Below are 72089 nucleotides of genomic sequence, written 5' to 3'. Positions count from 1 at the left end.
TACGTTTCTTTGTCAACTCGCAGAAGTGTTTATATAATTAAACACTTCTAAAAATTGCACAAAGGCACCGTAGATAATCATTCACCGTAGATAATCAGAAGTGGTTATAGTACTCGGTCGCGTCCACTGTTCTTGCCTGTTAAGTCTAGAACTGGAACACTTGCCAACTCTTCTCTGGCAAAGGCCGTTCGTCTGTTCAATACTGTGCATAGAGATATTGATATTTTCTCGTGCACATATGGGGTTTTGGTTCAATTGGATTCAAGTGGGACAATGCACACCTGTTGAGGTGATTTTTGTCTGTTCCTTTATCATGTTTACATATGAATATATTTGTATGTACTTTAAAATTTTATACTTTTGACAATCGTGACGCATTAGGTTAACCTGTCAGGTCACAATGGTCATAGTTTTAATAATTAAAAATAAATTCAAGCTGATCTTGAGGAGCAAGCTTATATTTTTGATTATTAGATCAAAAAAACGTTTTTTGTTCAAAAAATTAATAGGTGAACATATAAAAATGCAAATAAAACGATGATGGGAATGAAGATTTTCAAAAAGTGGGTCAACTCAAAATGAGCTCACTTTGAAAAAAAAATGTTGATCACAGAGAATCTGCAACACACAAAGCAGCGTTAAAATTATTTCTAAAGCCAAGAAATAACAGATTTTTTCAATCATTATCTTGCAAAAAAGTAATAACTGGAAAAAAAATTAAAAGTGCACATAAAGTAACAAATCAATTATTCTATACTTTTAAAAGTAAAATTTTTCTGAAAAACTGAATGGAATTCACATGGCTCGTATTCTTTATTTAACAAACGCATGCATTATATTGTGCATCATATGTGATGAAATGAGATAAAATATATTTAAAGAAATTGTTTAATCAAATAATATAATTTGTGAATCAACCACCATAAGCAAAAAAAAAACACCCATATTGTGTATGTTCGATGCTGTATCGAAAATGTTGAAATGAATTCACTGATTAATTTATTTTTGGACTTGATCGAACTTGAAAACGATTAGTTACTAATTCAATGTATTGGTTTTTATGGAATAGCAAAAGATTTAAAAAAATATATATAGTTAGGATATTAAAGTGAAGTGAAAAAATCCTGATAGAGAAATTTCTTTTCATTATAATTTGGTATTGTTCTAATCATAGATTAGAGTTAGTAATATTGTAAATAAAATTTTAGGAATCAGTAGATTTAAATTATTTATTGGTAAACTTTATGTTTTATACCATACGTAATAGAGTTGCATTTATGTGCAGAATCATTATGCGTTTAGGTGTTAAAAATTGTAAGAATTTTAAAAACAATCTTAAATCTCTTATGCGTCATTTTGAAGAAGCGTTGAATGATCGAACGATAGATACAAATATAAGGTATACTTACGATGGCTTAAGGAAAAAAATAACATCTGCAGCCTTTTTATTGTATGTGAAGCTATAATATAAAAAAACTGCAAAATAAAATCAATAAAATCGCGCCGTTGCCATCGCAGTGGAAGCACTCGATTGTTTAGCGTTTATATAAAAACTTTTTATTACAATATTACTACTTACAATAAGTGAGAATCAAATAAAGCATATCTAAACCGAATTTTGATCAATAGGAGAGCGCAAAAAATAATTATCTCTTCTCAGAAGTCAAAAATCCGCATCAAAAGCAATAAAATCGTGTCGGCGCCGTCGCAGTGGGAACGCTCGTTGCCGAGCGTTCCCACTGCGACGACGCCGACACGATTTTATTGCTTTTGACGCGAATTTTTGCCTTCTGAGAAGTGATAATTATTTTTACGCTCTCCTATTGACCAAAATTCGGTTTGAGTATACTTTGATAAGCTTTATTATATTATAACTTCATAGTAATATCGGTAAGGATAGCTATCATATTTTTAAAACATAGTGTAATATCGAACAAACTATGGAGCAGTATGCGAGATGTGAAGTCTGTATGTACTTACTTATTCTTTCGCTTATTTCTCCCTAAGAGTTGAGTTGGCTAAGTTTGTATTTTAAACCTGACCTAATGAAAGTTATAAAATTTTAATTCATTTTAGAACTTTACTTAGGTTATGTTTAGTTTCGTTTATTTGTGAAGGTTATGTTTGCGTTTAACCCTTTCTTGCTCAAATTTTTTTTTTTCATTTTAAAAATTTTTTTTTTTGCATTTTTTAGTCTTTATTATTTATTAAGAAATATAGAAAAAAAATATTAAAAAAAGCGATTGGAAAATTTACTGGGATCTATACTTCCCACTGATACTTGGGAGAGTGTTTACCTACAGATTCTAGGGGTATATTCTCTCGTACTTGGGCATTATTAGCCAAAAAGCTTGATGGTCTGCCACGGCGTTTCAGCGAACAAAACTTGCCGATCCACTGATTTTCTAGAGATATCCTAAAGGCTAATTTAAAATTCAGATCAAATCACCCCTAATGTATATATCACACAGTAAAAAAATGTCTTTATAACTCAAAACGACCGTCAAAATCCTTATCGTTCTTAAAATTTTAAAGTTTTGTTACAAATTCAACTTATCTAGCACACAACACTCGAAATATTACAAATCGTGTTATTTTATACTCAACTGCCACTTTTAAGTTCAATCGATGAAGTAGGTAAATGTTTTATCGTAATACTCAATAATAATTCTAGATGGTAGTAGTGAATAAAATTGGGAAACGTTATTATTATTGGGCTATTTCGAAAGTGGGAAACCGTATTCCCACCGGGCACGAAAGGGTTTTAAACAGAAAATTTCTGTTTAGAAACTGTTGATTTGAGTCTGAGAGACATTTTTAAACAGCAGTTAAATTATATTTTTGCTAGTAGAAATATATATCTACCGATAAAAATTTATTTGGAATTAACTAATGAAAATATAACTTCACTGAAAAATATAATTATACATCGCAAGTAAATAATGATATACATATATATAGTATAATATTTAATTGATATAATTTTACTAGCACCTGCCAGATAAATTATATTTTTACTTTCAAAAAATGTTTCAATATTTTTTTTCACTAAAATGACATATTTTAAAAAATATTTTCGGGATTGATTCGAGACTATTTTTGTTAATTGTCTTTGAGGGAAAGCTTTTTATAATTTGATAGCAAAAGCTCGATAGTCATTGATTGACTTTCTGAATATTATGATTTTATTAAAATTTATAGTTTTGTATTAAATATTACGCAAATGCTTCCATCTGTCCCCCCCCCCCCCCAAATGACGTCTTTGATTTTGGACCTTATTATATACATTTCACATTACGAAATTTATTCAAAAAATTATCCTCCCATTGATTCGAAAGCATTTTATTTCACATTCGGAGGGTCAATTTAAAAAAGATGATATATATAAAAAAAATTGAGAGTGAAATTTGGGTTAACGTATTTGTCCAAAAATGTTGATGTCATATTGACATTTGGAATGATGGAAATTAGTCAGACTATCACTAAATGAAATAAGTTATTTGTGCTTTTTGCAAATACATTATCGAAAAGACGTCCTAAAAAAATATTGTGTTTGATATATGCTATAAATTCTATTTCTTCAAGTAAATATGAACGCAGATTTTCGCAAATGAATCTAGTTATTATCCCAATAAGAGCTTCGTTTAAGACCAATACAGTTTCGGCACTTTTGTTCATTAAATCTGTCGGAACTCCATGCCACTTTTCGGTCCTTCAAAATACGTTGATCTGTAGTTTTTCAAATTTCATTCCGTACTAAATCAATGAATCGAGACGATTTGTCAGACGAGAATTGGACAATACTTTGATAATTTTATATACAAATTTATTTCACATTTAGTTTTTAGTTATATATTTGTATTTGTTCGTTTAACTTTAGATTTGACAAGAAAATATTATGAAAAATTTTGTTCAATTTTTTATGCGCTTCGTGGGATAGGAATAGCTGCTTTAATTTTTTTAGTCTATCTTTGCTGTTTTCCACATCCAGGACTATACTCGATATGGCAATTTCAAATCATCTTCTTCATTTGCAGATATACAATAAATTACCCACTATTTCACAAATGTTTTTAGTAATCACAGTTGCCATTTTTATATAATAAATTTATGTAACATGCAATTTCGCATAGATTATTCACTTGGTAAAAATTCTGCTATCGTGAATTTTACGAACCATTTTTTTTTAAATATCAGTACATCAAAATACGTACTTAAATCACCTATTGTAATTTAATTTTATTTCTAAAATGAATTATTTAGAAACCTTCGTCAGAATGTTTAATCGTTTTCGTTCGCTTGGTGGAATCCGGACGTAACGCGCAATTACTGTATTATGGCTAAACTGCTGACATATTTCGCTCATAAGCCAGAATTTCAATGGCGCACAAAATCAGCTCACCCAAACTTTGAAAAGGGGATCAATAGGCCCATAACTGTGGTTCTAGACCGCGACGATCATTAGGGAATAAGACCAAACACATGTTGGGAGCTTGAAAGTATACACACAGTACACTATACATTTCAAATTATATATAGATTAGCGCAGAGTTTTACAAGCTGTATCTACCGGTTCATATAAAGCATAAAAAAAATATATTCCTCCAGTAAAACATAAAAGCATTCAAAATCTTGCTATAAAAACATAGAATAAATTAATAACATCTTCTGCTCTAACTTGATTTGCACTTAGTAGTGTATTAGGCAACGGCTTACTCTACAAGCGTGAACCTTTAATGAAATTCTACGTATATATTTTAATTAAATTCCACCTACTCTATACGATCACAGTTTGTCGTGTATTGAAGGTGGCATAAATAGCAAAGTACAAACAAAGTTTACCGATGAATCAATTATGGCAATAAAATTGATAAATCTAACATACTAGGCTGTAAATTTTATTATACTACTATTTTATATGTAAGAAAATCCATAGCACAATCAGATTGAAATCTTTCCCACAAAGTACCTGCTAGTGAATAATACAATGAATAATCAGAGCCTTTGCACGCCTTGCATTTTCACTACCCTCATATTTTTTCCAGCTAAAGCCCGCACTGCACTTATGCATTTATACCATCGGATAAAACACATTTGATAACGCTTTCTCAACATCATTAAAAATAATTTCGCTTGTACTTATTCCATGCACACAATTCTTGTAAATTAATTTTTAGTCCATTCAAACATAGAATTGACTCCTAGAATAAACAGCAGCAACTAAGCACTGGTTCCTAAATACTACATACATTTTTAATTAACCCTTTCCGCTCGTTTGGTGCGTGAGACGCACCAGTACTTGGGTCTATATTACTCGTCAGGCGCGTCAGACGCACCATTTCAATTAATGAAATATAACGTCGATTTTTGGGTATTTCCTGTGCATGTTTTGAATGGCGTTTTTGCAGTGTTGTAGACAAGAGTTTCAAGAGTCATACCTTATCAAAAAAATATCATTTTTACCTGAATCAAGCCGGGGAGAGCTTATTTATCGGGATAAGTCGGGGTTTTTTTGATGACTAAATTTAACGGCAGATTTGCCGTAGCTTCTCCCAAAGGCAACAGTTGGCGATCGCCTTTCGGTTGACACGCGTCGGTGACGTTTTTATTACCTATTCTGTTTTTGACAGTAGCTCGGTTGTCCGTAATTTGTGTCTAAGTGAAACTATATATAGTGACTGATAATTTTGTTTAATTACTTATTTAGTAATTTTATTGTGAAGTTATTGTAAAGTTATTTTTTAAATATTATTGTGAAAAAATAGTGCTATGGCTAAATATAGTGATTGTGAAGATATGTTTTGTAATGATAGTGTATAATCGTATATTGGGCGACAGTCAAATGAGCGATTCAAAATGGGCAACAGACAAACGGGCGATGGTCTTTTGGGCGATACAATAATAATGCATTACAAATAAATGTGATGCAAATCATGATCTTTTAATTAATTAAATAATTAACGTAATTAAATACATACGAAAATATAAGTAATATTTTTTAGAAAAGAATTAAAAGATGAAAACATTATTCGGTCTAAACAAAATATAATATACCTACATAAGATATATGTATATGTATATTTACTTATCATTTGTGCATATTTAATCATAAAATTAATCACTTAAACAGTTTGATTATTTTATTTAAGAATTTAAGAGAGTTACCCGATATCATAAAACACTTAGGCTAAAGTCGGTAATTTTATTATAAATACTAACAAAAAAAATGTTTATAGTGGGACCTTACGCGAATTTTTTTTATGTTTTGAGCCTTGGAAACTACTGTGAGAACAAACTTTTAGAATTCCCAAAAATCGCATATTTTACAGTTATCAATTTTAAATTAGATAGGATTGTTATATATAAATATAATAACACAGAACTAGCGCTGATAAGTGTTTATCGTGGATTTCGCTCTTTACGCGATTTTTTTATATTTTGAGACTTTTAAATTACTGTGAGAACAATCTTTTGGAATTTCCAAAAATCGCATACTTTACCGTTATCTATTTTAAACTGGATAGGGTAGTTATATATAAATATAATAACCCAGAACTAGCGCTGATAAGTGCTTATCGCAGATTTTACCCTTTACGCGATTTTTTTATATTTTGAGAATTATAAATTACTGTGAGAACAAACTTTTGGAATTTCCTATATAATTTTTCGTTTTGACCCTTTATAGGACACATATTTTTGTTTTATTTACATTTTTTAAAAATTAATTAATATCTTATTTGTCGTTCTAGGCTGCAATATTCTAAATTAAGTCAACTTTATATTGAATGGTAAACTGACCTACGAATGTACGTTATCACGGGTGCTCTTGTAACATTAGGTTCATTATTAAAAAAAAAACATAGGAAAAATAAACCTTAATTTTGGTGGTATATACATGTACCACTTTGTTCAAGGTGTCCTATAAATAGTTTATGTATATTTTATTAATATTTACAATAAAGCAAGGCGTGCAAGTTTTTTTTAATTTCTGTCGCCCAATAAACCATCGCCCAATTGACCGTCGTCGTCGTATAAAATTACAAACAAATACATATTTACCATACAGCTAATCATTAATTAAAGTTTTGTCTATTTTTAATAAAGAAATATATAAAATAATATGACACTAACTGCAACGTTCCATTTGCCCTTCGATGGGGCGATGAGACTAATATTAGTTTATATAAATATAGATATCTTGTGGGTTTCTTTAATTTTGGAAAAAACGTACAATTTGTAATTCTGCGAGCTATGTAAGCTGGCTTCGTTCGCAGGTAGATATATCTAAACCTAAAACCGAGCGGCATATTGTTATTTGTGTATATTTATGGTTTAAACATTTTTCGGTCCCATAAATATTTTAAAAAGGGTCGTCACCCTATTGTGTTAATTTATTGTTATGGATTGCCAACCAATGGTACTTGAGAGAACCAAAAAAAATGAAAATGTAATTTAGAGAAATGCAAGTATTTGTTCTGATTTCTTCGTTTTTGATATTAGTTTATTCATAGTTATGCTCTACATATATAATTTTAATTTTTAAAAAGAATTTAACATTTTTCATTTTTCCCGAGCTGGCGACATACCTAGTACGAAAACGATTACGAGTGCAAAGGGTTAACCCTTTGCACTCGTAATCGTTACTGGTGCATACCAGTAACTCACTTAGTAACTTTATAGATTTTTTCATTACAGTTACTCGCAGTTTGTGGACGCATTGTGGTCTAGCAAATAATGTAACATTTAATTATTTTGTAGAAAGACAGGTTACTCTTTAGAAGAAATATAATTATTCGTAAAAAAATCATGATGTATATATAGTATTTAAATAAATTTTTATTTTGCACATAAATCTGAATGTGCATATTTATTCCCATATGCCGTTATTTGGCAGCTCTTTATGAGACTTTAACTATAACGGCTTTTTTTAAGGCTCGATAATGGCACTTTATATGGCTCAATATCGATTTGAGGCTCAATTCAATGATATAGAATTTACTTTATCATTTCAAACTGCAAAGTACTTTAGACAAAAAGTGAATCGAATGAGTAGGGCTAAACAACAAGCATTTTACAGTTTTTTTCTCACTAGATCTTACACTTATTTAATTTTTTTTTATGTAAAACGTTTATTTTAATAATATAATTAATGTTACAATCATACCATATATAAAATATGTTATTGATTAATAGCTATAATATAAAAAAAAATATTTAATAAAGCGTTAGTGTCTATATTTTAAGGGGAAAAAATCTTTTTCGATTTAAGTAGAAAAAAATAAAATGAAATTTTTTTTAAGTTAATCAGGCTGAATGTATATTACAGTTAATATTTGGTTTTCAGCTTTCTAAGCAATATGTGCCTTGATCTTTGGTGTCTATATTTAAATTTAAGTTTGTTTTTATAGTAGTCTTCGATAGACAAAATAAGTGGGTTAGTGTGGTTACGCGAAATATTTTTTTAATATTTATATTATAAAAATTATGATTTTTAATTATTAATATTTGAAGACTAATATAAAGTTTTATATAACCCTTTGCACTCGTATTTTTTTTAGGTTGGGGTAGTGCCAGCTCGTATTTAATTTCAAGATTTTTTTTAAGTTCAATTTTTGGAAGTAAAAATGAAATAAAACATGTTTTATTTCATTTTTTTTCACCGCGGATGTCTTCTATGGGTGTCATCAAGAAAATCGCTAGTACTCATTAGACATTTTAAGGTGCCGTAAACATTTGAGCCTAATAAAATGGCTTTTTAGTATAATTTAAGGCTGTAAATCACTAGAATTATTTGAGCCATAATATTTCTAAAAATATGGCATGAATAGGTGCCCCCACATATTAACAAATTTCGAAATGGCGCTCAAAAATATCAGCTGTGGTGATAATCTAAATGCAATCGGGGCCAGGCTCCACCCAATTTTTTTGTACATAAAAAATATTAGGTGGGGCCGGTAAAGTTTTATTATATTTTGTAAAAATATCAAATTTTCTATTTAGACAAATATTCTACAAGTTTTTTGTATGTATTTGCCCATTTGAGGCAGAAATGATAAATATTACATTGTTTTTTTGTGGGGATCTGTTTTGGATTGGCAGGCGTTCTTACACCTAGAGCGAACCAGCGTAGTTTGGCCTCGTAATTAATTTTTGAATTTTTAAGTTTTGAATTTATTAAAACAGTTTTTAATAATATAAATAAATTGATCATAAAAAAATATTACATTAAAAGATTATCCTAAAACTTGAAACTTTAAATACTTGTACAAGATTTAAAATTGGTAGAAATAGTCTTAGCATAAACGCATACTATTACTGTCACAGTAATAATATCACGGCTAATATCAAATTCATCGTCACGTCCTTAAAAATCCATTATTATATCGTCATTCGTAATTATATGGATAATATTTAAAATAAAATCAATATATGTATTTATAAATAATTAAAACACAGATTAATAATTCTGTTTTATATAATTTAGTAATTTACTAGCTCGAAAATAAATTAAATGTGTCGAGACCAATATTATCATTTGAGTTGAGTACCCAGGTCGATAGTTGTCAATCGTTCATTTTATTAGTGCGAGTGAGTAAGCGAGCTCTGTTTGCATAACGGCATCTCGCTCTTTTTTCCGTCTTACAAATTTTATTTTTATTTCATAACAGACACACAATATAAAGTAATAATTATGCACAATTAGAGCATATGATCCCGTTTCATCCCATATCATAAAAATATAGATGCCCTTTGAAAGAAAAAATCAGTTTTTAAGCAATAAATGACAACCTAAATCACTCAGTCTAGCGCGATGTCGTCCTAACACCGCGCGCTTTGACCATGTTCCGATGAAAAATTTTACAATAAACTTACACTTGTAAATTTAAAATTATTGAGTTATTTGCATAAGTTAAAAATTCAATATTACTGAAATGTGTTTAACAGAAGTCTTTTTACTATTATTAAATTTAAATTTTCGAAATTTGCTTGAACACAAAGCCAATAAATGCATTCAAAGTTTTGTCGACATATTGTCGACGTTCGAGTGCAACGCTTGAAATACGATGTCGACACATAGTCGATTTACGTGCGCAAAGGGTTAATAAATATATAAATGTGTATTATGTATTACTTTTAAAGCTTTGTTTCGCATGACTTAAAATTTATAATAAATAGCAACATTTGTGTGACTCCATACTAAAGAGGCATGTGTTAAGATGGGTCTGATTAATTGTTTGTACAGGGTGTTTTTTTTAGAGGTTCGTTTTTCGAATTGGCAACATTTTTTCTAGCGATTTATGCTCAGTTTAGTTTGCTATTTCATTATGAATAGACTTACGCCAGAAAAACGCTTGCAAAAATCGTGGAGACTTGATTACTCGGATGATTTAAATCGATTATTCTCGATTTGAGCGATCGTAAGCAGTTTGTATATCGTAGACAGTTTAACTGACAGTTTAACCTATAGCGGTCGATTGTCAAAAGAATATATTATTCCTTTGGGAGTTTTTCGATGGTTCTAATTGGGCCCTTTGCGCTTCTCGTTAATCATGAATAATAAAAATACGGGAGTGGCCAATTTCAGTTTTCTTTTGTATACCGATGATTTTAACTCAGAAAATGTCATTTTGTACATTTTCCAGGTTTCATTCATCATTACAATAATCCAACTATATATATAAAAAGGTTTTGAAAGCATTTTAGAGAGCAGTGAAAGTTCTTTCAATGCGTTAACGACGATTGCGAAAAATATTTCATACTTTTTTCATGATTCGTTAGTCCTTCGTGTCCTAAATGAAATTTTAGTTTGCAGCATTTTTGAATTGAAATTTATAATTTTAAATCCCTGAATAAATAAATACTCTCTCTTGATAAAAATACAGAAATGTATATGTCGCTAAGCATGTATTATTTTGCCAATCAAATTATTCTCAAGGAATCCCAGTTTATAGTTTCAGAACGTCTATAATAATCACGATCGCGTCTTTTTCTGATGCGTGTTAGAGCTAGGACGTTGTCTCGCCTATGGTAGACGATATCCAGTTTCTTATTACGTGTTAATTTAAATAAAAATGACATGAAACTAGACAGAAATATAGACACTGTTGATTATATATATTTTGCTCAATTCCTTATGAGCTTTAAGTTTGATTGTACAAGCCTTCGTATTTATTAATACTAAAACAACTCATGACCCTTAGTGTATACTTTCTTGTACTTAGGTGTCGATTTTACCGCGGGGTGTTTTGCGAAGATAAGGATTCCCCCTCGTGCCCGGTAGCCTGCTTTCACCCGGTGTGATATATTTATTTGATTAGCTTTCACGCGATATAGAACGATATTTGACCTTTTAAATTGGTCGAAAATCTTCTTCGTAAGTACGAATGTATAGCAAATAATGAAATATGGCATCTGCACGCGATGCCGAAACGTTTGCTGTCGGGTACTACCGTTTCTGAAGGATTTATTATTCGATGAATTAGCGAAGCAGGCATGCCATTATATGGGTACCTAAATAGCATAGAAGATGGTAATCAGTGCCGAAAGTAGCGGAAGAGTTTCATTATGCAAAAAATATTTTCAGGCGTGCACTGCAGTGCTCAAAATTAAAACAATATGCAAATTTTTACTACTAAATAGTGGATATAGTCGTTAGAGCTCGAAAAACTTTCTCTAGAATAGTTTTGCATCATATATAAAAATTAAATACAATACAATAAAACTCTTGCTGCGACGTTTAAAATATATAATGGATTATCACGAAATATAGAAACAGGCATATTTACCAGAGCTAAAGGGGGTGCAACAAAATAAAAATAAAAACTTATTAGTAATAATGTATGTTGTCTTTTTAAGATTTTGGTTTAATAATGAATTTTAAATTTTTTTTTATTTATATTTTATATTTTTCATTATTATTAATTTATTTAATGTAAATTAATGTGTTTTTTATTAAAATATTTGATAAAAAATTATAAATTTATTTAAACTATAATACGTTTTTAGTTTCATATGAAATATGATGATTTTTAAGATGATGCGTTTTTTTTGCACGCTACTGATATATATTTACATGTGTGTATATATTTTATGTAACTATTACGTTTCTTTACTTTGGTGAAAATATTATAAATTTATGTTTATTATCATATGAAAATATGTACTTTAAAACTTGGGGATCGATATGCTTATACAGAAACTAACCTTTGCGGCATTCTATATAAATTTAGTATGTACTTACGTATAGAAAAGAATTCCTGACAGTCTGTCAGCTGGAATTCATCGCCGGCACGTTTTATGGTAAATATATTTTGTAAAGTATCTACAATTTTCAAAACAGAATCGTAGCTGCACGCCACGTCTTGGGGTGTAGTAATCGGAATAAACTTTTTATGTGACGTAAAATTATATAGATATAATTTTGAGTCGAAACGGATTAATTTTTCATTTAAAATAAACGATAATCTGATTTTATACGTATATAAAGATTTTTTTTCGCCTACTACTAATCATGTTTTTATGTTTTTACAGATCAAAAATATCTTCCAGCCGTTTGCCGCTTGTAAGTTTTTTTATATTTTAATCTTACTAAACGATCGATGTTTTATTTATTCATAATATCTTGTATATTTGGAGAGTAACAGTTAATCATTATATTGGTATAACCATTTAATTATATTTTGGCTGATAAAAAAGGACGTAATAATCAGAATCTAGGCGACTTTCTATTATTGTACTAATTTTGACATACAGTTTGTTTAATTTAGAACCCAAAACTTGCAGGGGATGAAAAACATTTTTTATAAAGGCCCAGATCGGAAATATTTTAGGCTTGCAAAATAACGTGAGGTTCAAAAATCCCTAAATATTACAATCTCAACACCTTTTTTATATTTTGTTTAATCAAACTAATTATAAATTTATCTGTCATTATCTATATTCAATATCGAATATTTCATCAACTTGGCAATTAAAGTTCGTCACTTACTATTGGAAAAATATATTATGCTGTAATGCTGACCTTAAATTGTGATTTTATGTACAAAGGAAAATACCTATTTACATTAATGATCCCATATACTAATTTTATTCTCTATTTCGCAACGCGAAACTTAATTTTTTATTTAAATAAAGCACTAATATTTAAAACTAGTTCCAGTCGCAGTGGCATCTATTAATTAAAAATTATATTAAAAATAATAATTTATAATTATTATTACATACGTCACTGATATCCGGACTTATATATACTTATAGGTATTTATTATGTCTGATTGATTTATATAGATGGTATAGATTTACTTTGTTGTAATGCAATGGGTAAAAACGGAAAATTTATTAAAATAAATTTATAGATTTATGATAAACATATCAACCCTTAAAGCATGGCAAAAATTTGCAGAATAATTACTTTTAATTTGAGGTTAAGTAACAGTCTTTTTTACAGTCAAATGAATTTTTATAAATCGATATATATATCTTACACTGAAATTCAAAAAACGCTACTATAAATGCAGTTAAAGCTCAGAAAATATATCTGCCAAAATTTTTATTTATTTTGGAATTTTTGATACCGTAAAAAATACATCGGTGACTCAATCTACGACAGTTGTCGAAAGGACTTTATCACAAGTTTTATATATGAGCCCATAATTATGAAAGTGGACTAAATCATGTTCCTTTCCTTTCAAAATGCGTTGAAATTGATTAAAAAAAATTTTATATTACGCAACACAATGTATTTAAATTTATATAATTTGCCAGATTTATAATTTATTTTTACATATAAATTTTGGATAAAGCTCATAAGGTAACATACAAATTTAAGGTTGAAAGGACCGAAAAAATATCAAAATTAACCGAACGTATTTAAATTAACTTAACACAATAAAAAGTTTTTTTTTCATTTAAAAGAAATGCCTCAAGTTTTTGATTATAAAATATTTTTTTATGCTCTAGAAGTAGGATTTTGGGTTTTAAGATTCTTAAATATTCATGGTAAATTGGTGAAATATATTATAGCAAATCTGTCATATCTTTAAATTTTTCTTCCGTTATTTATCTGCTGGTATAAGGAAATACTTTCATATATTTTTAGTCTTCCCGTTTTGGGTAAAAGATCTTAAATGTGAAAGTTGGCATCATCATCTAAAGAAGTTTTATAAAATATCGTATATGAGGCATTTTTTAAAAACCGTATCCATTGTATTTTTAGCCAAGAGACAGATCTCTTTGGTTGAAATATTTTTTTTTGCCTCATTTTTTCAATCGAAAAGTATTATACTTATTTGTACTATATTGTCTTATTAACTTATAATAATATTTAGAGATGTATAAGTAATTCGTTGTTCATTCATTTGACAAAAACAAATTAAAAATTTGTGATCTACAATGTTAATATTATAATTAGAAGATTGCACTATTTTTAACCATCTTAGTGCAATTTTGATGTTACGATTTTGATCTGAACAAGTATCGCTGTAAGCTATTACGTGTTTTTGAGTAGTCACATATTCACAATGCTTTAAAAATACACCAGGCGACTTCTTGTGAAGAATAGTCTCATACCATACATATATTTAAACCATATTATTGTGAAAATTATGACAACATAAGTTGTATACATAAATATTTTGTTTATAACAAGCAACCGAAACGGAAAATTTGGGATACGGAAGTGCTTTTTCTAAATCATATAAAAATCCAAAATATTTTTCAGGATTTTCCTTGGCCTTTTACTGATCATCTGTTAGACATTTCCTTGCGTGTTCAGTTTTTTTAAATTTAGATAATGTATTCGTGTAAGACCAAATTTTTCTTCATCATTGCTGGATGCATAAATTTTTAATTTCAGTAAATCACATTTTTTGCACATATCTTTACGAGGAGAATGAAAACTGAACTCAGTATTGAATACTTTTCTGTAAATCCACTCCTTAATGTAAGATTCATTATTTTTAATACATTTCTCTACACAAAAAACATTTTTTAATATCTAAATCAGAGTTTAAATATTTTCGACCTGGAGTGTGATTAGATCTGTTATTTTCTGTGAAGCTTAAATTGTGTTCTTTTATAACAGTAATTTTTACATTATTTAAAAAATATTCAAAGCTCGCTTTTCTCATCGGTCTTGCACCAGTTCTATGACGTCATTATTTTATGATTTTTTTTATGGACTGTAGTTCATTTTAAAAATAAATTTCGCTTTAAAAAAATTTTCAGTTCCTAAGATTAGATTTTCTTTTTTCATATTCAAAGAGATCCAAAAAAAATTTTGAACAGAAGCAATTTTTATTTTTAAAAACTTTTTTTGTAGTGTATTTTTTTTCGATATTTCTTTTCAACTCTCTGACGTTTTGTGTATTGTTATGCTCATTTCTTGTTCGCCTTCAATTTCAATTTCAATTTTTCCTGGCTCTATGTCTATATAATGCTTGCTGAGATTCATCAGAAGACGATAACTTTCATATTCGTTTAAATTTTTTTGACGTGAATTTAGTGGTCGTATTTCTATAAATCACAAAAAATAGTTTTATTAATATATACACGTGATAAATAGATATTAATTTCCTGAATCACTATCTAATGACATAATGGTCACGAAATAAATTAAATTCAGGTTTGCAAGTACAACAGAGGTAAAAACAACAGTACAAATTAACTTAGCCCACTATCAAAATAAACATTAGCGGAATACCGTTGAACGTATTAACAATACACTGCGTATAACGTTTTAAATTTTTCACAATCTTAAATTTGTATTATATTAAATTAATTTAAAACAGTGTTTGACCACTTTTATAATTATGGGCACTGTTTTTCATCGTAAATTTAAGTCAAATTCGCTTAAAGGCTAATTTATAAGGCTTTTCAGTATTCCACAAGAGTTTATTGAAAAAAAGTCAAGCGCTCCTATGCGTTCCAAAAAACCCTAAAAAAACATCACAATGACTGAGCCATCGACCTGATGTATATAGTAGAGTAATCCAGGATATTTGACTTTCATTTTTAATAAAAAAAGTAATGAATCTAACGACGGTCGAGTTTACCGCTGACATAACACATTACCATGATAGAGATATTTTCTGCAAAGTACCTACTGGTGAATAATACAATAGTACTTTAAAATCTTAATATTTTAATAGATTGTATTTCACTATAAATATTTTAGTTGTAGTTGTTCCATGCAGACTATTCATATTAGCTCCCCTGAAAACTCCCTAAATGAAAAGCAACAATTATGCAGCTTCCTTACAGGGGCGCTGCAATTACAAAATTTACATAAGTCCACAATTTCCATTTTTAATTTAATGTGGTATAAACAAGAACCTTACTTAGTAACTAAATATTAGGATAAGCCTTTAAAAATGGTTATTTACTGTTACAATTTTAATTTGTCAAAATATATACTATTTCGTAATGTGCATTTTTTTAAATTTGACGAAAATATTTTGCTTTGCTTAAATGTCTGTTAATGTATATATATATATATATTATACAGTCTCGATATTTCGTGGAAGATAACCTTCAGCATACTCAGGAGATAAATATTTTTGGTACACTTTTTTAATCATTGCACAAATAATGAGATTTAGAGGCGCGATTTAATAATTTGTTTTATATTATATAAAAACATATTTAAATGGGATCGTTTTTCTTATTAGATCTGCGGTCTATTTTACTTTTTTTTATATCAGAATTACAGATGAAAAAATATGTATTTTTTGAGTGATATGTATTATATTGCTGAACTATAATATTTATATTTTAAGACAGGACCGTCAAATTTACACAATATATAAATATAATGACTGAAAATTTAATAGAAAAAAAAACACAATTTAAACTATTTATATATTTAAGAATAAGGCTTGAAAAATATAATGAAAACCGAATATTCAAATGACGTTGAATAATATTGTTAAATTAGTTAATCATCATTATTGCTGATTTGATTCAATTTATAACAAATATCTGTGTTTTTTTATTTGCATGTAAATACATATTCCACATATAGTAATTTTATGATCATTTTAATTTTGAATAATAAATTGTGGGTAGAAAGTAATTTCAATTTTAGAGGAATTTGTATTAGTTCACATTTAAATGATGTGGATTAATACAAAAATTACAATAAAACGTAAAAGAGTCATTAGTATACGATTTGTGTGATCCGTGAATGGTACAGAATAGGGCATTCAATTACCCGGACTAATTCATTACCCGGTTCTACTGGTATTTCCCATAAAATAACCGGGTACCCGGTTCGGTTCCGGGTATTTTTTATAAGCCGTTAAAAGTCCAATTTTTATTATATTTGTATCTTTGATTAAATATGACGTGATATATTTAATTTAACTTTAATAATTATTATCATTTTTTTTAAAATAGAGTATATAAATAAAATCAATATATTATGTAATTATTAATACTTTACTCAATCGAGTTATTTTACATTCCATCGGTAGGTACATATATACATATACTTACATACTACATACATGTGTAACAGTACAAAACCGAAATATTTATTTTAACACATATTTGGCAATAATAATACAAATTGCACATGAAAAATACTGAGGAAATAAATTTAATTAAAATAACAAAAAAAAATTAGATGATTGTATTTATTATATGTATTATATGTAGGTAGAGAAACAAAGATTTAGTGATGTTCTTTTTGTAAAAAGTTATATTTTAAAAACACTAACGAATCTAATGTGTTATATTTTCACCCCACAACGCATAAAAATTTATTTTTATTTATAGCTGCATCCTTTCAAAATAATCATTATCTATGCATTCGCTTATCTCGAAATCTATAGGTCGCTGAGTGTTGTCCCTTTTTTTGTCGTTCAAAGACGTTAGTCGCTTAAGAACGCCGATTCGGCTCTTCCATTTAATTTGAAATAATGGAAAAAATTATTTAAATGAAATAAACCGGATACCCGTCAAAAATTACCCGGTTTTCGGTTACATGAAAAACGTGACGGGTAACCGGGTACCCGGTTCCGGTTCTACCCGATTCGAATGCCCTAGGTACAGAATAAGGAAATGAGGAATGAGGGAGAATAGGAAATCAATCTCAATACGGTATTTATTTCTCTTGACACATGATCTAATTACATCGACCAATGGGGATTAAGATATAACGATGAAATAATATCTTTTAGGAAAATTCGTATTGAATTTTTATTAATTAACCAAAATCATATATTATATAAGTAGGTATTAAAATATTAGACTGCTCGACATCTCTTCATTATTAATCCTCTAATCTATTTTATATTCTGTTTTTTAAATAGCGCAAATGACATTGCGCGATTATGTTAAGCACACAAATGACACTGCGCGATTATGACGGCGCGCTTGCGTCGTGACGCTTTTGCCCCACGTTTGTAAAAAGACACCGTGACAGTTTTTTTCTACTCGAAAAAGAATGACTTTTATTTTTTTTGCATATTTTATAAAACTATTTAAATTAATATAAACTATACGTACAACAAATATATGGTCCAGATATATTTTATAAACTATATAATTTTATCTTCCGAGGCCCAATTAATCTTACGAAAAGTTTTCCAATCGCAAAGTAGATGTAATTTGTATCATCTTTACTTTAATATTAAGACTTTATCTTTGTTTATTTCACATCTTGGCATAGCCCAAAGAGCAGAAGAGAAAATACACGAGCCGTTGAGGAGTGCGGTGGTCACTCCGACAAAATTCAGACGCGACATGATCGATTCGGATAAAGTTAGCCGGGGCGAAAAATAAAAAAAAATATCAACGCAGAAAGTTGCTAAAATATTTAGAAAAATTCCAGAGAGCATAGTTGATACCCGCAATGCAGGAGTATTCCCAAAAGAATCCGATAAAAATTTTATAGCACATATCTAGTTCTTAGTGGATTTAACTGGTGGCAAACAGCCGCACCTGATTTTGCTTTTTATATACTTTTTTCCGTGTTTTTTCTTCTCTTTGTTCCGATTCGCAAAAGCCACAGGCTGGGTAAAGCTTTTATATTAGGTGAATTCGCAAAGATGATAGTAAGATATAGAGGATTTCATATACAATATAGAATAAACGATCGCGTTTTATTATATTGATACTTATTACATTTGACCGTTTCCTATTTAAATGCTTACCTTAAAATATTAATATGTAATATAATCGTTAAAAACATTAAGGATTATATTATTTAATTTTATTATAAAGAAATGCAATAGTTTATTTATAACATTAGACTAAAAATAATAGATTTAATTAAATAGTTAAATTTATCAACACATGTTACTAGTTAATAATTATTTTTATGCTTACAATTTTATTATTAGCCTTAATATAATAAACATCGAGAATAATAAATAAAACGTAAGTAGTTATAATTAATGAGAAAAACATAAAAACAAATCTGTTACAATTTAAATAGACAAGAAAATAATAAGCAGAGTACTTATTTATGTGCAATTAGGTGAATAGCTGAAACTATTGGTATGTTTTCTTAGGACTTAAGCAATTAATTTTTAATTGTTTTTATTGTAGTTTCCGACAGACGAGATTTGTGGGTTAGTGACCGTATTTTTTAAGTATTTTTATAGTATGAAAATAGCAATGTTCTTTGATGATTGATATTTAAAAGCTCTTGTAAAGTTTTTTAAGATTATATTAATGGAGCACCACAATAATTGTGTTATATCTTAAAAAATCGTAAAAATATAAATAAAAAACCGATTGAGATTGTTTTAAGTGTTTATTTTGCGCTTATTTTTAATATTTAGTAGGCCCACCCTTAGCTTTAATTGCAGCTGCAACCCTTTTTGCCATACTTTCAACTAATGACTTGCCGGTGGACGGATACCATTTTCCCCATTCCATCTGCAATTTTTCTCGCAGCTTAAATTTGGGTTTGCAATTGTGTTGGGCAACTTTTTATTTATTTTTTTCTATAAATGTTCTATCGGATTTAAGTATGGTGACTGTGAAGGCCATACTGAAAGCATCAAACCTTTGGTCGCAAACTAACCCCTGCTTTTTAGCGAAGTATGGCATCAAACATTTTCTTGCTGGAGTGCTTGAAAATACATTAAAATATAAGTCACTATTCATACTACCCTCACAAGTGTACATATTTCTTACCCCTACTGCTGCCATGAACCCCAGATCGAATATTTGACTTAAGGTATTACGCAATCAACTAGATATTATTCTCAGACTCTTTGACTTACGTGGACTACACCAGAGCTCCCAAAAACTTTTAAAAAACGTTAAAAATGCGTATAATTATTTTTTTTAAATATTGCTTTAAATTTTTTTAAGTAAATCAAGTTTTTAATATTTTTTTATACTAAGCAATATTAATTGGATTTATCGGACATATTTTTTTAAAACCCATGTGAGCAATGAAAAATGATAATTTTTTTTGTATAGTCAAATGTACCTGCGAAAATATTTCGGTCAGACTATGCACAATTTTAGACTTAAAAACAATAATATAACTAGAGTTATTCCACACCAGACAGACGTATGTTTAGTTGATACTGATGAATAGTTTGTATTTCGAGAGTATATTTTTTGTAATATGCGTGCTCTTTTTATTGAAAATTTATCTAAGCGCCGCAATAGCGGCAAGCCCTTTACAGCGAAGTTCCATAATGCGATTAATAAATTTATGCGCAAATATTATTTCTACAGTTTTAATCTGCTTGATTTTTATTTTCCACATCTAGAAATATTTATTTAATTTTTTTAAATACCTATTAAATTTATTAGCGTTTTCTTTAATACTTTATATTGTACGTAGATAAACTTTTTTTTAATTTTATAATTTATTATTAATAATATTCGTATTTAATTATCACAATCAAACATGTACCTAATATTATAATAATTGATTAGTGAAATTACCTTTGAATTGTAGGATCATATAACTGTAGTATGTGAATAATTAGGAAGTTGTACTCACCTAAAATAAGAAAAAAGCAATATTTAGTAACATAATATGTAACACACAAGCAATCGATAGTTATGCAATTAAGTAAAAAAAAACATGAACATGCGAACAGTACAAAGTAGGTTTACATCAGATAAGTGACATTTTATGTAGCATAGACTTTATCGCAATCTTTGAGAGTTTCTCTCGGGGCTATGTACAGAGAATGCTATGAACGTGAGAGAGGGAGGAGGAGCTAGGTACGTAGGAGAATAAAAGTGTCTCTTAATTTACCGCTAAATTTACACACGACATGTTAAGGCATAACTACCGTCGGCTCTGATTGATGGTCGTTTCTAAACCTTACTGGATAATTCCTTGAATTAAGGGTTAGGGTGTGTCTATGAATTGTGGCTTATATCACGTAAATTATCATATATGTTTTACATGATCGAATTCTTTTTAAAAATCTAAAAAAAGTTTTTCGTATATTTCTTAAATCCAAATTGCTCTCTGCTAATAACTTTATTTGAACGTGTGTGAATTCTTCTGTATGTAATCTTTAACAGTTAAATCCAGAATTGCTACATCATTATTTTTTTGTAAGGGATAAATTTCGATCGCAAAGAGTCTTTAGATTTTTCAAAAGTTCTGCACTTATCGAAACAGGTTTGGTTTGCTTATTACTTTTTTTAATTATTTTGCTTTATAATTTGCAGTCTCGTTTCAAGTTGGCTCTCATTGTTATGGCTTCTTTATTATCCCCAAATAATGATTTTATATACTTGATCTATTTATCATTTTTTACGACTTAGTCCAAATGCTTAATTTAATTTGTATGTAAAGTTTATTCGTAGTGCTTTTCTTGTTATTTCTGTATATTTTTATTCACTAGATCTTCAGGTTTTTATTATTTTATAATACAATGAATAATATTAAATTATCTAAATTTTGTACGATCGTTCATTAGTTTTAATATTTCTTCCGTCATCAATTGTTGCTACTTTACTGACTTCTTAGTTTCAAAAACTATTCTTTTACTCATATATACTCATAAATAATAGCAAGAATATATTTATAAAAGAAAATAAAAACTGACCTCAAATAATGAATATGAACTAAAATACAGTCGTTTAAGATGTACTTATATACTAATGTATTTCAAATATAAGTTCCTTTAGCCCTTTTTTATATATTTTACATATTATACAATTAATTAAAGGAGCGGAACAGTGCCTTCAAAAGCATCCACTTTCTAGCTAGTACTTTCACAATAAATATTATTATTCAAAGTTTTTTGACGCGGCTCTGTTTATATTAAAATTTGTTTGCAAATTATTGTTGACTTTACTGCTTTTTAAATGCTTATAAAACATTAGACATGAGAGAAAATATTTAATTAATGTAAATTTTTAGCAGTGAATTAAGGTAATTGATCTGAAAATTCAGATAGAATAGCTTAGGAAGAAGCAAAGAAATATCAAAAAATCAGTAGCATCACCAGCTGAATTATATAAATTTAATGTTTTTATGCAGTAAAGTAAGCGAATAATAAATTCAGTTTCATGCAGTTATTCCTAAAAAAAATAGTCTCGAATCTATTCCAAAAATATTTTTTAAAATAATATATTAGTAAAATCATATCAAAATACATTTTCACTGGTAGAAATATATTTACAGTAAAAATATAAATTATCTGGCAGGTGATGATTTTAACTTTTCTATATTTATAGTAATAAATATATTTACATACTTATCATTATGTATTTAAATATGATGTATAAATATTACAGTAAATATATATTTTGTGGTAAAGTTATATTTTCACTAATTAAGTTCAAATACATTTTCACTAGTAGATATATATTTCATATGGTAAAAATATAATTTAACTGATAGGCACTAATATGCTGCTCTAAAATGTCTATGAAACTCAATTTAATAGTTGAGAAACGTCCATTTGCTGTTTAAACCAAAACCTAACCTAATGAAATTTCTAAAACTAATTATAGTTTTAGAACTTTCAAAAAGTCCAAATTACAAATCAAGCCAATTTATCTCTCAGGGGAAAATAAGCAAAAGAATAAGTACAGAATTACATCGAATCTCACATATTGCTCTCTGCATTTCGATATTACACTATGTTTTAAAATATGATAGCTATCTCTACCGATATTACTATGGACTTATAATATAAAAGGGCTGATCAAAGCATATTTAAACCAAATTCTGGTCAATTCAAGAGCGCAAAAACAATTATCACTTCTCAGAAGTCAAAAATCCACGTCAAAAGCAATAAAATCGTGTCGGTGGCGTCGCAGTGGGAACGCTCGGTAACGAGCGTTCCCACTGCGACGCCACCGACACGATTTTATTGCTTTTGACGTGGATTTTTGACTTCTGAGAAGTGATAATTGTTTTTGCGCTCTTTAATTTACCAGAATTTGGTTTAGATGTGCTTTATTCGATTCTCACTCGTAATATTGTAATAATAAGTCTTAATATAAACGCCTAATAATCGACCGTTTACACTGCGATGGCACGATTTTATTGCTATTGAGCTGGACTAGAAATTCATCATATGGCAACACTGAGCAGCAAATTAAACATAAATAATATGCGTAAATATTTTTCAATGCCTAATTAAAATATTTGTCATAAAATATGATTTTAGAATAATATTGCAACGGTGGCTAATTTTTATTTGTAGCATAGAAAGGGTTAACTCGTACCTATTAATATTTATTCAAAAAATTAAATTACGATTTAAAAAATATTTAAAGTGCAATTTTTATTATGAGGCCCGGAATCATTGTTTTCCCAAACCATTTTTTACTAAAACTAATTTATTTTATCTTCTTCTCATATGTGTTAGTCATTGCAATTGTGATTTATTACATATGCAAATTCGAGTTGTATTTTTTCATTATTTAAAAGTCATAAATCTAATTTTGTTTTAGTTCATGATTTTTATATACTTTTAATTTTCGGTATTTGCAACTTTTCGCTAAAATAAAGTTGCATTTGTACTATACGTGTTTTTGCTAATTTAATACAGTTATTATTAATTAATATAAAATCAATTTGGTTACGTATTATTTTTGTCTCGCAATTTAATGGTTACGTCTATGTACATATATAGCCATATTTTAGGTAATTCGAGTAATGGAGATATCTAAATCTTGCTCTTGGCAAAATTGAATTAGCTCGAAGCGTCCTGTTATTTCCGGAATTTATTTATTTATGACTTTTGCATTGAAATCACCTGTAATTTCAATAATGTGTTTTTTCGTATTTTTTTATTAATTCTTTCATTTTCCGATTAAAATTTTCAATTTCCTCGTTGTATTTATCAACTGTAGGAGCATATACTTGTATTATATTACCAATAACCGGATTTTCTATTAGTGTTATCATCATACTGCGTGCAGATAATAATATAAAATTTATAACATATTTGTTGAGGTTGCATAATATTTTTTATTATGGATGCAGCAACATCGATATTCTCGGCACGATTTGGTAAATTTAATGACTGTAGCATTTTGCCGCAACAGGAACATTCGTGTTTTAATGCATACGTTTGTTTGCTATAATTCACCAGCAATGTCAATTTTGTTGAGCTACCAATTTTATAAATTTAGCTAGCACAGGGCGAAGGAAATTCGCCAGCAAATGACTGGGTAAACTATCGACAATACAACTTGGTTTAATTAATAAATTTATACAGAAAGTTTTTCAATTAGTTTTGAAACTAATATTTTATTCGCAAAAAGCAGATGTATTATTATATTGTGAATACTTTGCTATTGCGCGTTATTTTATTTAGAATATATAGTAACCAATGTAATAAATTATTATTATTTTCGTTTTAAAATCAATGTGTTCTTTTTTGTAAGCTTAATATTAAATAGCATATTTGTATGCACAGAAAAAAAATCTGGTACAATAGCTAAGGTTAGCTATTGCTCAAGATTTTGCTTTGCAAACAAATATGCTAATTAATTTGAAGCTTTCAAAAAAAACTTTTTTTATAAAACGATTGAATTCCTATTGATTCATGTTCTTAATTTTTTTACGATCTAATTTAAAAGTATTTTAAATAATAATGTCTGAGATGTGGCCCTAGTAGTACTCCACTAGTAACTGTAAAATATTAGGATATAATATTTTTAATTTGTATATGTGATAATATTTTATTATAATATTTTTAATTTGTATATGTGATAATATTTTAGTATAGCTTCGTTTAAGTCAGCGTTTCCCAACTTTTTTTGGCTCGCGTATAGGGCATTCGAACCGGGTAGAACTGGAACCGGGTACCCGGTTACCCCCAATGTTCTTCATGGAACCGAAAACCGGGTAATTTTTGACGGGTATCCGGTTAATTTCATTTAAATATTTTTTTCCATTACTTTAAATTAAATGGAAGAGCCGAATCGGCGTTCTTAAACGACTAACGTCTTTGAACGACAAAAAAGGGACAGCACTTAGCGGCCTATAGATTTCGAGATAAGCGAATGCATAGATAAGGATTAATTTGAAAGGCTGCAGTTGTAAATAAAAATAAATTTTAATGCGTTGTAGAATGAAAATATAACACATTAGATTCGTTAGTGTTTTTAAAATACAACTTTTTACAAAAAGAACATTACTAAAATAAGCTTTGTTTCTCTACCTACATATAATACATATAATAAATACAATCATCTAATTTCTTTTATAATTTTAATAAAATTTATTTCCTCGGTATTTTTCATGTGCAATTTGTATTATTATTGCCAAATATGTGTTAAAATAAATATTTCGGTTTTGTACTGTTACACATGTATGTAGTATTTAAGTATATGTATATATGTACCTAACGATGGAATGTAAAAATATTTTGATTAATAATTACATAATATATTGATTTTATTTCAATACCTTATTTTTTTTTAAAATGATATTAATTATTAAAGTAAAATTAAATATATCATGTCATATTTAATTCAAGATTTAAATATAATAAAAATTAGACTCTTAACGGCTTACAAAAATTACCCGGAACCAAACCGGGTACCCGGTTATTTCCCGGGAAATGCCCGTAGGACCGGGTAATTAATTTGGCCGGGTATTTGGATGCCCTACTCGCGTACCACTTGGCAGTACATCACGCTTAATTGTACCACTTCATAAAAATGATGCATTATAAATTTTATAGAGTAACTATATTTCCCAGAACTCAATTTATTTATGTTTAAAAAAATTACCAGAGATTTTATTTTTTTTTGATAACAATGAGACATTTGAACTTTACATATCACAATGTTTTTTTTTAAATAAAAGTTGCCGAAGCTCATTTCTTTTCAAAATTCAGAACCAGGACATTTAAGGAAGTATTTTTCTTAACAACTAATTTTTATTAATAAAAAAATACATAGAATTAAATTAAATTATTTGTGTTAAAAAAATGCATGCAATTTTTTTCCAAAAATTACCGATATTAATTGAAAAAAAATTACCGATATTAAAAAAAAACAGTTTACACTTTCATTTTTATAAATTTACAGTAGCGCCGCAGGCTAAATTTTTGTTTTAAATTTATTAATATTAATAAAATTAAGTATTTAAAAATATTTTGATTACTGAAATTTTCTATTTAATATCAAAAATAATAGTTTTGAAAGTGTTGCTTAAGATTATAATACATTGTTATCAAGTTATAAGTTTAATTTTTAAACAAATTTTACGAATATTTAAGCACAATAATACAAGCGAAATAAATTTAATGAGATCCTTGTGCTTGTTTCGAAGAACATAATTTTTTGCAATTTTTTTAAAAATATGTGAGATATACCTTTAAATCTACACCTGCGTCCAATTTGTTTTGATACTTATTTTTTAAAAAACATGAAGAAAAAGCTCTTTCTACTAATTCCGTACTAGTAAACGGTAATAAGAATTTGAGAGCTTTTTCAGAAAGTTCTTCATATTCTTTATCAATGTTTAACCAAAAATGAATTTGATTGCTTTGTTCGAATTTTATCTGTATAGTTTTATCACTTGATAAGTCTAATAAATTTTCTTTATCTTTTATTGACAACGATGAAGCTTTCTCTAAATTTTCTGCATAGAAGGGGTTTGAAATCCAATTATTATCTTTGTTTTCCGGTCTTGGAAAATACTCTATGAAAGACGATTTTAATCCTGTTAAATGAACTATTATGTTCTCGTAAATCTTGAGACAAGCCAAACTTATTTTTAACCAAAAAAGTATGTAGAGTTTCGAATACTTCCGGTTAATTGTTTACGATACACTGTTTCCAAAAATCTAATTTCTTAATCATACTTTCAATTTTATCATTAACATTAAAGATCGTCATCGAGCTTTTCTGAAAAATTTAATTTAGAAAAAATACAAGAATTTAAACGATATTTTTATGACTGATTTTTTTTTACTTTTTATGTCCGCCATTACTAATTATTTTTCGCGTACCACCAACTATCCACTCGCGTACCACAGGTTGGGAACCGCTGGTTTAAGTCGATCTTTTATTCATAATAATTATTTGTATAAACTCAGAAACTATGTTGCCTAAATATAGAATATATTGGCTGAATAAAGCGAGGCATAAATATTATACATAACATATACTTCAGTTGCTAATGAGTAAGCGCTAGATCGGAAAGAAGAAGCTTCACTGAGTAATTTACGCTATTCAGAAACGCCTATTTAGAGTTATTAGTGCCAGAGCATGTACATAATACTCACGAATTAAGTATCATTAAATATTCAAATGACATCAAATTATGTGTATCAGATAACTAAAACATTTCGCTGTTAAATTATAATAAAACTTTTGCTTTATTTTCAAACACGCCATTAGGTTTTTAAGGTAAGCTTGAACCCGATTCAAAGTTTAAACCGACTATTTCGAGACTACTTTCGTTACTCCTAGCGTAGAAGTGTACGACCGTGGGAGTGGGCCCGATGCCAAGAGGTTAAGGTCAGAATATTGCGCTAAAGTAAAAGATTTTTGAGGGTTTTAATGGACCGAAAGTAGTTTCACCCGTAACGTAAGCACTAAATTCGATGTATATGTGTGTATCGCAACACACACATCTTCTTATATATAATTGTTCTAAGCCGCTTCCGGACGCGCACAACTTTAAATGAAACATTCTCCGTTCAATCGTCTACTCTGTAAATCGTATCGCTTTGTATGAACGGTGTGTAACAATACACGTAAACAAAAGAATTATAATAATAAATCATAATAAAAATAAAAATTGAATTTGCTCCGATTGATTTTCGAGCCGCCGATAATGCGTTCTGTTGTTTCGACCAATCAAAAATAAGCATTCAAATATTCAAATAGCTTCGACCAATGAAAAATAAGCATTTGAATTCAAATAGACAGTACCGTGACAACGCTTTTATTTAATAACAAAATTTTGCTACGCGACAATAATTTTCATTAATTCGTCATTTGACTGAATATAAATAATCGGATTGCAAATTAACTAGGTGTGTTATAACTATGTTAACTTAAATATATACATAATGTGTTGAGGATTAGAAGAATACATTGATTAAACTAGATAAGGAATCTTCGTAATGAAATCTTCAAATTTTGAATTCCCGGCGACGGACTCCGAGGCCGAAAAGTGAGTTTTTCCTTTTATAAATAATCGGATTGCAACTTAACTAGGTGTGTTATGACTATGAAAATGAAATGTATACATAATGTGTTGAGGATTAGAATAATACATTGATTAAATTAGATAAACAATCATAAAACAATCTTCGTTATGAAATATTCAAATTTTGAATTCCCGTCGCCGGGTCCGGGGCCCAAAAGTGAATTTCTCCTTTTATATTACATAAACGTTATCATTGATTCCGATTTAATGCACAATTTTAAACGTGAACGTTTAATATATCCTTGGTATGTATGAGGATTGAAAGTTAATGTCAATCAAATCGGCGCTGTCGGCTATATATATCAACCAACGGACAGCTTATAAATGTGTAGTTCCTTGGATGTTATCTAATAAACGACAATTTACAATGATTATATATATGTGATCGCAAACCTGGAATAATCGATAGCCAAAATATCTAAGAGTAGGTTATTTTCAATTCCGATGTGGTAAAATATGTTCAATTTTTGTTCTGTGCCTTCATTCCTCTTTCGGAATAGCCAAATTCAAGATATTCAGTTACATCAAACTTATATAGTATGTTCTTTACAAAAAGATAATACTTGCTGACAGTGACTTCAACATGAGAAGATTCACTCTTTGTTTATATATACCAATTCTACGTTGTGGCCATATAAGTCATCAAATTGCTCCCTCATTGCTTCTGAAAAATAATTAAAAAACAATAAGACTTTTATCAAGAGTTAAGCATTGAACACATTATTACTACTAATATAATCCATAAATTAAATTTATACGACAAGCGAAGAACAAAATTGACGGAAGATACTGTAGATGATTAAACACGTAGATTGACATATCTTCATCTTCTTCAAAATAGTCGCATTATGTCATATATTAATTGTTTGCTATACGTAAATGTTATTAGATCTATCATTGCTTCTGAAAATTAACTGTAAACGATACTATATAGTGGGTAAAATGTTACTTTGTTTAATTAACTTTGGTATGTATACCTTTAATTGCCCAATCACCGCTGTTTGTCTTTTAATATTGGATCCTGGAAAGTCAATGGTAATTTTGTTAGAATAACCGTGACATTATTCATATAACCAAACACTTACTGGCACACTCATAATTTATAGTTTTAATTATTTTATACACTTTGAATCATCTTCAATTGACACTTTTTAAGAAAAATACAGTGATTATAACATATAAGACTGTTTATTGAATCGCACTAAGCTGTATCCCGGCGCGCGCTTGACTGATGACGAAGAACTGTCAAACGTAAGCAATTGAGGGGATATCCCGGTCCAAGATCGGGATATCACCGCGCGCTTAAGAACGACCTACGAAATTGATTTTAACGATTTAAATTGTAAAACACTTATCAATATATGTTTAAAAATCATAAAATTCTAAAAAAAATATTTTTTTAAATAATGTGGATTTTTATTAGCTTCTCTTAACAAAAAAAAACATGTACTTCAATTTTGGCGAACGTAGGCAATTTAAATTAATAGTTTTTAGAGAATTTTTAAAATTTCGCTTGAAAAAACATTTTCAACAAAAAGGGGCCAAGTTTCAAAATAAGTACTATTCATTACCAACCAACTACTAAACACATAGTGTTGCAAGAATCTCTCTTACTGATCCCTTTGAAAGGAAACTACACAAAATTATATAACATTTTATAAGTAATTTAAATTTTTTTAACTAATTTAAATATTTTTTAAATTATAAAGTTTTAGAATAAATTTTCAAGATTTATTCAAAATATTTTTTTCAACCTTAAAAATATTTTTTATTTTATTATGGATTTTAAATATTCTTAATTTATTATAGATTTTAAATATGTTTAGTTTATTTAAATTTTAAATAATGTGAAAATTTTTTGCACTTATTAATTATTAAAATATATTTATATATTAATATATTAAAGATATTTGCTGTTTTTTAGCAAGAAAAAGTATTTGACTAGTATTTTATTATACTCGGTATCGTTTTAATTTTTAAATATGTATATATTTGGTGATTCTAAACAATTTTTTTTTTTTTTTATTAATACGCAATCCACAAACTGATTTTACCATGATCATCATATTATTCAAATTTTTGAGGGTTTTAATGGACCGAAAGTAGTTTCACCCGTAACGTAAGCACTAAATTCGATGTATATGTGTGTATCGCAACACACACATACATATATAATATACTATTAGGTAATCCCGATTCTACTTTGTTATATCTGTTTTTATGTACATCTGAACTCTTTATACAGAAATTTAAATTGGGCCCTAAAATTGATAAAAATTGGCATCCACAGCTACTAAAAACATTTTTTAAGTGGTAGGTGATTCATTGGATATTCATTAATGTATTATTTATCTAAAAAATAAAAACAGAAATATAATATATTTTTTTGTGTTTTATCTATTAAAGTGTTTCGAACTAACGCGGTGAGATTAATGAATACAATTTTATTGATTAACGTCAGATATTTGCAAAAATGTTTTATTGGCAAAAATAACCCTAAATTTATATTAAGAAAATAAACAAAAACCGAGTGATTTATTACATCTTAAAACATTAATCACTCTTTGCTATTAAAATTATATCAGTGGCGATGACGCAGCATATATAATAATTTTGATATGATGTCTTAATAATTTGAACATTTCCTTCAATAATGAATTGATTGTTTCAACAACGAAATATACATTGTATATATTTATAATATTTCTTATAATCGACTACATCACATCTAGATTTATTCTTGTGACCTTTTTTTATTTGATGATATGTGGAAAAAAATATGAATTTACAACGGAAATGGTATCATTGATCAAATGTGCCAAGATAAGTCATCTGACAATTCGTAAACGTGAGATATCATACTAATATAAAATATGTATTTTGAAAAGCGCTCACGCCACGCAGGAAGATCAATTATGGCGGCGAGCGATAAATAACTCGCTTTGTCACCGGTTAGGCTTTCCGGTAATCGAACCGGCGACTTGATGGATAGCGGACCGCAGGATTAACCTATAGCATTGAGAGGAAACTTTAGTAGGTGCTTTAGAAGGTGCTTTTTGTGGTTACAGATACTCAAACTTGGATGTGAGAATTGGGCAACAATATAACAATGTCTAAATTCAAAAATAAAATATATTGTATTATTTTATTACATTGTTTGAGAGACGCAAAATAACTAACCTATTATTGAAATAATAATAGAAACACTTATTTTATTACATCTGGCCTTTTTTATTCAACCGACCGGCACGTTTGCGCCATCCATAAATGCGTCATTTATTTACGAAATCCAATAAAAGTAGTTTTCAAGGTCTTCAGATAATTCTAGAATTTCCAAACCGATTAATAAATAATAATTAGTAGGCTTCGGACCCTTGTTGCTATCTTTGGTTACATTATTAGATCGTTCAGAATTTTCTGTAATATTTAATTAAGGTCAAAAATTTTTTTATTGAAAAAAATTAATATTCAAGTTTAAGGTTGTTTCTTATCAAGTGACTGGAACAAGACGTTTTTAGTGAATAACCATATTAAAATATTTTATAAATTTATTTTGGCAGGTTTACTTATATATTATAGTGCCAGACTTATATCTATCAACGCAGCGGTGCAGTACCTTTTGCCCTCAAAATCGTTATTAATTTTTTTTTCTTATCCTATTGACTTGCTTTATAGTTCCGTAATGATTTATAAATCTAAATCGATGATCTGGAATAATTCTTTTCTTTTCAATTATTGGATTGATTCGTTGAAATGACAGTTTTTCGAATATTTTTGACGATCACTGTGGGGTATTTGCCCGATCTGGGCGGCCAAAATTATTTCTTCACTTTAGTTGATTCTATAAGTACTCTTAGTCAAATATATAATATGTTAAAAAATACATTATAGAAAAAAAACTTTTTTTTTTTTTAAATTTTTTTTTATTTTGAATGAAATAATTTTTTCAATTTTATTTAAATAAGTATTTAAAGTATTTCTTAAATTGTAGGCCCGAGGAAAACATATTCCGTGTTGAACGGTCGTGCGAATTTCGCCGCGTCAAGTGTTAAAAATAAAAAATAAATTGTATATGTCACAAAGTTTGATATTTGCTGTTTTTTAGCAAGAAAAAGTATTTGACTAGTATTTTATTATACTCGGTATCGTTTTAATTTATGTGTATATATTTGGTGATTCTAAACAATTTTTTTTTTTTATTATTAATACGCAATCCACAATTTTAAGTTAACTGATTTTACCATGATCATCATATTATTCAAAAATAACAATCATTATAAAACTGTATTTTAAATTTGACGTTAGCACGTCACCTAATTAATAAGTCATAATAGTTTAAAACGTTTAGGTCCTAGCTTTTGCGACTAAGCTCCGTCCCATTTTTAGTAATAATTAAGTTCTTTTCTATGGTATTATAATCATTTCCAGCAATTAATTAATTTCCCAGTTTGCTCAAAAAGGATTTATTTATTTATTTTTTAATGTTGCACTATGGGAGACAATACACGGCAGATGATGAGTACCAAACTTGCGTTTTAACATTTGTCGCTTGATTCTTCTAGAAAAATTTTTCTTCGTAATATTCAATATTTTAAATTATTCTATCTGGGTGTCTCATGAAATACATGCAGTATCCAGGTATTTTGAAGTAAGGTTGCTTGAGATTTTTTATTTCTTTTGTGTGTTGCGATATACCGTTGGCATTCCATGTGGTTATATGTAGTAAAACATCTTACAATTTTAGGATATATTCCAATACTGAAACTGCGAAAGTGATCTAAAAAAATCTATGCGAATATTAATTAAAAATATCATACAAAATGCACATCTTAGTAAGTGTCAATAAACGTAAAAACGTAACGAAATAAAAATACATAGCAAAAAAAATCGGTCAATTCATATGCAATAACATATTTTAGATAGTACAACAGTTCAATGATTTATATAAGAGGGCAGTGGTTAGGGTAGTGTTTTCATTACTTTTTTTCTTTAAGTGCAATACATCTCATTTAAAATACTCTGGTGCCATTATCCCAGTGTTAAATACCGATTTGTCAAGCTTTTGAAAATAGACATTCAGCATTTGGCTATAATCTTTTCCCGGCAATGAACCTTTTTAGTTGCGGTAACGGATAGAAGTCAAAAAAGGACAGTTCCAATGAAAATGGGGCATGGGAAAATAATTAAAGGTTTATGTAATGGATTTTAGTGGTTGATTGTATCGATGCATAAGCCGGAGCATTGTGGTGATGGAACAGGATTTGTTGTATTGTGTTCTAGGTCGTTAACACAATTTACCTAAAAAATCGTAGTATTTTTTATATGATATACAAAAAAATACACGACGCTAATCAAAATGTTTTACTCTCCTACGAGATGTTATAAAAAAATATGGCGATTTTTTTTAAATTTACATATTTAAAGTCCTCTTCAAAGTAGTCCCAGTAAGATATAATACATTTATTTCAGCGTTAGTTTTAGTCCACAAAATATTTGTAAAGTCATTATTTTATATATTTTTCATTTACTTATTGATTTTTCCTTTACTACATTAACTGCCGCAAAATTTTATTTTTATGTCGTGTTTATCTGCGGGAACAGGAAAGTAGTAGGTGGCATATTTTATGATACTATGACTATGGAAACAAATTTGCTCGTTTTATTCAGATTGTCTCACGTAAGCGGCATAAAACTGCAATGTGTGTTTTATGATGTGGTGGTGAAAATTATACTCAAAGAAAACATTCGAATGGTCTTAACTCTTCATGTTCCACTTTTGTTTCGATGTTCTCGTCAGCGACTATTTATCAATTTTTCAGTAATTTCTTTACGTTAGTGTTTTAGAACAAATTTGTGTACTTCTTTTGTTAAAAATTAAATTTGCACTAATATTTCTGAATTTTTACAACCACTGATTTTTTTATATCGCTGCATATGTCAGGATGAATTTGTGCCAGATGTTTCAAAATATGCATGCTTTCTTGAAAGCTTTTATTGAGATCGGAAGTATTTGAATATAATTGTTTTTTACGATTTTTTAATTACTTTATTAATTTTATTTTCGTAATATCAGATAAGAAAAAACTGGTCTGCGAGAAAATCGGCAGATTTCAAAAAGGTATGGGGTCTTTCTACAGAGCTACGCCATAATTTTTTTCTTTTATAAGAAATTTTTATTAAAATATATTGCAATTTAATAATGAAATTATATTAAAAAAAAATTTTTTAAGAATTTTTTAAAGGTCTATTTCTATTTTTCACGTAATTATAATTGGCATAAATACAGTAGTTACAAATTCAAGTTTTTTTCTGTATGTATATGATTTAAAATTGTTTACATAAATTCGATTTGTTAATGACTAACTCTCTTTACAAAGTGAAGATGGGCTTTCGTTAACCGTCTGCCCTTTAGTGATGGAAAGTGCTATACTGTGTCATTTTCTCAGTCCCGTTTGGCATAAAATTATTCTTACGATCTCAGTGAAAACATTTTGACTCAAAAAACTTTCACTAGAGATTTCTGAATCACTTTTGAGAGCAAGTGGAGCTTCTCTCTTGCGAAAATTTTTTTAAAGTGCTCTGCTTTATTATGAGGAACGCTTTTCACGTTAAAATTAGTTATTTGTGTCTATGATACTTTGATTAGCAGCATTCGAATCGAAATCTATAATTTACAATCCTCATATAATCATATAAGCGTTGGGATACGATTTTCTGAGTTATCGCATAAAGCTGTAGGTTACTAAGCCCTTCTTCTAACTATTAAATATTGCTATCTGCAGTCAAACTATTCTCGAGAATTTTTTTTTTCGGAACGTGATCGAGAATCACGATCGCTTCCACTTCTGATGCCCGTTAGAGCAAGGACATCCGCACTTATCGACTCGCATATGGCTGTCGCTATCCGACTCCCTAATACTCTGGCATTGCACATTGATTTATTGCTTTTTTCTTCGTATTTAAATATTATTTACAAGTTTATTATTCAAAAAAATTTCCGGAAGCTTTACGAGTAATTGCGTCTTTTCTGAAGTTATAAAATCTATTGTCATGATTTATTTGTATCAGATTATTCGTTGAATATTTGACTTGTATATTTTTTACATTATTTATTTGAGCGCATGTTTTTTTCTGTCCTTATTCGACTTAAGCCTTTGACAGTAAATAATTTACAGTGTCACGTGATACGTTCAAAACCACGAGGCCTTAATGCGTAATTTAATTTTATTTTAACGTTTTTTTTTCAAGTAATGAAATTCAGCATGATATATATTCAGTCATCAAGTCCGCTCGCACGAAAGACCGCAGACAAAAGGAAGGCGAGCCTCGAGATTAAATTAGTGTCGACAAGGATCTCTCCAAAGTTATTTACATTATCACGATTCATTACCATACAACGAGAGGGTTCAAGTGAGCCCAAATGTTTTACCAACTGAGAAAATTCACTCTTGCTCAACAGATTCTTGATTATCTACAATACATAAAGAGAACGCGTTCACATTCAAAATTACATTACGAGATACTTTAGTAAATATTGGAAAATTGGCATGTTGTAATATTTAGGGTTTTGGGGATATATAAATATATATTATATATACGGATGCCATCGTGATCTTACTTTTAAATAAGCGTCTGACGTTTCGAATTGTCTGTCACTCCAAATCTTCGGAGACTAACTGCAGCTCTAGTCTGGTTATGTGGGGGTTTTTTCGTCGTCTCTTTTGTTCAAGGAAGATGTTTTGTTGATTTCTATCTCAACTACTTTCCGTTTAGTCTGAAAAAAACGACTTTTTATCTTGGCCAAAGTACTAATGGAAGAGAAGTATGTAGACATCATTAAATGCTTGTTCAGCTAATGCCGAATTAGCATCGTCTATTTTTAATGGTTTAATTTGATCGAAGGCAGTTTGTCCTGTGCAGGATTTCTCAAAATGTGCATAAACTATTTTATAAATGGCTTGAGAGTCATTTAGAATAGATTCTTTGCCATGCGCCAGAAAAGAAGCGACTTTTCCACTTGAATGTAAATAAGTTCTGATTTATTCTCTACCAAAAACCTTTTCAATTTTCTCCAAAACTCCCTTAAGGGAGTTTTGGAGAAAATTGAAAGGTATACGGAATGCGTGCGTATTTAATAAAGTTATAAGTGTGTCTAAAAAAAGGGAGAAATTTTTCTTGTTGTACTATAAATTTTATGTTTTTATGTATGTTGTTCAAATGTGTCGGACACTCGTTTTTTATATATTTAGAAAAACACGTATTTATATATTTAGAATTACATTTAAAAAAAATTTAATACTTGCAAAAAAAATCTATCAATATATTTTTATATATAAAATATATATTTCTATCACGTCACAGATACATTTGCTTCAATTTACTTAATCTTTTAAAAAATTATAAAAATAGAGCGCTGTGACTTTACGTCATTCGTTCTGACGTAGTATAAATAAATTATAATTTGTTGTAATAAATCATACAGGCAGAAGCTTTCCAAATATATTACACGCTTAATTAATTTATAAATACAATCGTATACAAATAAACATTTCACTTTTCATGTACTGTCAGATGATATGAATTTATTTGCTACATACATATATGTATAGATATATATCATTTATATAATACGATGACTTAGCAAAGTATAGTTTGAATTTAACTGAACCAAAAAATATATGCATGCAAACCATATGATTAATCGTATATATTCATACACTATTTTTATGTCAAGGTAGATAAAGCATAATAATAAACTCATAGTGTTCAGTAAATGTGCAATAGAGACTTAATAAAATAAATCAATCGACAATATAAAGACTTTCGCAGACTTTCTCGGAAAGACAAGTAAGGAACTCGAAAGATGTTATTGGTTCAATAAAGAGAAACTTATGGAACTGTAGTGCAGCAAAGTTAAATTAAATAAAGCACAAGAAGCTTTATATTATATTTTTATAAAAATATTATTATGCTTTAAATACGCATTGAAATATATCATATATTAATTTTAACATTGATTTTTGAAGCAATATTTAAACGATTGATCATTTACTATCACGCGAAATAAACATAGCGTGCTGAAAAACGTATCAATTCTCAAAGTCATAAAGAATTTAAGATACATCTGTAATCCTTTGTTTGACTTTTCGGAACTATTTATCACTCATTTTAGGATATGTATATATTATTTAAATAGCCTATTGATGGCCTAAAAATATTTATAAAAATTATAATGCCAAATCGCATATAATTTAATTTGAGTGAAAAAAATATTTTTATTATGTATTCATAAATTGGTTATCGAAATTCGATCTGTCGGTTTTAATTATTAATAAATATTTTTTAAAGTAGAAATAGATGCAATAAATCAGGCTTAGGGTTAAAATAATAACCTCAATGAGCATACAAAATAAATTTATACGGGTCAGAAAGGATGCACTAGATTCGTAGTCAAAGTGCCGTAAGATTCATCGAATTTTTTTTCCAGGCCACTGCGCGAAGTCCAGAGAAGCAAATAATCTGTGTCTGTGCTTCTGATATTCAAAAATATTTTTCTTCGAAAGAACAGTAAAAAAGTGAATTATTTTTATACTTTTCACAAATTTTTCCATTGCGGAAGTTTTTTTGGGGGATTTTGAGGCCGAAGGGGTATGAATTTGCAACCAAAATAGCCGCCGGTAAAATCTGGTTTATTATGGTTTATTTTTAAATTGTACAATATACACACATTGAGTTGTAAATATTTTTTAGACTGAGCGCTGATGGAGAAGCAGATCCGCTGAGGTCTGACGTGTTTGATTTCGGTCTCGGTCTGGTTGTTCATCGTCTCGTAATGTGTGATCATCTGCTTTTTGTCTCTCCGGCGTGTCCCTTCTGCGTCTCATTGCATTTTATAATGCTGATTTGAGACAGCTCGTGGAAATCGCATGGTTTTTGAGACACACATTAAATAAATACGGTCCGGATCGGTAACAAAAGGGTGGAATAATAATAATATATGCAAAGTTTAATGTATAGTCTAGCGCGCGTCTTTTCACAACCGTATAATTTTCATAAAAAATGGAAATAAACCTATTTTACTTCATTGTTGAAGAGAAATGTTTTGTTTGATATGTGGCGTTTTCGTAACAATACTTTAGAGAAGATATTCATAACGCTGTTTTAACATGTTACATGTTAAATTTAAATTTTAGTTGTAAAACAAGTTTATAATAAGGAAAAATATGTTGCAACGCAACGAAAGATTTTTTCAAAGCCATTGTTGCCATTATTAAAACTTATCTAAAGCATCGGCCTTTCACCAATTCTAGGACGTCATTGTTTTATAATTTGTTTGTGGACTATATATTTTAAAAATAAATTATGCTCTAGAAAATTTTTCAGTTCCCAAAATTGTTCAAAATTTTCTTTTCTTTCTTGATATTCAAAAGTAAAAAAACATGTTTTTGTGCGAAAGCAATTCTTATTTTTGTAGTGTATTCTGTGCCGCTATTTCTCTTATGTTCATTTCTTGTACATTTTTTTTTTCATTATGAACTTTGATGTTAACGGCATTTAATAAAGGGTAATCTGAATCATATTTCAACCACTACAGATTTTTTTAAGCTGCGCCATCTTCAATTTGTTCTTGTGTTTTTACGCAAACGTAAACGTTGTACAGCTTTTATATATGATAAAATTATTGTAACGTTATAATTATATTATTTTAAATCTGTTTTCTTAATTTTTACACCTGCCTTTAAATTTTACAAATTTAACAAAAAAAAACCGACACACCGAGTTTTTTATGAAAATATCAATTGATTTTCAATCACGTGAAATTTTATCGTAAGTTTAAAATTTCTTCATATATATAGAGAGCTTTCTTGCATATGCTCATAATTAAGATGTAAACTAGGTGAACCCAATTAATCTAATTTATATTCAACTGTTTCAACCCAGTTTCGTAACTAAAACGGCGGATTTCTGCCGTGCCGTGTACGACGGTGCATCAAAGAATCCATAGAACTACTTACCTACGTTGGCATTGAACAATGGAACGCTGCAGACATTTTTATATTATATGTTAGAGAAAGAGCAGTAAGAAAATGGGCCTTCGGGTGAAATGTCACACGTGTATGTATTCTGAACGAAGAAGGTGCGATTAGATGGAAGCTTTGTGCCAAGAGTACAATGTCGTAGAAAAAACTCTACACTTGCTCTTTTATATAGTTTCTAGATGCAATTTAATTTTTATGTTAATTTTTATTGAAACATTTTTCGGTCGTAGATTTATTTCGTATAAATTAGTTTTCGATTCAATTTTTGTCTTCGTAGCATTGTTGCATAAGCTTCGTACGTTATTTAAAATATATGTATAGAATCGCTTATCTGATCAGTTGAGCGACATTGAACCAGAGAGCAAATCAATTTGATTTTTACAAGTTTAAGGCATTCGATAATGCCACCCAATATTGACACCTGCGCTTTATTTTTTATGTATGCGTACTGCCACATTTTCGTATTTAGAAATATTTTTCTTAATAAATTCATAATAGTTACATATTATTCATACGACCCTCGCACATGAACATGATTTCTACCCCTGTTGCTGGCATGCAACCTCAGACCATAACGCTCCCAACCCCATATTTGACTTTATGTAAGACGCAATCGGTGAGATATTCTTCTCCGACGTTGACGCAAATACACAGAACTAGGGGTTGCATAAATATTTAAAAAATAGTTACGAAAAAAACTTATGCTAGTTTAATTTATCCGCGATGATAAATTATATATAAATATGGGTTATTCAGACTAATTTAAAAATCGGATTTATTGAATTACCATTGACATTTCTCCTTTCTCGTTCAATGCTTATTTGAGAGGCTTGTTTCAGGTGGAGCTTTTCAGTCCACTTCTTTGTTTCTTAACGATTTATAAGAGCCGGTCTCTTGTGTAGATGTCATTCGCTTCCCTGAAACGATTGCCATATTCACTGAACTATTTTAACGCGTATTTATTGGCATGACATTTAATGTATTAAAATTCCACTTTAAAGCTTTTTAAAGTTTATCTAGATATGTGTGTTTCATTATATTTTGAAAGACTTAAATATTATAAAAATATATTACAATTTTATTTTTCTTGATAGTGTACCTCTTATTATTAATGTCCTCATTTAATGCAAATATTTGGTCAAAATATAATTTGCAAAATCATTTGATGCTTCTAAAGGGATCAAATAACATACAATACAGGCGGCCCTCGACTTTCGCACATAATTGGTTCCTGAAAATATGTGCGAATTTTGAATGTACGAAAGTAGAGGAAAGTAAAAAAAAAATGAAATTGTGTGTATTTTAAAATATTTATTTATCAAGTAAATACAATATGTTTAAAAGGCGTTTAAGTGAGGTTTGCGGGTGTTTCCTTTGAAAAGTTATCAAGAGCTAACTGTTTTCCACTATTCTTTTTCTCTTCTTCATATAGTATTTTATAACATGCTATGTTTTTATTGATCGCCCCACGCACTTTTTTTTTTTTTTTTTTTTTTTATAAAAGTTTATTTCTTAAATAGACATAGGTAAAATAGCATACAGATATATTAAATGCACAATACTGGTTCATAACCATTTACATTGTTTACAAATTGTTAAGTTATACAATAACATAAAAAGAATAATAAATTATACGAGAATATACTAAATTAAAAGAAAAATACATAAAACCTTTTACAAATTTAAAAAAAATCCAAAAAAAAAAAAAAAATTTTTGGAAAAGAATGAAGCAGATGAGAAAAACAAATTATACAAAATACATAATATACAAAATAAAACACATACAAAGGTAAATAAACCTAGCCCTGTAGACCTGAAACTGATGACACTGTGATGAGCTTAACTGCATCAAAGCAATATGTGCTTAGGCATTTTATGTTTGTATTTAAATTTAAGTTTTGCTTTGTCGTAATCACCGATTCTTGAAATTAGTGGGTTTGCGTGGTCTCGCGAGATTTTTTTATAGTATTTTTCGGTTTGATAATAACAGTATTCTTTAATGGTAGGAATTAAATGTTTGGTGTGGAGTTTTTTAAGGTTAGTATAAAACGGTGTATTATAAATTATTTTTATGGCTTTATTTTGAATTACTTGAAGTTTATTAAAATTACTATTACTCGCGTTACTCCACACTGAACAAGCGTAAGTTAAAACAGGTCTGATTAATTGTCTATAGACTAGAATTTTATTTTTTATTGTAAGCGCACTTTTTCTATTAAATATTGATTTTAGAGCCGCAATGGCGCCGAGCCCTTTCGACCGGAGTTCAGTTATATGTTTATTGAATTTTAGTCTGGAGTCCAGGTGTATACCCAGATATTTAACGCTCGCTCTCCATTCAATGTTATGCCCTTGTTCACTTTTAATGGGTGCAGGCAAGGGTTGTCTACGTTTAGTGAATATTATTGCTTCTGTTTTGTCTTGATTAATTTTAATTCTCCATTTCATAAAATATTTTTTTAAGTTTTCAAGGGATTTTTGAAGTTTAACTGCAATAGGTTTAAGACCATAAGAACTAGTAAGGATTGCAGTGTCGTCAGCGTACATTGAGAGTTTAGTATTTTTTAACATTGGAATATCATTAGTATATAGAATGAAGAGAAACGGGCCAAGTATACTTCCTTGAGGAACACCAGCTGGTATTTTACGCGGTGTCGAAAATGTATTATTTAGCGAAACAACATAGCTTCGATTCTTCAGGTAAGACCGTAACATGTGAATAATGTAATAGGGAGTTTCATATTTTAAAAGTTTATACATTAATCCATCATGCCATACTGTATCAAAAGCCTTTTCCATATCTAATAATAAAAGACCAGAACTTTTTTTCATATTAAAATCGGCAGATATGTGCTCTGTTAATCTATTAAGTTGATGCGTAGTCGAGTGATTTTCGCGGAAACCAAATTGCTCATTAATGAGTTTGCTATTAAGAGATTCCTTTAATCGAGATAATATAATTTTTTCAAATAATTTGCTAAATGAGGGAAGTAAACTTATCGGGCGGTAGTTAATTGGTATGTTATCTGCTTTGCCAGGTTTTTTTATCGGATGAATTTTTGCCGTTTTCCAGATTATTGGGAAATATCCAAAAGATAAGCATGAATTAAAAATGTTATTTAAGTACTTAAAGCAAACAAAAGGAAGGTTTTTAATCAATATATTCTCTAATTTATCTATACCTGGAGCCTTTCTATTTGATAATCGTTTAACAATACTAAGAATTTCTGATATGCCGACTTGGTTAATGGATTTTTTATCTATTGGAGTTTTACTAATATCTTTAATTGCCCGGTCTACTTTATTTTGGGTTTTTTGGTCAATGTAATTTTGCGTAAGTTGATAAGATGTAGAAAATGTCTCAGCTAAAATCTCGACCTTCTCCTGAGTCGTGTTAGCTACGTTGTTTCCGGTTTTTAAAGGTGGTATATTTGAGTTTTTATTTTTAAGCGATTTCGTCATTCTCCATAAGGAATTATCTCCCGGTTTCAAAGCTTTTAGTTTACGCGACCACGAAGCGTTTTTGATGTTTTGAATTTGAACGCGAATTTCATCAGTTAGTTTGTTAATTAGAGTTTTAAGTTGGGGCGATTTATTTTTGTGCCATTGCTTTCTCATATTATTTTTAATTTTAATACGTTTAATTATTTCTGGGGTGAGTTCTATGTTATTCCAAATATTTTTACGCGACGGAATTGATGATATTTTGGCCTGCTCGATCACGGATGTTAAGTAATGAATATCATCGTCAATAGTTTTAGTGTCATTTGAGGTATAATTCTGTCGTTTAATCAATACCCGAGACTCTACTATGCTTCTGAATCGCTTCCAATCAGCCTTTGCATAATTGAAAACGACCTCAGACACCATCTCGACCTCACCGTCCAACGTAAAGAATACTGGAAGGTGGTCCGAGGACAGAGCCTGGATGCAGTGCATGTTTGAAATCCGGGAATTACCCTTGACCAACGTTATGTCCAGAATTGACGGAGTCGTGTGGTTGGTAGGATAATGCGTTGGGGATTTCGGAAAATTTACAGTAGTGTCCGTATCGTGTAAATAATCAAAGATTAATTTACCGGATCGATTCGCACCGGGGCAATCCCAATGCATGTGTCTCGCGTTAAAGTCTCCAGTTAATATCACGGATTCTCCAAGACGAAACACATCATCAAGGTCACCTCGAAGCAACCTGTCACCGGGAGAATTATACCCCGCGACAATTATTATTAATTTATTATCGTGTTTAATTTGTATCGCGACAGTTTCAAGATTAGTCGTGTTTGTTGTAATGCGCGCGTGTTTAATTGATTTTTTTACAAATATCGCGACCCCTCCGCCTGGCCTTGAGAGACGGTCCCTCCGGAGGCAGACAAAGTTCGGTATAAAAACGTTGACGTGTGGTTTGAGGTAAGATTCGGTGATTACGACAATATCAATTTTGTACTCACTGATCAGCAGTTCCAGTTCTCCAGTTTTATTTCGGAATCCGCGTGAATTCCACGTCAAAACGTTGAGCCCCACCTTAGAAGAGCACATCGAGATATTCGACCATCATCAAGGCGATCTCCATTTTGCTGGCACACTTTCCAGCCTTGGTCCTGATTTCTTGAAGGACGAGCAACATCCTGCGTAGCTCTGAAGTTGGCATTGTGTCTGAGAGGGGCTCCTCAGGCTGCCTGGTTTGGGGACGTTGTGGCGCCTTGTTTATTGGTGCTGGTGCGGCGCCAACCTGGGCGTTCCATGAAGTGGCTGATGAGATCACTGCTGGGGTGGTTGAGGTTTTTACCAACGCTGGTTTCGTTGGTTTCAGTGCAGGAAATTGCGCTTGCTCGAGGTTGAATATGTTGTTCGGCTGCGACGAGTGAACAGTGGGAGTCGGTCTCTGTTGTCTCTTCTGAGTTTTCTGTAGGTATTCTAACCTACGAGGGCAGTCCTTAAAATTGGCCGGATGGTCTCCTCCACAACCAGTGCAGATGGCGGGTGCTTCTCGGTCCTTCTTAGAGCACTCGTTCGTGGCGTGGTTTCCGGGGCATTTGACGCACCTGGGAGCTCGTTGACAATTTCTTGCAGCGTGGCCGAATTGTTGACACCTGAAACATTGCGTTAAATGCAACTTATTACGCTTGTACTTTTCAAGCGTGGCCTTGGTGAAGCAAACGTACCGGATGCTTCTTATAGTGCTCGTTGTTGTATTAGCCGGAAACTGGACAAGGTAGAGCCTGGAGTCTCCTTGTTTCTCGGTCTTGGTCTTCATTGCCGTCACCTTGACGACGCTAAGTCCTTGACGTTCGAGATCTGCGGCAATGTCTTCGGTGGGGACCTCTGGGAGCCCTCTCAGCACGGATTTCACTGTTTTATCGTCGTCGGCGGTGAATGTGTGAAAGGCGCGTTGGCCCTTCAGTCCATCCATTAACAACGCGCGTGCTTCAAACGACGCGCAAAGTACTGACACATTGCCACTTCCCGTGTATCGCAACGAGAAGTTCGATGTTTTTGTGATCGACTTAATTAAGTCGATCGTCTGGAGGTGTGTTCCCGTGATCTCTACGATCACAGGCGGTATCCTCTGCTGCTTCCTTTCGATCACTTCGGGAAGCTTTTCATACCTGTTTTGGCTCGTGGTCGGAGGCATCTTAGCATCCTGGGAAACTTTCGATGTCTTTTTGGGTACCTGCCACTCGTGGTCTGGCAGGCCTGAAGTTGATTGTGAGGCGTTTAGGTACGCCTTCAACGTTCCAAGAGAACGCTTGCGCGTCTGCGCCTTCTTCATGGCGCTGTCTTTGTAGCTAATTGCAGTGGGCGTGTCTATCGTTGCAGAACGGTAGCGGGGGTGTCCTTCGTACGATAACGGAGCGAAGCGCGAATGCGACCGCTCGCGTCAACAGCACAGAGTGGACTGTCGCCCCACGCACTTGAGATATGCGTTCTCCATTGGGATCACAATCTTTCATAATATTTAAAAATTTGTCAAGGTGCGTGAAGGCTTCATTCATATTTTTCATTGTTAAAGAGTTTTCCAAAATAAACCTGTATCATCTACATTAAATATTTGGCTAGAAGAATATTCTACATCTTTAATAATTTTGGATAATTAGAAAATAAATTCTTTTACAGCATCTTTATCCGCATCAGCCGATTCCCCAGTAAATTTAATATTATGAAAAGAATACCTCATTTTGAAATTGTAAAACCAACCGTTACTTGCTTAAAAAACCGTGTTAAAATATTTTTTTAATCTATCCTTCCAATCTTTGTGCAAACTAAGAGCTTTTGCTTGAATAATTGAAATACTCAGAGGGACATCTTTTTGATGTTGGTCATCGATCTACGATGACAAAGATTTTCCATTTCATCCATGTTTTTTTGAAACATATCATTAAAGATTGTGGAAATATATCTTTAATTTCCACAATTTTGAACGTATTCTTTAATTATATTTTTATTTTGCAAAATTGAACATATCGTAGACCTGTTGGTATCATACGAAAGTCTGATTAAAGCAAAAGATTCACCGCTATCAAAACGTTTTTTTTAAAAAAAAAATGTTTTTTTTAAATGTGCGAAATAGCGAATTGTGCGAAAGTCGAGGGCCGCCTGTATATTTTTTTCTAATAGCTAAATTTATGAAAATATAAATTAAAAAACGTTTTAGTAGTTGAAAAATCTCATCAATCGTAATGCATAAACACGATAATAGCAAACAGATAGCGATCTGAAATCTTCTACTTTTCAAACTATGCCCACACATGGAATGATAAATTCAAACCTAGACCCATTCAAAGACACTTATCGAAAGTTTAGCTCCAGTATTAGCATGCTTCCGAAAACGTACGCAATTTAAGCACCGAGAAGTTTCGAGTTCGAATGGCGAAGCCAATAACGTGTGTGTGTGGTGTAAGGTTGCCAAAATATAATCTAGATTTAAAAGATTTTTTAAAATTGATTATTCTAATATATCTTGCACCTAATAATGATAATGAATTATAAGCAATAAAAAACGTACTGATACTTAACGTGAAGATATAAATTTAAAAAAAAAATTTAACTCTATTTTCATAATAATAAATTTAGTATAATACTTATATTATTTTATTATTATTCTTATGCTTTTTGTTGCTGGCACATACTTTTTTAATGACGAAAATTTGACGGCATAAATTAATTTACTTTTTAGAAATTGGTAACCCTAGTGTATAGATATAATAGAGGCATAATCCGAAGTAAACATGCGTGCACATTGCGATAGCTAATTTTGGAGCCCATTACCATACAGTTTAGAGTTAACCTCGTTTTCAGAACCAGCACACAAACCAAGCGTCGAATTTTCAGTGACATCTATAAATTTTTAGTGTTCACAAAATTAAGCAAATTCTTTCAATTTTATTACCTCTCGCATTCGTTGTATTTGATTAAGCAAAATATATGATGTACAAATTTGTATTTATGAATTTAACATAGCGGAAAATACATTACTAAGTACTAAGTAAATTTATATAATGGTGTTCATCAACAGTTTTTTTAATTATATATGGAAAATAAACTTAACGACTTAAATCTAGTGAATTTTACTTTGAAAAAATCACGATTTCCTCACAAATTATTGTTTTCACTGATAAATAAAAACCTATAGCTATTGATATTAAAAAACTAGGATTTAAAAATCGTGTAGAGTACGCTCGGGATAAGGATGCCGGTTTGTTATTGTGTGCGTGTACATGTATATGAGAAGGAGAAGCGATGTAGTGTGTACTTAGTTTTCTCGCTTTCTCTTTTAAGGACAGTCGCTGATTCGTCAACGCCGGTATTCATCATTAAAGTGCAGTGTGGCACAGAAGTTCGATCTTCTCTAGTGATTTATTTTAAATAATTTTGTGTTGATATTGGTTTAAAACCCAGATATGCCCACTGTCCCATGGGTAGGTCACTAAACTCGTGCCACTGTTTTTTATTTATAAATGTAATTTTAAGAGAACAAAATTTCTAGGGCATATCTGGGTTAATTGATATCAAGGCTTCAAATATACACTAAGTTATTCGTTCTCTTACCCGTGGATTAAAATATTTTAAATATTTTTTCATTAATCCGTACGTTGTTGGTTTTTTTTCTATTCTCTGTAAGGCTTAAAAAAGTTATTATTCTTATCGTTGCGCCAATGATAATTTTTTTAATTTATTCAATGGATTCTAATGATTTAATAGAGTCGTCGAGCCATTAAACAATCTGCGAATAATTTCTTTCCCCATTTTATATCTTTTTGCTTTTGAAGAATAGCTAAGGACTTCATTATTTTTTTGACTAGTGAAAGATTTTGAATTTTGCAAATATTTAATTAATGACATCAATGTCTGGTTTTTTCGATTATATAATATATTTTTAATTGTCCGTTGAAATTTCCAACTTAGCTCAGATGTATGTATGTTAAATAAACATATATTTTCTTTTAAAATAAAAAAATTTAATATTCTGAGCGAAATTGTTTTGAGCCACACAGTTCACGCACACAATAACAAACCGGAATCCTTATCCCGAGCGTACTCTAAACACCCTCTTCGGAAAGTACTCATCCTATTTTTCTACAGACTCACAAACGAGTGTTTCTATTCGAGAATCTCTTGAGATATTTATGGTTTTTCTAGAAATGTTATGCTTTCTCGAGAATTATTAAAAATAAAATAATGCTTAAATATTTTCAATATCAAAACTATTATAACGTGGTTTATCTATATTCAATATATAAATAAAGAATCTTTGAGCAGAGAAGATTCGACATTGCTATCTGTAAAAGGAGCACTGAAATTCTTATTCAAGACTTTAGAATAAAATAAGTTTAAAGATACTTTATGCAATTACAAATTTTATAAACTAAAGAAGAAACTGTATCAATACATAGGTTTTTTCAAAACCCTAGTGTACTTAATATACAGGACCGGTCCTAGCTAAATAATTTATTATATTGGCAAAAGGACAGAAACTTAACATCAACTTAATAATGCACTATCTACGATTTTGTAACTAAACAACGTTAAACGCGTTGTATTTTATTAAGCACTACTTTAAAATAAACAAATAGAAAAATTTTATAAATGGTGTTATATGTTTTATATACATTTTATTTTAATCTTATATGTGTATATCTATATGTTCTGATTTATTTAGTTTATATACGTTTTATTTCAATATTATTATTTGATTTATTTATTACCTAAATCTATTTTCATAAGCACATTTTTATATTTTCTTGAGAAATAAAACATGTTGAGAAATCAAAAACACTACCTAGAAAATTTCCATTTTTCTCTATTTTTTATTATTATTTTTCTTTTTATTATAAATTTATGTTTATTATCAAAAATTTTATCTGATTTAATTTAGTTCAGAAGCAATTTAATTTAGTTCGATTACTATGTGTTTTTTCCTATCAACTGTGTGTCCAAATGTTCCAATAATTTTTCTAAGAATCAATAAGTCTTAGATATATTTTGCTATTTTTTTATATTATCAAAGTATTTTTAATGTTGATTTTTTGAACGATTCAGAAAATTGTTTAATCTAATAAATCCATAAACAAAAATTTCAAATTTGTTGTCTATATATTAAAGCCAAATTTTTGGTTTAAATTAAAAAATTTTGAAATCTCTGCTTTGGAAATCTTTTATAAAAAGTCTATTGTTTATTGTAAATGAAATAACTATAATTAAGGCAGTGGGTTATAAGATCACAAATATTGTATATAAGAGGTTCTTATTTTTATTTTAAGATTTAAACTGCTTTTGATATTGAAATAATAGTAAATAGTGACATTACGTCAAAACTGACCAAAAATATTCGTCCGATAATTTAATTTTTTTTTTAAATCGTAAAAATTTTCCAAATTTTGGTTGTTTGCTGGTATAAGTTTTTTGCTACGTATTTTTTTAATTTTAAGAGTAGGTACGTAAACTGCATTAACAAAAGGTCTTTAAACTATGTTTTGTTTATGAAATTTCGGTAATCCATATTACCTTAAGATTATGGATGGTTTTAGCCGTGAAATGATCTCGTGATTGATTTGGTATTTTGTCAATAAGCATTTTAGTTTTATAGTCGCTATCTATTATATTTTTGTCATAGTTTTTGTTTAAAATAACGAATTCATATCCTTTATAAGCTAGTGAATAATTTTATAATTTTAGTGAATAATCAGAAATATTACCGTCAAATTCATGCAAGCAAAGCAGAATTCATAAATTTTTAAATTATAGAAATTTACAATTTATTAATAATACTTCAAATAAATGTTATATAATTGAAGCATTTTTATTATATAAAATCTTAATTAAATTTATTTTTAACATACTGAATTTTAATAAAAAAAATACTGTTTACTGTATTGATTTTAAAAAGTATACCTTAGTTTTAGTTTACTTTCAGCCACACACGTGTGACAATGAATACATATGTAGGGCGTGGTTTCGTAGTGAAATGCGAGATAGAAGGCTTTTAAAACAATAAAAGTTAGGAAAGTTTGAGATAAATTTTCATAAAACACGATAAAGCTATTTGTGAGTTTCAATCGTGTGTTTTGCAAACCTCGTGAAAGCTTTAAGATAAGTGTTTTATAAATATATCCTGTCGTTTTTATTATGTAAATTAAAAACAAAAACTACACCAAAGAATTAATTATATAAAAAAAATAGTATTTAAAGTATACAGAAAAATCATGTTTTATTTTATTACTAGATAATTAAGTAATTGGATAAATATTAGAGTTGCATGATTCACAATGTTCTGAGTAATCGTTACACGTAATTTGTATTAATTATTCAGAAATTTATATATTCGCCGCAATTACGAATATTTGGGCTATACTAGTGCGGAGAAACATTTCCATTTCAATCGTTACAGTTTGATCGCCTCTGAGCCGCCAAGAATTCATTCAAGTCTTGAGGACGCTCTGGCGCGGCAAAAACGATCCTTTATTATTAAATATATAATATGAATATAGTTTACATACTCCAGATAACAAATAAGGATTTTATTATTAGTATGAAAAAATATATTTATATTTGAAGCTTTACGAGCTATGTATATTTTTTTATAAATTCCATTACATTGATATAAAAAAAGCACTGTATATTACAATATAATATATAATCTCTTTAATAGATATTTTCTTATATGACTAAAATGTTATAGAATTATAAACTTCCCAAGTTCATATAGTAACGGGTCGAAACAAAGAGCTTCGGTAGTTTCTGGTGGTGGTGTGAGTGTCACATACCCGTGCCATGCTGAAATGAATGAAAGTTTTCGTTGCAGCATATATATATATAGCAAACATGTGGCCACCCGTTTGCCTTCGTTTTCATATCACGTTTATTGCGATTATACGCCACATTTGTATGGAACATTCAAGTGTCCAATTGTGTTTGTATAGAACGAACGAGCGGCAAAACTGAGAAAGGCACACAGGTGTGACGCGAACGATACTAGAGATTTATTGTAGAAAATGTATAGTGAATAACAGAGAGATTAAGTATTTAATATTTACTGCCTTTATTATTTAATTGTTCAAGAGATAGTCAACATATTTTTGGTTGAGGAACAAACTAAAAATATATACTACCTACAATTAACATGCTCTGGAGTTCAAAAATCGTAGCTTTATATTACTTATATTTCATCTTTACTGATTTTTTTTTTAAATTTATTCTTAAGATATTGATTTAAACTCAATGTTTTATTATTATATTGTATAAAATTAATAAACTGAGGTATTGAATTCACAGTCTCTTCTATACTCTCAATGTAGTAAGTATTAATTTCTTCTGCTATTAAATGAGGATCTTTATATATATTGCCATCAATCTCATATTTATTCTGTCGTTTCTCTGAGTTGGATTAATTATTATTTTTACTGTTTTCTACATCTTATTTGGAAATATAGGATATTATATCATACTTTTGTAACAGTAGATCAGTGGTTCTTAGCCTTTTCAAAGTCACGGTGCACTTTTGATCATGGGAAAAAGTGGCGGTGCACCAGAATTAAGAGGTCGAAAAAAATATGTGGACATAATTTTTATTACATATTTAAAAAAAATAATAGTACATACAAAATTACATACAAATTTTTTACATATTTTTTTAAATTAAATTATATAAAAAAGTTTAGTATTGAAAATAAATTTAGGTAGTTAATTTTGCCCTAAAAACAATTTTTAATTACGTGTTTTATTAAAAATATTTGTATTAATATTTAAAGGTGCTCTTTGGGTGGCAAATCTAAGTGGTGCATTTTCCCCCTTTGTTTACCCAAAATGACGTTCCTGCTTAACATAATGGAATTTATATGATCAATCAAAAATTAATTATTGTGATACCTGAGCTTGTTGGCTTTTGCAGATATCAAAAATATTACGTCGAATATTTTATGTATTAGGTAATCCCGGAATTAATGTCGTTTTTTATTAAAACTCAAACTTATTTTTTTTTTCAATTATTTAATATTTTTTTAATACAAAGTAATTTCTAGTGTTATCTACGACTCTTTGCCATCTTGTTACTAGATCTAAAATTCCTTTCTCATAAAAGGCTTTTGGTTTAGATTCGAAGAACTCCGAAAGACCCGATTTCAGTTTTTGTCGAATTGTCGAATTTTTTGTTCCCTAATTGCGTTTCTAAAAAGCGAAATAAGTGAAAGTTGCTCGGTACCAAGTCCGGAGAATAGGGTGGATGCAATAAAACATTCCAGCTAAGGTCCTGGATTTTTTTACGGGTAATATCGGCAACATGCGGCTGGGCGTTATCATGTTGAAGAATGACATTACTTTTATTCACAAGAGCAGGTCTAATTTTTTGTAACGTCGTATTTAATTTGTCCATCTGTTCACAATAGAGGGCTGCAGTAACAGTTTGCCCTTGTTTTAAAACATCATAATAAATTACACCTTTCGAATCCCACCACACACACAATAATGCTTTCCGAGGATGTAGTCCTAGTTTTGGTGTTGGAATTGGGGTTTGACTTCGATTTAACCATTGTTTCTATTTTTTTATATCATGATAAAGAACCCATTTTTCGTCTCTGGTGATAAGGTCATGGAGAAACGGGGTAAAATGTTGCTTTTCTTGCAGTATTTTGCATGTGTTGAGGCGTTGAGCTTTGTTGCGTCGGTGTGCGCGCGAGGAACCGAGATACCTTATTTTTTAACTTTTCGCAGTTTCTCAAGATAACGATGGGTGTTCAACCGTGACGTGCCGACTTTCTTCGATAATTCATCAATGGTCATAATCGGATTTGCTTCGATTTCCGCCTTTAGAGCTGGACTATCCACTAGACTGGGCCGTCCACTTCGAAGCTCGTCCTTCAAATCGAGATTGCCCGTTGGAAATTTTTTGAACCCACTTTGGCACTTTCTTTTGTCCAGTATATCATCGTAAATGTCATAAATGCATTCTGTTGCTTCTGTCGCAGTTTTTTTTTAATGAAACGAAAACAGCATACAGCTTCTTAAATGTGTTTCCGAAGAACACGTCTCTGCCATTGTTTGTAAATGGGGTAGAAAAGATTTTTTTTGTTTAAAAGAAAGGCAAAGGATCACAGAGAAGAAAAAAATTACAGCGCACGTCTTCACTGCTCATCGGACCCAAAAATACTAAGCCAAAGTTGCCTATTAAAAAAACGACATTAATTCCGGGATTACCTAATAGTTACCCTGAATTCTTCGTTTAAATTTTTTTCTGTCTTTCTCGTTTTTTAGTTTTCATATTAGTTGTTGTTGAAAAACCAAGCTCACACAAATATGATGTTAAAAACTGTAACAAAATTTTCAGTGCCTTCATGTAAAGAAGGGAATATTCCTCTTGGACAGTAATCCAAAAATTCTTTATAGTTATTTCGGAAAATTTAATTTTTGGAGTAGGATCAGTCGACAATGAGACTAATTTGATGATTTCGTATCCGGTCATAATTTTCTATATTTAAGAATGGAAAATAATGTGCAATTTTTCTTCCAATAAAGTTAAATGGTCTATTATTGCGGAAATAACTCCCTTGGGAATATTTTCGTTAAGTGAAGAAAACATATCTACCTTTTTTTCTATTATTCGATTTTTCAAAAGAGTTATTTTTTTCCGAAATCCTGTCAATTTGTCAATGAATGTCATGAATTTTTCATTTTTTCCTTGAATGCTTGTGTTAACGTTATTTAAGTAATTAAAAATATCTGCTAAATATGCCACTTTAGCATACCAATCATTATTCTTATGACATTTTACAAAATCATCCATACCTTCATTTCGAAAAAAGATTAACAATTCATTCTTAAGTTCTATCGGCATAAAACTTTACCCTTCGATAACCACCTGACTTCAGTGTGAAAAGGCAAACACTCGTACATAGCTTCCATAGAAATGCAAAGTTTTTTAAACATGCGTGTTTTTAAAGGTCTTGATTTTATGAAATTCATTATATTTACAACTTGATCTAGTACAGGTTTTAGTGCTGCTGGTAATGTTTTCAAAACTAAAGATTCTCTATGTGAAAAACAGTGCGTAGATATAATATTAGGTTTTCTTGTCTTTGCAAGGGTTACAAATCCTTTAAATGAGTCTACCATTGAAGGAGCACCATCCATACAAATTCCTACACATAACTCCCATGATATTTTAAATTGTTCTAAATATGAATAAATAAGATCAAAAACATCTTGTTCTGTCATATGCTCGATAAGTTTTTTGCAGCATAGATATTGATTTACTATTTTGTTTTCATTTATGAAACGAACGAATCCTACTATTTGTGTCTTACCGCTAATGTCAGTAGATCCGTCGACTTGTAAAACAAAATATCGCTTGGAAAGTTTATCGTTAACTGTTTTCTCAGTATCATCCGACATATTTAATTCTTTTTTTTATTGTATCGTTTGAAAGAGGAATTTTCATAATTTCCTTTTTGTTTTATCACCAAACATAATTTTTCCTATTTCACAATATGCAGGTTAAACTAGAGACTCTGCTATAGTATGTGGTTTTAATTGTACAGCAATCAATTCAGCAATCTTGTATGACGCCAGTTGTGCCTTATCGGAAATTTTAACAGTTTTTTCAAAATATTTCGCTTGTTTATTTTGCATGCTTAACAATCTTTTAAAGTAATCTTTACTTTTTGATGCAAGATCGGCGTGCTTCGTAGTGAAGTGGCGATTTAACTTGTCAGTATACATCGCGCTATTGGACAGTTTTAAATTTATCCATTGTAGGATATCACGACTATAATAAAATACAAATTGATTGAAACATTAAGATTTTACTATTTTGCGGATTTTTTGTTTTTACCAATTTTCTCGCGGTGCACTTGCAATAAGCTCGCGGTGCACTGGTGCACCGGTTAAGAACCACTGCAGTAGATCATATACAACGAACAACACCATAAAAATCATTATTGATTATATTCACCCACTCACTAATAAAATGTACATTAGGTATTTTTACCCCTAACCTGATTTATTGCATGTTTTAATACACAGACTGTAATATTTTTCTTGTCGATAACTAAATTGACGAATACACAAAAATATCGATTTTTTCAAACCTGATTTGTATGATTTGATATAATATTTTCATCACGAAAGCTGAAGGTCAATCGACAATTTGTAGTACTGATGCATTTTATGTGTATAAAATAAATAAATTATCAGCACATAAAAATAACGATTAAAAATATCATCAGTTCAATATTCTCAAATTATCAAAGCGTGTCATGTCAGAAAATTCTAAGAATCTTGTTTTTTTAAAATTGCTATACTGTCTAAAAACAGGTATACAAATTACAAAACACTCAAGAGGCAACATTTAATCTTAAGATCTCAAGAGTGACACAACAAAGTGCCTCTTCTTTGCCGCTACTAAAGTTCCGCATGAATAAATAACAAACCAATTCAAATAAGTACTTTGTTTTTATAGATTTTAAAATCACCCTTTACGTGCACGTACAATACATAGAGAAGGATAGTTTGTTTCCCTTTGTGAATAACTTGGATGAAAATGTTTCACAGATGGTTAGGTGTTGTGTGTAAAAGTGTACTGCATTAGCCAGCTTGTCGCATAATGTAACTTTAATATGTGTGAAGTAGATCGTTTTGGTATTTTTTTAAACTTATTCAAGTAAATTAAAATTACTTTATTATTTACAATAACTTTAATTGATCTATTAATAAAAATAAAATAAAGCAATATTAGTCAATCTGAAATTGCTACATGAGGTGCGCGATTTACTTGTAAAATAAATAAATGACAACGTAGCATTTCCCATTTAGTGGACTGTAGAAGTTTGAACATTTAGTTACCACTTGCCAATATTGATTTAACAAAATTTAAATTACATAATAACAGTTTATGAACGATAGATATTTGATAGGTGCATTAAAATATACACAATAATATACACCTAATATATATTCAATATACCACGTATAAATATTTCAGATTTTGAGGCTGAAATGGTGTGTCTTAGCAGCCAAGAGTTTATTTAGTTAATTCGTACAATTAACCAGTGCAAAATTATTTATTTATTTATTGTATTTCATAGACAATGCTGATGGAGAAGCTGGTAGAAAAGTCATGTCTTCTGAATGTTGTTTGTTTGTTGTTGTTGTTCGTTCTCGGTCTGGTTCTTTCTCGTCTTGAATTGTGGACGTCTGCTCTCGATGCAGTTTTATTTCTCGTCTTAAATCGCTTGTTCGTCTGTTTTGTTTTACATATTTTCACGCCATGAATTAATAAAACTTCAGGGTGAACATTTTGTAGGTCGTTAATACAAGATGTAAATTACAATAGCAAGTTTTTCAACAAATAAGCGCATTGTCAATTGCATCCTTTATCCACAAAAGGGTAGTTTTATGTTGCTTAACGAGCAGTTAACGGGTGGATGCTGAAAAGGATGTGAAATCTCCAATAATTGTGGTATTGAGTATTCTCTTTTGTAAGGCCATTTGTTAGGTTTTAAATTGTCATTTGAACAACTTTAGCGTAACCTGTACAGTTTAGTGAACGTTTCACAAATGCTAAGATTAATAAATTTTAGCACTAACTTAGTAAATGAAAATATATATATATATATATAATAATAATAACACCTAATAAGTTTATTTATTTCTCTACATATAAATTTGCGATGTTTTCAAGCCACAAGAGCAGAAAGTGGACCGAAATAGTTGCGTGTTATTGGGAAATATTTGTGGGTGCCGCACGCGTACGCTCCAACTTTAGCGTTTATAATTGATGGCTAAAATAAAATACATACATTTGCACACGTGTGAATAAGTATAAATACACATAAGTTTGCGTCCGCGTTAGTTTGAAATTCGACAAAATATTATGTTCGACCCTATAGGACCGGCACTGGAAATAGACCGATTTGACCCAGAGCAAATATCCGCATTTAGTTATAACCAGCTGATAAATTCGATCATGCTGTGATTGTGAAATAAAAAATGCTTAACCACAATGGGATAAATTAATTTTAAAACCGTTCTGTAACATATTATTTAAAAGTTGGTAGTTCCATTATGAAACATTAAATAAAATTTTCTAACCGTGAAACTACTACTAAAATACTCGAGACTTTTTTTTTTTAGCCCAAAAACTTCAGAAAAAGGCAGATCATTTTTTTTATGTTTTATGATTAGAGCTGCAAAGACTTCCATACTTTCTGACAAATAAACAATAAAAATTCTGTCACCGTTTGTAACAATTTTATATATTTTACATCAATTTTGATATCAGTTTATTGTTGCGACTATTTAGCTTTAAAATCTAGATAAAAACGTTTATAATGAAATATTAAGTACTTACGAGTATAAAAACATTTTGTATTTTTTATCCTGACTAATGTTTTGACACAACTTACATCAAGATTTTAGTCTTCACTGTAATCACTCACTGTACTTAATTAAGTAAAAGTCTCCCGTCGGGCTCACAGCATTTGCTTTAAATAGCTTTTGGCTATAGAAATAATTGCGTGTTTTAAGCAAAATCAAGTAACACATGACCATTTTATAATAAAGGGCCGAAGTTCAAAGCCGAATACTTGAAAATCTCAAGAAATATTGACTAAACAGTAAAATTTAAAATCATCATAAAGCGGGCCTAATAATGCTTGCATCTATATCGATGTCATCAGCATAGCTGAAAGTCTTAACTATTTTATTATATCTCTAATGACTTTTTTCAATGCAATATTAAATAAAAAACATGCTTAAGATTTTATACAGTATATTACATATTTTTTTATAATAAAAGTAAAAAAAATACGTAAACAAATATAAATATATTTTTTACGCATAGATTACGTTTGAAAAAGTAGTTAATGATAAGGCTTAATAATGTACCGAATAAATAAAGCCTACATACACACAATAAAAATCTGCTCAAGCGAATGAAATATTATCTCAATACAGAAATAAGTTTGCAAGTATTTGAAGACAGTAGCGAAATTATTTTTTTAATTTTACTTTTTTGCTCATGTTTCTAAAAATCATGGCTTATATTTTATTTGACGTTATGTTGTAATGATCTTATCTTATATTTCAATAAATATAAATTGCAATAATAAATGTATTTAAAACAGACATGGGTTTGGTAATACACTGACTCTTAATTTTAATAAAAAAAAAACATCTTTACCCTTGAAAATTAATTAAAATGAAATAGTCCAAAGCTTTTATGGCTTATTCCAAATCAAATGTAATAAAGAGAGGCGCTTTTTCATATAAATACCACATATAAACATAGATGCATGCACACGTTCTATTGAGTTAAAATTAAATATGATTCTCGCAGTTTCATTCAATTAAACGCGCAAACTAAGCTAAACGTGCTTAGACCAAGCAAAATACGTTTTATAGTTTTAGCTTTCAGCAGTTTGTATACTCGTAGGTCTATGTATGAACATGTGTGGTTCATTAAAAACTTTTTTTTGCACCAGGGCTCGTGTGAAAATTATTAAATTCGTTTCTTTGATAAGGTGCTTTGGCATTGCAGACGTTTTATAAAGTGTACAAAATAAATGGTACAGCGCTCATACAAAACTAGTTAGTAAATAAGGAAATTTAATTAATTTAATATAAGATATTATTCAAGTGCTTTAATATGATTTAAGTAGTTTAAATACAAAATTAAATAAACCCAACGGTTAGCAAGGATTAATGTTTGTAGAATTAATCTCAACCTACGCTCAGAGTTATATTAAAACTACATATAGGATGACTATGTACAATATAATTATATTGTTGCATCCTCTTTAACCTTCAATAGTGCTAAATTACAAAAAAGCATAAAATTAATTAACGATTTTATTAGTGTTTGGACTATTTTGCTGTGGAAAACTACTTTTATAAGTTATTTTGAATAAAATGTATTTATTTATATATTATTAAATTATATCGTCGCGATGCACGGTGGGGTATTTGCTCGATCTGGGCGGCCAAAAGTCGATTAAGAAAATTTAAGCGCAGGTAAAAAAAATTGCTCTGGAAAGCTGATAATTTTGCGCATATTAATCAACAATTCCCCCATTCCTTGCATAACGCTAGCGCCCCCACGATCGGTCGGAAATCAGTCATCCCTTCGACTGCACGCATCGTTTTCTCGGCGTCGATTGCTTACTCGTACATTGGACAATTATTATAATTTTATTTGAGTTTAGTAAAAACTCCAAACCATTGATTGTGATAAAGCAGATAAGTGTTTTTACGTTTCATAGCTCTTTGTTGCAGTTGCCGTCATATTAAATACACAATATTGTTTTGAATAAGTACCATTTTTTAGTACTTTTTTTTCTAATTTTAAGTTCATTAGTTATATTTTCCACCACTTTTTAAATTAGATTTTATATAGAATATAAAGCTTAGGTTTTTCTCTTTATGATACATGTAAAATTGGCTGCATATTTTTGCGCTTTTTTAACACATTGCATACCATTATCCTTAAAAATGGGACGGGGCTTAGTCGCGAAAGTTAGGACCTAAACGTTTTAAACTATTATAACTTTTTAATTAGGTGATGTGTTAACGTCAAATTTAAAATACAGTTTTATAATGATTGTTTTTTTAATAATATCATCACCATGGTAAAATCAGTAAACCTCAAATTGTGGATCGCGTACTATTAAAATAAAATAAAAATTTGTTTAGAATCACCAAATATTTACATATTTAAAAATGAAAACGATACCGAGTATGACAAAATACTAGTCAAATACTTTTTCTTGTTAAAAAAACAACAAATATCAAACTTTGTGACATATACAATTTTTTTTATTTTTAACACTTGACGCGGCGAAATTCGCACGACCGTTCAACACGGAATTCCTCTTCCTCGGGCCTAAAATTTAAGAAATACTTTAAATACTGATTAAAATAAAATTGCATAAATTATTTCAGGAAAAATAAAAATTTGTTTTTTTCTATAATGTGTTTTTTAACGCTTATAATATTATATATTTGACTAAGAGCACTTATAGAATCAACTAAAGTGGAGAAATAATTAGATCGGGAAAATACCCCACAGTGCGATGGTAAAAAAACAATACATAGTATTATTACAATAAAAAAAATATTATACAAATAAACTAAAAAAAAAATGCACTTGTTATAATAATATTTAACAAAAGGGTAAATGGTTAAAAAAAAATAGAAACCGTTGTTTACAGCAAAAAGAAAAGGTTTTTCTTTCTATTAAATTGGCTATTGATGTCACTCGCAATGTGCTCAGCACTACTAGCAACTGTTTTTCCCGAAAGCCTAATGGATTTAAATAAGAGTGTAATAATACTAATCGGTTTTGAAAATGAAAAAAAATCGCTGTGATCCGTTTTAAACTTTTATACTTTTTATTGCTTTTTTGCAAGTTATGAAAATCATGTCGTGCTAAGTTTGGTATTACGATGTATATTTAATGAATACTTTATCTGTTTTTATGAATAATTTAATTATATGTGAAAAATAGGAATTTAAAATTGTGAATAACTAGAATAATACCTTGGGAAATTCCTGATGAGGCAACAATGTATTCAAACAATTTGTTTATATTTTTATTTTTTTTAATTGAGGCATGACATATTTTATTAAAAGCCTTTTCAAGTCAGTGTAGATTAAATTTACTTAATTGCCTATATCGTTTCTAGCACAAAATTACAAATACAGCAGATTTTTTGTTAATAATCTCGATACACGAAAATCATGTCGTTGATAAACCTAACTTGATTGATCCATTCATAATAGTTTCTATGCCAAATAATCTGGTTATAATATTGTAAATATAGACACGTTTATATATATATAGTATATATAATACTTAGGTAATTTTTTATCAGCGATGTTGCAAATATACCCAACAGCATATATATATATTTATATTTTTATTTATATATAAAAATACCAACTCGTGTTCTATTTCAATACTAATTTAAAAAAAGTTTCTTCTTCGATTTTAAAAATAGCCAAATTAAATTTATATGTGTCAACTGATGCATATGCTTTAAATCTTCGACCTTGATTTAAGCGATCCGAGATGACGCGTATATTTCAGGTGCTTAGTTAGACTTAAATCTACTGATATCAGATTTTAATCGACGCTATAGCGTAATTTATCTTGTAACTAATAAAGAAAAAAATAATTTGTGGCATTGTTTAATAATATTTTATTTTGCAAACCTCCCAATATTTTAATTAAAGTTCACAAATTTTAATATATAAACATTATATATTAGATGTTTCAGCACTAGCCATAATATAACGTATCAACTATCTATCTACATAAGAGCACTCTCTTGTTAACAAGAGAAGAAAATTTATTCTTTGGCTATATTATGGTTCAAAGGAACGACGAAGCATATAATCTTAGCTATACAAACTATGTGGATCGTACACAGTGAATCTTCGAAGTATGTTAATTTTAGTTTTAAAAGTTAATTATATTAGCAGATTTTAGATTAATCTTCAAGTAAATATGTCATCTCTTGGTTTGTGTTAGTGTCTCAAAAATTTAAATTTTGTTTATGTAATCTACGTGCTGTGATATTTAACATTTCAATGGCAAATTTTATAGAAAGCTTTTGCTAAAACGAGAAATTGGCATCCTATACACGTATGTTTGCTTAAAAATGTGTAAAAGTTAGTCATTGTTTCAATCCACTCGTTTGAACTTTTAATGCCCCCGAATGTTAGTCGGTATGATGATGCTTTTTTCATTGGCTTTAGAACTTTTTCATTATTTTGATACAAAACGAATAAATTATTATATTTATAGGAAATTCACAAAATTTGCAAAGTAATTTGATCAAAGCCTGGTGATTTACAAGTTTACAAAAACTTGTTTCGGTGAGGCCAGTTTGATAGCTCTTGATATAAAATTTATTAAAATAATCAAAAATATAACACAAATAAGTATTTAATATTACAATTTACGTCTTAAATCAGGTGCGTTTTATACTCCACAATCACTGTCATTAAGCGTTAGTAAAACGGTGATAAAACCTCATAATTCTAAAATCTAAGGCAATTCATTGAATTTTAATTTTAAAGTGCATTAATCAAATCATCATTTTTTATGTTAATTTTGTATTTTTCTCCCTTAAATTATAACCATAAACATTTTGTTTCATATTGCTATTTTTTATTATTGAATTTAGCTAATAACTAATTTTAAACATGAAAATGGTTATAAACCAGTAGTATGTGTATTATATATTTAGAAATAATACGTCTATAAGATTACTTATATTATATTTTAAATTGAAAATAATACTTTAGTGTGGGGTCATACTTAATATTTGTAACCTCTTCTTCTTCTTATGCATTTTAATGTTCTAAGACAGTTGTCAACTGTTACTAATATTTTTTTCCAAAACTGTTAAATGATTTTAAATAAAAATAACGCCTTTTTCATATAGTGCATAAGCAACTAAAACAGTAATTCAAAATGTCCATCTTACAAACGATTTTTCAACGAAAAAAAAATTGTGCTTAAATGCGCTAAGTTTATCAGTCTAATTTATACTATCGTAGTCATCTAGAAAACTATAACTATCAAGGGACATAGGCCTAGAAACAATATTCTCTTGCATATCAAATAGTATTGCTGTACGTATCTTTAGTCATCATCGGACGGTAGCCTACAAATGGCCACCTATAAGTTACGATTTCTCTGAGGGAATTAGCGGAGGTGGAGCTGAGCAATATATATTTTTTTAAAAACCTTCATTTAAAATAAATGATTAATTCTATAAAAATATCATTTCGTGCTTACAATTTGTTATTATTGACTGTTTAAATATGTAAAAAAAACTTTTATTTACAAATTTAAATAAAAAAAATTAAGAGTACCTATAGCTGAATATATGGAACTATTGACATATTGTTTAATTTATATTTATATTTATATTTATAATTAATATTTTTTTATATTATTTAAAAATTTTAATATATAATTTATATTCTTTTTTATATTATTTTTTTTTTTATTGTTAAGTTACATTATATGTTTATTAAATTTAAGTCAGTAAGCCCAGATATTTTACGCTAGATTTCTTTACTACATTACTGCCCTGTTCACTTTAAAGATGTGGTGGCAAAGTTGATCTACGTTTTGTAAATATAATTGATTCTGTTTTTTTGGTTGAGCTCAATTAATTTACCTTTTAAAATATTTCTATAATTTATTTACGATTGTGCAAAATTAAAATAATTTTAATTTTGCAATATCGTTCATATATGAATGTACAAGATAAAGAGAACAGTTCCCTGAGGAATTCCAGCTGGAATATTAAGTGGTATCGAGTGTTTTTTTTTAGTGCAACAACATAGCTTCTACTTTTAATGTATATTAGACGTAGCAGATAGTATTTAAATAGTTTATAAATCAAGTGTCAAAAGCTGAAAAGTGTCGGTTCTAAATTAGCCTTTCCTCCCACTCTTTTAAGCTTTCCCAAATACCAGTGTAAAAGACAGTATTTATTTTTTTATTTGTCGGTATTTAATAAGTCATGATTGTTAAATTTCAGCGTTGTTTTGAGTCCAAAAACTCATTTGAAACGCTGAAAATTTGTGTTTTTTTTCTGGTTTACATAAAAAAAATATAAATTTAGGAAAAACTAGTATACAATACTATAATATGTGAAATTATAGCAGCTCTTACTACAATATATATGATATATAAAATTGTTTTAGAAAATTATTTATTTTATCCTGAATATTGAATAATACTAAATTAGTGTTTAACCAAAAAATTATTGTCGAATATTTATGTCTCTAGGAGCACGCCTTGTTTGATAATTTATTGTAATTGTAATTATTACTAAAGTTGCCAAAACCAAATTATCAATAATTCCAAAGTTTTCTGAAAATTAATTAGCACGAAACGCGGTGCTCAGTTGACGCCGAAAGTGATAAACTTCGATCGAAAAACTGACACAAAATATTTTTGATGGTTTTGCGTAACGTTTCCGTTTTGCTTTTGAAGAATCTTTTCCGCCTTCCGCTCAATCGCTTTCTTTTTATTTTTCTTTGACCATTAAGAAAACTAAGCGCTTAGATCTTAAATATGGCTTTGAGAAGTTGAAGACAGGGGAGTTCTTCTGGAACTGTTTTTTTTTGCCTTTAAAACATATTTTTGTTTTAATTTTAATAATTTACTGATTTTTATAAATGCACAAAAGTCACTCTTATTCATAAAAATTGTGCATGAAATGTTACTAATCTTCTGTCTTTCACCAAAACTATGAAAAAATCTCTAGATGCGGAAATTTAAGTAATCGTCATATATACGGATTTTGGGCTTCGAAAAGGTTTGTCATGTATTATTATTAAAAAAAATGTAACACCTCGATTGCTCCGATTATTTAACTTTTTTATTCTCAAGTTATTTAAGCAACCTATGGCAGTCGATTATCGAAAAAATATTTTACCCCTCAGGGAGTTCTTCAAATTTTAGACCCAATGCTTTTCGCGTTATTTAATAATGACATAAATATGGCAGTTTTCTTATGTATGCAGATAATTTAAATTCAATCTGTTTCATACATAGATTATTTCGTCTCTCTGCACTTAACTGTAAGAAAGCGTTTCATATATCGATCCCGTTTGCCATCTGATTATTTCTACGATCTCGGTGGGAACGTTTTGAGCAAAATAACTTTCACGAAAGATTTCGAAATCACTTTAGCGAGCAAGTGAAGGTTTACTTTACACGTAAAAGACGTCTGCGGTAAGTCTTCCAAGGTGCTCGGTTTTATAATGAGGAACGCATTTCACTTTGACGATCCATTAATGTATTCGATGACACAATGCATCTTACAGAAGACAAGATAATTTCGTTAAATATAGTCCTTTGAGTCGATCTATTTAACATTGAATTAGTAATTGTGTTATTCTAATTAGTAAAAAAGATTATAAATAATAACAAATTTTAATCTTTGACTTTCACAAATAAATTATTAAAAGTCTATAACCCAAATTATCTAGCTAAGGGTTTAATTTGTATTCAAACCCAAATTAGACCTTTTCACCTCCAAAATTTCTAGTTCGAATAAAAACCAAGAAGAAAGATACAGCTGATTGCATAATATATCGTTTATTAATTCGTAATGTCAGCGTTTATCAACATTTAATACGAGCACCAAAAGACGATCTTAAAATGTATATGATTTATTAAAATTCATTGTTTTATATATTGATGATGTATGCAAATAATATTTGGCACATTCTTTTTTATGTATAATTTGATATTTATATATCACCATTGAAGCAGCCATATTGATTAAACAAGCTGGTATTTTTCTCCACATTTTTTTTAACTTCTTGATATATTGTTTCATCTTAAGTTTTCTGGCAAAGAGCATTTTTCAAATGTGCTTTTCGTTATCTCGAAATCTAACATATGCCATTAGTAGAGTTCATTATCAAGTATAAACGATTCGTCTATTTGTAAGGCAAACTTATTAACTTTCAAATACACAATTAGGTATTTTTCCACATCATTTGCATTGATACTGAAAAATTACTCGAGTAATTGCATTTGAACTCTGATTCATGACCCTTGAAATTACAATAGACACTGCTGGCAAAAATCATAGATTCGTATGCCCTCTTCTGACTTTTGCAATTAACTGTGGAATATCATAAAAAGCAATTAAACTTTTTTAATAAATGCTTGTAATATAGTTTTTATTGCTCGATTTTTTTTTATTATTCAACTGGTTTGTCTTTCTTACGGTTTCCAAATGTTTTCGTAACTTGCATGGTTGCATGCTATCGACTGTTTATACCAGTGGTTCTTAACCGGTGCACCGCGGTGCACCAGTGCACCGCGAGTTTATTGCAAGTGCACCGCGAGAAAATTAGTAAAAACAAAAAATCCGCAAAATAGTAAAATCTTAATGTTTCAATAAATTTATATTTTATTATAGTCGTGATCCCCACAATGGATAAATTTACTACCAAACGAAATTGTGAATCAGACCAAAATATTAGTGACACTGGGAGTAACAAGTGGAAGAAGTAGTGACAATGTTACTAGACATCATACGTCTCATACAAAATAAAATAAATCCAGTAAAATAAAAAAAAAATAGACAGTATTCTGAAGAATATTTAGGTTTCAGTTTTACTAGCACCAATGAGGAAGGATATCACATTCCACTATGTGTTGTATGTGGAGAAAAACTGTCCAATAGCGCGATGTATCCTGACAAGTTAAATCGCCACTTCACTACGAAGCACGCCGATCTTGCATCAAAAAGTAAAGATTACTTCAAAAGACTGTTAAGCATGCAAAATAAACAAGCGAAATATTTTGAAAAAACTGTTAAAATTTCCGATAAGGCACAACTGGCGTCATACAAGATTGCTGAATTGATTGCTGTACAATTAAAACCACATACTATAGCAGAGTCTCTAATTTTACCTGCATGTTGTGAAATAGGAAAAATTATGTTTGGTGATGAAGCAAAAAAGGAAATTATGAAAATTCCTCTTTCAAACGATACAATAAAAAAAAAAAGAATTAAATATGTCGGATGATATTGAGAAAATAGTTAACGATAAACTTTCCAAGCGATATTTTGTTTTACAAGTCGACGAATCTACTGACATTACCGGTAAGGCACAAATACTAGGATTCGTTCGTTTCATAAATGAAAACAAAATAGTGAATCAATATCTATGCTGCAAAGAACTTACCGAGCATACGACAGGACAAGAAGTTTTTGATCTTATTCATTCATATTTAGAACAATTAAAAATATCATGGGAGTTATGTGTAGGAATTTGTATGGATGGTGCTCCTTCAATGGTAGGCTTGTAACCCTTGCAAAGACAAGAAAACCTAATATTATATCTTAGCACTGTTTTTTACATAGAGAATCTTTAGTTTCGAAAACATTACCAGCAGAACTATAATCTGTACTAGATCAAGTTTAAAATATAGTGAATTTCATAAAATCGGGACCATTAAAAACACGCATGTTAAAAAAAATTTGCATTTCTATGGAAGCTATATATGAGTGTTTGCTTTTTCACATTGAAGTCAGGTGGTTATCTAAGGGTAAAGTTTTATGCCGATTCATAGAACTTAAGAATGAATTGTTAATCTTTTTTCGAAATAAAAGTATGGATGATTTTGTAAAATTTTGAATAATGATTGGTATGCTAAAGTGGCATATTTAGCAGATATTTTTAATTACTTAAATAGCGTTAACACAAGCATTCAGGGAAAAAACGAAAAATTCATGACATCCATTGACAAATTGACAGGATTTCGGAAAAAAATAACTCTTTGGAAAAATCGAATAATAGAAGAAAAAGTAGATATGTTTCCTTTACTTAACGAAAACATTCTCGAGGGAGTTATTTCAGCAATAAAAGAACATTTAACTTTATTGGAAGAAAAGATTGCACATTATTTTTTATCCTTAAATATATAAAATTATGACCGGATACGAAATCATCAAATTAGTCTTATTGTCGACTGATCGTACTATAAAAATTAAATTTTCTGAAATAACTATGAAGAATTTTTGGATTACTGTCCAAGAGGAATATTCAGTTCTTTACATGAAGGCACTGAAAATTTTGTTACAGTTTTCAACATCATATTTGTGTGAGCTTGGTTTCTCAACAACAACTAATATGAAAACTAAAAAACGAGAAAGAAAGAAAAAAATTTAAACGAAGAATTCTGGGTAACTACATAAAATATTCGACCTAATATTTCTGATATCTGCAAAAGCCAACAAGCTCAGGTATCACATTAATTAATTTTTGATTGATCATATAAATTCCATTATGTTAAGCAGGAATGTCATTTTGGGTAAACAAAGGGGGAAAAATGCACCACTTAGATTTGCCACCCAAAGAGCACCTTCAAATATGAATACAAATATTTTTAATAAAACACGTAATTAAAAATTGTTTCTAGGGAAAAATTAACTAACTAAATTTATTTTCAATTAAAAACTTTTCTATATAATTTAATTTAAAATAATATGTAAAAAAATTGTATGTAATTTTGTATGTAACTATTATTTTTTTTTAATATGTAATAAAAATTATGTCCACATTTTTTTTCGACCTCTTAGTTCTGGTGCACCGCCACTTTTTCCCATGATCAAAAGTGCACCGTGACTTTGAAAAGGTTAAGAACCACTGGTTTATACACATGCATAATAAACACATCTTAATACATAATATATTGGTGATGTAATCTATATTTTTTATGGGTTCACTGCTCATGGTTATCCTTAAAAATATTTTATTAAAAATGTTACATAAAAATGCGTTATCAAATTAAGATATTAGCACTGGTTTTGAATATAATAAAACGCACTTTTACAGAAAATTCTTTGTCCAAAGATCGAGACATACCTAATACATTGACTGCATAAGAATATGATTCAACCTGTCTTTATTTACAAAATGCATATTGAGTCTGATGGCAAAAAAATTTAGCTTTATGTTATTTAAACATATTATTTTATTTCAACTGTGTTTTCTAAAGTTGTTTTTGGCTTGTGCCTCCCTTGAATTTTTTTTTTGTGGCTACGTAGACTATTGTTGAGAACCGTTGATGTAGATATTAGCTCATTTAATTATGAGCTGAAATGCGGAATTAAATTCTCACAAGTGAAACATAAAAAAATAATGCAAACCAAACGTTAAAGCATTTAAAATAATCAAGTTACTATATTATCTACTTTTACTTTTATTTTAATTAACAATCGATTGATTTTTGTAATATATAATATTTAAACTAAGCATATACGTAATGTGATCTGATAAAATATTCGTGAAACGTTTACATAGGTAGCTTTGATACATAACTATTAATTGATTTATTACAAAACATTTCAGTAGTAGCAATTGAATTCTTCTTAAAAAGTGTAAAACTCAATAACTCTGCGCCTCGTAAATGCAATTTATTCGAATGTCTCTTTTCGATTCGAAACTCGTTTCGTACAGGGAAAGCGAATGCAATTTTAGATTGAATCATTGGAAACGATTGAAAAGGTCTCACATGCCATTTATTTCATATTTATAATAATATTTTATACCTAAAAATAATAACTTATTATTTATCAGCATATTAATTGTTAAAATAAGACCTAATCTATGATGATCTCTGACGATGATGTGAATATGCGATTCATACTGGTCTATTGTGCTGGTAAAAATTGAAATTAATTACAGCAGCCTATAAACCATAGATTTATTCGTATTTAATTTGTTTATACATTACGTAGATATAAAAAGTTTGAGTTGTTAACATTTACAAAGTAGTCTTCTCATCTACGTTATTTTAAGTACAGCATATGAGGAAAATTTAGTCATTTTATAGATTTAATGTGTCTTACATAATATTGTAAAGAGCTTTAAGTTACAAAATAAACATTATGTTGTTTAAAATAAAGTAATATTGTTGATGAAAATAGGGTCGGATTTTTAATAAGACCCCGTATAATTTTACCTTGCAAATCGCTTAGGCGTTGTATTATGTCAGTAGCAATTTCGCATCTCATTATAAGCAAACGTTTGGAGAAGGGGATCGATAAATCTCTACTGAAAATAATTCGAATAAATTCTCGGTCCCGAAAAGTTCAGGCCGAGTTCTTACAACGAACCCCCGTTACTAAATCACTTTGCGAGGCGTAATTGGTTTTGTATGAGCATTCCATTAATTCATATCTCTATATAGCAGATAGGGTGGTTTTTCTTTGACATCTTCCTCTTAAAATCTAGGGGCCGAAAAACTTTTAAAATTAGCCTCTTGAATAAATCTTAAACCACGCCTCTAGACTTTAGTTTTATCTACCCAATGATGGGCTTTGGTTTTGAATTTTACGACCCCATGATTGCAACCATTGTGTGGAAATTTGGGTTAAAATAAAATATTAATACATACTCATGGAAAAATTCTCTAGGGTAAATTTAGCAAAAGTACCAAAGAATCTATATTCGGAAATTCAGAAGGGTATCGCAAAAGTTGAACGTTGACCGTAGGGAATTCTTTATATTGAGTTTGCGATTTTATTTTTATAACAACTATCCCATGTTTCATATTTATATTATTGTATTATTATATAAGTAAAATATCATACAAGAGTAGTATTTATTATACATTGAAATAGGTAGTTCTAAAATTTATTTTGTTTTTTTTTAATGAAACAAAAAATCACTTGGATTTTAATAATTTAAGACATATTTTTTTAAAAAAAAACCTTCTTTTACTTCTCAGTAATTTTTTAAAATATATTAGCCTAAAATGTAAAAATCGAAATAATCTAATAGTCTCATTTTCACATCGTCTGCATTTTAATTTGTTTGTCTACGAAATCTCTAGAACCTTCCAAAGCTTCCAATTTTACACAAAAGTCACAAAACACAAAAATTATGTGTTGTTTTTGTTTCTACCTGCGCTGCAATAGCGGTTTATATCGGTAAACTGCAGCGTAACGGCATACTGTTACACGGATGATTAAAAAAATGCAATTAAAAACATTATACAATTTATTAAAAATATTTTTTAAATAGTGATACAAATCACATACATATAATAAAAAATATACATATTTTAAAATGCAATAATTACATTTAAAAAATTAAAATTAAAATTAAAATTTGGAAGTAAATTTTTTTTTTTCAAATATTTATGAAAATCTACAAAAAAATATTAAACAAATAATTGAAGCGTTCTGGTCATGGGTGGTAGTTTCAATGTTTTCGGTTGCGTTAGTTATTGATTTGTGGAAATGTACATACTGATTCTTATGAATATCTCCTTCTGGAAGGCGTCAGTGCTTGTCATGAAGTTGATTCTTGTTGCTTCTGTATCTTCGGTTGCCAATCTAGGATGAAATGCTGACAGTTGTTTTTTTATGTAATTAAGGTTTCATTGAATTATTTGATAGTATTCGATGGCAATTGATGCATTTATCAAATATCAGCAGTGAAGCACAACTTAAATTTAAAAAACAATTTTTTTGGGTTTATCTAATAAATGTCATACTCTACTTTGAGTTACTATAACGTCGATTAGATTAGGTAATCAATGATTTTTTTACAAATAATATATTTAAATAAATCAATTTGCTCCTTTCGACACTTTTTAGGTATCCACTGGATAAAATTTTATTGATACGAAACAGTTATTTTTTTAGCATCTTTAAAAACAAATTTAAAACAACGCCATTATAGAATTTTTTTTATTTAATAATGTAATTAAAATTTAAGATAAAAAATACAATTAAGTATATGCTTGCTAAAAATATTTTACTTTGCACTGTGCCGTTTTAATATTATTTAATATTTTATGGTAACTATAACTTTGAAAGCCTAATCAATAGAATTGTAAAAAGTGACAATTTTGTTTTAATTAATAGTATTTCATATTATAAATTAATTACTAAGAGATACACAGCATATTTGGCAAAGCACCACAGTTAATATATTCGTGGTTGTACAGCCATTCTAATCAAATGAAATACTAAATCAGAGAGCTGTTTAAGCAAGCTAACATATACATAATTAATTATGATGATACTGAATTAAATATAAGTGCAATTTGCTGTAAGTCAAGGTATACCATAGCGAGAGATCAATTTGTCAACATTTGATAAACTTGAATTGAGATTTATTATTGAAGGAAATATGTAATGTGGGTCTCAGCTTATAACTTGATGTCACTACAAAGAAAAAGGGCACAAATAATTGAAATATCAGCATGTAAATATCATGTATCTAGCAAATAAATCCAGTGACAAAAAGACAGCAAAAATGTACTTTAGTTATCATCAATTTTTTTCAACCCTTATACTACTGGAATTTTAACCTTGCTGTTTATTTAGCAAATTAAAGTCCATTTCTTCTTCAGGACTTCAGATTTTATACCC

General features: G+C 29.3%; 1 protein-coding gene and 1 long non-coding RNA gene across 2 annotated transcripts; both read right to left on the bottom strand.

Moving 5' to 3' along the window:
- Window positions 1–28166: 28166 nt before the first annotated feature.
- LOC148234611 (uncharacterized) lies at window positions 28167–30289 on the bottom strand. Its single transcript, XR_015809585.1, has 2 exons — window positions 29602–30289; window positions 28167–29538 (listed from the first exon to the last, which is right to left on the bottom strand). It is a non-coding gene; the product is annotated as an uncharacterized LOC148234611 (long non-coding RNA).
- An 11085-nt stretch (window positions 30290–41374) lies between these two features.
- Window positions 41375–45564, bottom strand: LOC148234610 (uncharacterized). The gene is made up of 2 exons (XM_088186283.1): window positions 44829–45564; window positions 41375–44756 (listed from the first exon to the last, which is right to left on the bottom strand). Exons 1-2 carry the CDS (start codon window positions 45434–45436, stop codon window positions 44189–44191), a joined length of 1176 nt encoding a protein of 391 aa, XP_088042409.1. The 5' UTR covers window positions 45437–45564; the 3' UTR covers window positions 41375–44188.
- Window positions 45565–72089: the final 26525 nt, after the last annotated feature.

This window comes from Plectrocnemia conspersa, unplaced genomic scaffold (assembly GCF_051122295.1).
Source record: "Plectrocnemia conspersa isolate PC_06_02 unplaced genomic scaffold, ASM5112229v1 ptg000005l, whole genome shotgun sequence".
NCBI lineage: Eukaryota > Metazoa > Arthropoda > Insecta > Trichoptera > Polycentropodidae > Plectrocnemia > Plectrocnemia conspersa.
Note: the sequence above shows the minus strand (reverse complement) of the source record. Positions and strands in the feature narration are given on the sequence as shown.

Bases quoted from the DNA above. Each gene is read 5' to 3' on its own strand.
- LOC148234610 (XM_088186283.1), bottom strand. From the start codon at position 45,436: ATGAAGAAGGCGCAGACGCGCAAGCGTTCTCTTGGAACGTTGAAGGCG. The intron at 44,757-44,828 runs GTACGTTTGCTT...GCAATGTTTCAG, and splicing joins AGCACTATAAGAAGCATCCG to GTGTCAACAATTCGGCCACG.